This window comes from Cyprinus carpio, chromosome A16 (assembly GCF_018340385.1).
Source record: "Cyprinus carpio isolate SPL01 chromosome A16, ASM1834038v1, whole genome shotgun sequence".
NCBI lineage: Eukaryota > Metazoa > Chordata > Actinopteri > Cypriniformes > Cyprinidae > Cyprinus > Cyprinus carpio.
Window position 1 is genome coordinate 4,811,420 of NC_056587.1, and position 54,213 is coordinate 4,865,632.

At 39.0% G+C, this 54,213-nt stretch overlaps 4 protein-coding genes across 7 annotated transcripts; all 4 read right to left on the bottom strand.

Moving 5' to 3' along the window:
* Positions 1–377: 377 nt before the first annotated feature.
* On the bottom strand, positions 378–15,830 carry LOC109105090 (myocardin-like). 4 transcript variants are annotated; one of them, XM_042772139.1, is made up of 15 exons: positions 15,475–15,830; positions 14,103–14,250; positions 9,922–9,978; positions 9,637–9,692; positions 8,996–9,062; positions 8,452–8,577; positions 7,246–7,424; positions 6,749–6,888; positions 5,522–5,827; positions 4,184–4,322; positions 3,244–3,672; positions 2,977–3,090; positions 2,670–2,807; positions 2,477–2,531; positions 378–2,275 (listed from the first exon to the last, which is right to left on the bottom strand). In XM_042772139.1, exons 2-15 carry the CDS (start codon positions 14,155–14,157, stop codon positions 1,851–1,853), a joined length of 2,286 nt encoding a protein of 761 aa, XP_042628073.1. In that variant the 5' UTR covers positions 14,158–14,250; positions 15,475–15,830; the 3' UTR covers positions 378–1,850. The 4 variants fall into 4 exon arrangements, with proteins under 4 accessions (XP_042628073.1, XP_042628072.1, XP_042628074.1 ...); XM_042772138.1 differs by having other exon boundaries at positions 5,522–5,826; positions 6,748–6,891; XM_042772140.1 differs by lacking the exons at positions 9,637–9,692; positions 15,475–15,830 and having other exon boundaries at positions 6,749–6,891; positions 14,103–14,121.
* Positions 15,831–20,570: 4,740 nt separating this feature from the next.
* Positions 20,571–26,871, bottom strand: LOC109105088 (zinc finger protein 236-like). Its single transcript, XM_019118440.2, has 2 exons — positions 26,797–26,871; positions 20,571–24,684 (listed from the first exon to the last, which is right to left on the bottom strand). The coding sequence occupies exon 2, from the start codon at positions 24,441–24,443 to the stop codon at positions 21,771–21,773; it is 2,673 nt and encodes an 890-aa protein (XP_018973985.1). The 5' UTR covers positions 24,444–24,684; positions 26,797–26,871; the 3' UTR covers positions 20,571–21,770.
* A 326-nt stretch (positions 26,872–27,197) lies between these two features.
* LOC109105463 (beta-2-glycoprotein 1-like) lies at positions 27,198–37,771 on the bottom strand. The gene is made up of 8 exons (XM_042772142.1): positions 37,623–37,771; positions 36,340–36,486; positions 36,013–36,204; positions 30,035–30,149; positions 29,868–29,944; positions 28,458–28,637; positions 28,061–28,258; positions 27,198–27,966 (listed from the first exon to the last, which is right to left on the bottom strand). Exons 1-8 carry the CDS (start codon positions 37,687–37,689, stop codon positions 27,884–27,886), a joined length of 1,059 nt encoding a protein of 352 aa, XP_042628076.1. The 5' UTR covers positions 37,690–37,771; the 3' UTR covers positions 27,198–27,883.
* A 6,696-nt stretch (positions 37,772–44,467) lies between these two features.
* On the bottom strand, positions 44,468–53,721 carry LOC109073116 (hepatic leukemia factor-like). Its single transcript, XM_042772143.1, has 5 exons — positions 53,164–53,721; positions 52,633–52,883; positions 50,665–51,120; positions 48,413–48,666; positions 44,468–46,621 (listed from the first exon to the last, which is right to left on the bottom strand). The coding sequence occupies exons 2-5, from the start codon at positions 52,826–52,828 to the stop codon at positions 46,406–46,408; spliced, it is 1,122 nt and encodes a 373-aa protein (XP_042628077.1). The 5' UTR covers positions 52,829–52,883; positions 53,164–53,721; the 3' UTR covers positions 44,468–46,405.
* Positions 53,722–54,213: the final 492 nt, after the last annotated feature.

Here is a 54,213-nt window from a genome sequence, read left to right on the forward strand (position 1 = left end):
AAGCTCCTGCTAAGTTTTAACTATCTACAAATGTAGAGTTGAAATGTTGTAAATTAAATGAATTTCACAGAGGCTCAGCCCATTTCCAGCAAAGGTGGCTAGACTGAAACTGGGTAACAGGACTTTATTGCTGACACCACACTAGAGAAACATTATGGGTGGTGAAATGATTCACTGAGGCAGCCTAAGGGACATTTAAAATTAAATAAAAGCTTAGTGATCACCATGACTGCTTAGAGTAATTTCACATAAGATGTACTAAATTTACCAAAGATATTTAATAATAAAACTTGAACAATTTCTGTGGATGCAGAGTTCATGAGATATCTTAAATGCTTCTATTGCTGGAAACAAAACAAAAAAATGAAAGACACAGGTGGGAAAATCAATTAAGACTTTAATTTTACTATTTTAAGTTTACTATATTTCTTGTACATGGATAATTGGCAGAGTTTTAATAAATTACTCAATAAATATATCAGTGAATATGTCAGATCAAACACTTTTTGGTTGATTGGTCATTGATTTAATTAGACGTGGCTTAAAAGAAACAATAGTTGTGTTTTGTAGGGTTACATAAAAAACCTCATTTGAGAACAAAGTCCAGCTGCACAAATGCTGTGATTGTCCAGCACCTGTCTGCATACTGAACTCAGGGCAATATATTTGATTATCAAATACATTGGCCTATTTACACATACACTTTCACATATAAGACTGGAACAGAATAAAGAGTTCATGTTTCACTTTCTTTGGACATTTAAATGTGTTGTTTTCCTGTGTACTTTCTTGGAAGCATATTGAGTAATGTAATGCATTGTCCAGAGAAATGCATAAAAGCAATGGCCAGTCGAAAGGTCAAATGTCTGTAAACAACAATGGTATATGATGTTATATGGGTCCCATTAAGAAAATTTGAAGAGTAGCGGTTGAAAGATCACTTTAACTTTACACAGTGTTTTCTGGGCAGGCTGATCAATCAGCTCAAATATCTTTATATTTTCTGATTTAATTACATTAGGCTTTTTTAAAACACATTTCTCGTAAGGTCCTAACCTAATTTTTGGGTTTCAATCGCGCTGAAGGTGCATACTGGCCTCAGACCAGCATTATTTTCTGTTGTTTGGCCAATGCATTTGGGTTAACATCAGTCCCATGATGCACTAGTCCAGACAAAGCATAACATAACTTGAAACTAAATGGAAAAATGTACAACAGTATAAACAGAAACAAGTGGATGCTTTAGGCACCTCATTTATGTTGCATTGAAATTGTAGATACAGAACATGCTGGCAAGCGTGTTTGCAACACAAACACACACACGCAGATAAAGCAGCCAAGAGAAGCGTGCTCACACATACAGGGAGCGCATACACTTCCCTGCAAATACACACAGATTGTTTGAAGCTCCCGCTGCTCCACACACTTGCCACATGCCGACAGTTTGTCTGGCACTGAAGCAAGAGGCAAATCAATGGAGAAACCCACTTTTTTTGTATAATATATTCTTTTTCCATTTTTAAAGCTTTTATAAAAATACAAGTCATTGTGAAAGTGTGGTGTATGTGCACATTCTCTTTGTGGAGGTTTCTGTACGGGTTACCAAAGCATATCTCTTTTTCCATTTCCCTCTTTCTCTCGACATTGCGTGGAGTAGAGGTTAGCAGTCAACACTAGTCAGATCTGTTTGGTCACATGAGTTGACAGAGATGAATGGATGAAAAAACAGAGGAACGAATGAAAGGATTAGGTGTCTTCTCTCGAGGGTACATGATTTGAAAGGTGGTTAATTTCCAATCATGCATCCAATTAGCTATATGCACATACAGACACACACTACACCCCCTTCCTCACCATTGCTCCACCATTAGGTCGAGGACTCTGTTGATGTTCAGGTCTGAGTCAAGGCCAAAATCGCTCTCTAGAAACGGGGCGGCGGGGGGCGTCAGCGGGTGCAGGCCAGAGGTCAAGCACTCCAGCCAATCAGCAGGGTCAAAAGGAGGAACCTCTGACCTTCTTTTCCTGGACAGAGACCTAGATGGTGGAGTGGTGCAAATGGGGGGAGGAGGAAGGGGAGCTGGGGCTGAACTGAGGGGTGGAGCATTGTTAGGTGAGGGAGGAAGCTCTAAAAGAAGCGAAGAGCACAGAGGAGAGGACAGGAAGTTGTCATCTATTTGCCGCTTGGTGGACTGTGATTGGTCAGGCTGTGGGCCAGGGGAAGAGCCTGAAAGGACGTTAGTGGCTAACTGGACATCTGGGATCAGTAAAGCGTTATCTGAAAGATAAAGACATGATTCATGGTGTTTGAAATGTTTGTCATGTACAACCTATTTGTGAACTGTGATCAGCATAAGCATGTCAATATGTCTGGCCATCCTAAAAGGTCATCTTAGTACATTTTTTGCCATTGGTAAGCAATATATTTGCTTCCTTTGTCCTGAAAAGCTTCAGTCGCCACTAGTCAAATTTCACTCACCTGAACAACCAATAGTCTCGTCCAAAATGTCATCTATGGATTGACTAGGGTCCATTTACAAGGAGAAAGAAAGAGTGGACAGTAAGTCGAATGCTCAGTGCTTATTGTTGATAAACAGCAATCAATACATCAATAGCTGCATAACATGGTAATTGTCAGACAGCAGACAACACGCAAACTCAAAAACACTAACCTGCACTCTTTGAATGGCCTCCTGTAGTTCTTCTTCCAGACTCCGGATAGTAGGTGATGCTTGTGCTGGACTGGCAGTGATTTGCATGGGCAAATCAAAGTCTTGACCAATCACATCACAAAGCTGGCAGCAGTTCACCTAAGATTAGGAATAATTACAAAGAATTAGTTTCTTGTATAATGTGAAATTAGTTCTTGTGTTTGGCCTAATATTACCATAGTTTCCTGAACAACAAGATAGCTTAATGCAATTTAATAATGCAGTAGTATGTCCCCATACTGCCATACTAAATACTGAAAGTACATACTTTTCCATCAGCAGTGCAGTACGTAAAGAGCAGTTCCTGTCCACCTGTGTCTGATTTCCCTCTGGTGCATCCTGGCTCCTGTTGCAGGAATGGATGAAGGGAACTTTCACACAGCTGGAAAAAAACAGAAGGAATTAAATAATACATTAATACTTAAAGTACTTGTAACTAATTAGATTCACCATAAATAAAGAGTAAAAAAGTGTAAAACAGGAAATGCTACACATTTCCAAATTATTCACCTCCTAGTCAACTATTCAAATTCACCTGAGTGTCCTTTGCTCCTTCTCTGGGTCTGCTCCTCATCCTCTCTCTCATTTCCAGCTCGATACTTAGCTCATCTACTGCCTGGCCTGGCCTCCATGTAGTACCAGAGGGCATTGGAGGGGAGGATCTATGTAAGGTGGGGCTGGAGCCAGCAGAAGAAGGAGAAGTGTGGTAACTATCACTACCTAAGCTTTGCTCTGCTGAGTTGATGTACACTGGAGCAGGGTTGGCGGAGGTGTCTAAGCTGGTAGGGATTCGTTTGAGGCTGGCAGGGTGGGAGGGCTCCTGTGTGGCCTCTAGCTGGCAAAGCGGCGCAGTTGTTAATGGGGGACGAGGCATCTGGAAAGGACGGAGTCTCTCTAATAGTGCAGGCTTTGTGCCAGAAACTGGGAGTCCACGTTTCCGCAGCTGCTGGCGAAGAACTGACACCTGAGAAGGAGAAGAAATAAATTCAAAGTTCTATTCAAAGCTTGTTCCTACAAACAGTTTAAGAAGACCAGATAATCTAAAGCAGGGATGTTCAAGCCTACTCCTGGAATGCCACTGTCCTGCAGAGTTCAGTTCCAACCCTAATCAAACACACTTGAACTAGGTAATCAAGGTGTTCAGGAGTATGGTTGTGTTTGAAAGCTGAAAAACAAGGAGGTAGGAAGGCAAAAAGACACATCTAAAAACAATTTATCATGACACATCCTGTCTACTGCAATGCCTTCAGTTTTAACAGGTATTTTAATGTGCAAATGCTGCCTGTGAAGTCATTGCCTGATAGCACAGTGAGGCAAGTCAGTTGCCTGAGCTTTCGGATGTAGCCTACTTAAAAGTAACAGACAGGTGTGTTGGAGCAGGGTTGGAATTAAAGTCTGCAGGAAAGTAACCCTCCAAGAGCAGGATTGGACACCCCTAATCTAGAATGAGTTCTCTTAACCAATAAGATTCTTACCGTTAAGTCATCAAGGTTTAAGGGAAGTAACTCTGCCTGGTGGGTGGGACTTGTATCAGGAGTAGAGGGGTTTGTTGATGGTGTTCCAGACTTAGGGGAACTTTGAGGTGTAGTTCCAGAAATCTTCGTATGGTTCTCGCTATTGTTTGGATGTATAATATAGGTATATAAATAAGTATTTCGGGATAGCACTTTCCTGAAGTAGATTTTTACCATTCAGATCACAGAGTAGCATTTCTTAAGCCAGGTTTGCACTGTATGATTTTAGCTACGATTTTGCTGTCTGGGATAAATTTCAAGGATCGCAAAAGATTTATCATCATAGCGTAAAATCAGTCTTTCATCATACAGGACTGGATTACACTACACAATTGTAACCATGACTTTTGTGCTGATTTGCATTTGAGGATGTCTGTGCTAGATGCCTCGAATCAGAGACAGTCTGGAAATTTTGGGAGCTCATATTTGATTTCATGTTGTGTATGATGGTTAAAGACCCTGCTATTTTACAGTCAGACTATGATGCCATCTAGTCAGTGGATATTAAACATGTTGGAGTGTTTGATGCTCCCGAGAAAGACTTTTAACAGTACTCACTTTCAACTCCTGTTGCACTCTTTTGAGGCCATACTGACCACCTCTACCAACCCAAGACCACATGCAAATGAGCTTGGCTTGTATTTTTCATAACCCAGAGCACAGAGTTGCACCATCAACTAGCCAGCGCCTGTACATCCATGTTTGTTCACACCTGATGTGCATCTACTAGCACTGGGAAGGTATGTGTTTCAGTGTGAGGCTGTTGGGGTTGGAACAACTTGTGTAATCTTCAGACTTCAGTGTGTGATGCCTAGATTTTTCTGCTGTAGCCATTTACAAAGTTGGCAAGTGATGCATAATATTTTAAAATCTGTTCTGATCATAAAAGTGTAGTGTAATCACTCTATTTGTGTGTTGTTCTCTGACAGTTGTGCAAACCTTTGTGATGAATCTCTGCCTTCTCTATTGTGACTGCTGTTGAACTGTCAACAGTTGTCTTGGCTGCAATGTTTATTGATTACAGTACCATGTGCTCCCTATAAAAGTAATACACAGCCCACGTAGGGCACCAACTATCAAGGGGGCACCATCTCGTCTACCTGGGTGCACCAAGGGATCAACCGATATATTTTTGAGTGACATAAAAGAATGATGTTGCAAAGTGTGCCATGGCTTTTACTTAAGATGTCACTGTGATAATATTCTAAAATCTGAAGACTGTAAAACATTGTACACATGAACCCGGCTTTAGTTGTATAAATCATGATTATTTCATTAATGTTTTGTTCGAAGGCTTACCTGTTTGTCACAGGGAGCTGTTGTTGCTGGTTAAGAATCTGTAGTTGTAAGAACACCTGCTGTTTTTGCAAGAGGTGGGAGTAAGAGGAATCAGTGGGCGGAGCCTGGTTGCTATTATGCTTTTGTGAAGCACTTCCAGCTCCGCTTCCAGTCCCAGTCCTTTGATCTGGGGGAATGTACTGATGGTATTTCAACTTCCTCATTTTAGGTTTTGAATCGCGAGGCTTTCGTGGCCGTGGAGGGCGGGATGAAGTCAAGGACCCACCCAGAATGGAATGAGAAGGTGAAGTTGAAGGCTGTGCTGTCGAAGCATACAAAGAGAGAATGTAAGCAATATAATTTGGAAAAATGACATGAGCAAGTGGATGAAAGAAATAATGATGACTGTAATGGGGCGAGGAGTTAAACAAATCATTAAAGGGATACTCCATCCCAAAATGAAAATTTTGTCATTATTCACTTACCCCCATGTCGTTCCAAACCCATAAAAGCTTTGTTCGTCTTCGGAACACAATTTAAGATATTTTGGAAGAAAACCGGTAGGCTTGAGACTGTCCCATAGACTGCCAAATAAATAACAGTGTCAAGGTCCATGAAAGTATGAAAAGCATCGTCAAAATAGTCCATCTGCCATCACTGATTCAACCGTAATGTTATGAAGCCTTCAAATGTGTCTCTTCAAATCAGCGAAGCACCATTTTGCCAATTCTGAGCTGTATGCAGGCGGCTTACACTCTTCTGTAATAGCCGCGCCACAAGGATACATTTCCGCTTTGGTTTGAAAGCAAACAGCGCATTGGTGCAGCGCGGCTGACACAGAAGAGCATACGCGATCTGTGTACAGCTCAGAATTGCCAAAATGGCGCTATGCTGATTTGGAGAGACACAGAGGAGAGGAATTGTTGAATAAAGTTGTTATTTTTGTTTTCTTTTTGTACAAAAGTATTCTTGACACTTCATAACTTTACGGTTGAATCACTGATGCCAGATGGACTATTCTGACGATGCTTTTCATACTTTTCTGGACCTTGACACTGTTATTTATTTGGCAGTCTATGGGACAGTCTCAAGCCTCCCGATTTTCATCCAAAATATCCTAAATTGTGTTCTGAAGAGGAACTAAGCTTTTACGGGTTTGGAACAACATGGGGGTAAGTGATTAATGACAAAATATTCATTTTGGGGTGGAGTAACCCTTTAATTCAAATCTCTGTGTGAGTGCATACCTTTGGCAGCAGTGGTGGTGTCTGGGAGGGCACATACATCCCTTTGGGTCTCCCAGTTGTTGATATGGAGTTTGACCCCATTACTGTCATGGTCATTGGTTGGCTGATGCACTCGGTTGCCGGGAGCAACGCCAATCTGCACTGCTTTGAAAAGGTGAATTGATAGTGGTGAAAATTCTAAACAACCATCTTCCAGCTTTTTAACCTGAATGTAAAGGTGTAATGTTTAATTTCTGCACCACTAGTAGGATAAAAAATAAAAAATGTCCCAACACTGCAAACAGCTGGTACCCATTCTCATATCATTGGTTGACCCAGTGCTGCTATGTTTGGCTGGTAGCAATGCTTATATAAACATTGAAATATTTAGATAATACCACATTGCTCACAAAATTACTCACTTCTCTTTTAAACTGAGAAAAAAAAGGATACAAGGCATAAAGTACTTTGTCAGTTAATTTAGTCTAATATTGTGTAGTTGTTTTATGCCTCTTATACCTGTACACTGTTTGGGCTGATGGGCGTAGCAACAGATGACGCATCACTCAGCGACTGGTCACCTCCTTGCCCAGGTGATGATGATAAGCCAGGAGATTGGTGCATCCTGAGTTGCTCGGGAGATGCAGAGGCAGAAGAGGAGTTGTCATCTTCAAAGACATCTGATGGCAATGAAGCAGCTGAGGCAAAGGAAATGAGAGCACATGTAAGCTTTTCTGAACAATTCTCTGTATAAGTTAAATGCTGCTATATGTGGAAATGTGCAGCTGTAATATAATGTTTGTTTACACATCTATACCTTGTGAGAATTATTAATTTATAAGTTGGAGAGTTGACAGGAAGCAAAGTGGGAGAAAGAGTGGGGACGGGATTGGAAATGTCCACACACCGGGATTCAAACTTGGGTCACCCAAAGAACAACCACACTGCGTGCCGGAACACTGCTGACAAGGCTATCAGCTCCAATGAATATAATAAGTGTTAATGCACTAGGTACACTAATGTAGTATAGCCATATAAAAGTGGAAAAATAATTGAAACTTCACCTCTAATAGCAATGCACAATATGCATTACAATTACATTTGATAAAAAATATATATTTTAATTGTTTTAACAACGGATGTTGCATATAATTCTGTGCAGCGTAAAAAAAATAAAAATAAATAAAAAATTGGAATCTTTTAGGTTGACTGGATCTGATCAAGGACGATATCATGAAGAAAAATGAAAAGTCTGCCCATTTAATGAAGTCTGTCTAGGAGAGAATTCCTTTGGCTAAAAAAAACAACAACTTTTAATTGCTCTTTTATTTATTTTATGATTAGAAGCCCTTTAAAATTGCTTTATGATGTGTGCCATCTGAACTTTGTCATTATGACCATTAAATTATGATACATATATGTTACATATAATATTACATCTGTGTCTTTATGACTGTTTGTTATTGTTCATTTACCTCTATCTGGTGTCTTTAATGTATATGCACATACTTACATGTCATTTAACTCAATAACTGTGTAAATATACAATATTTAGTTTTCTGTTTACCATGTTACAATTACAATAAATTATATGACCCAAATTAAATGTTAGTATAATACTATAATATATGTGTATGTGTGTGTTTGTCTGTGTATATAAAATATTTAGCTTGAGTTTATGCTCCGTTTGTGAGACATCTTTTTCAGTTATTTTCAATGACTCACTGTTCTCTAGAGGCAGAATATGCCTCTGCAGGAGTTCAAGTGGTCCAGACTGACTCTGGGTTTTCTCACTCAGATCCTTAACCAGACGGGCTTTCTTTTGCCTGTGAGCTCTGCTATAACTCCTGTCTGTGAGCGAGAGACATACAAAAAGAGAAAGTGAGAACAAGAAACGAGAATCAGAGAGAGAATAAAATGAATAGTGAAAGATGGGAAATGTGAATGGCAGATCAATTGCTCTGCTTTATAATAAGAGAGAAGAAGAGGAGGAATATTATAAAGACAGATATGAATGATTTTTCACAAAAGAGTTTGTTGTTGGGGTAATCCAATTCAGACATTCAGAAAGCTACTGTTAATGACTTGCAAACACAAAGAGCTGTTGATGAATGGGGACTGATGTATGTGTAAATGGATAATGGATAAACTGCTCATTCCAGCTTTAAGTTTACAGATCTTTTCAGTACTGTTATTGGGATATTTTTTTTTTATGACCGAAGGTCAGGAACTATTGGCAAACTCTAAATGGCCGTGGATGATGTATCACCTGGTGCAGTTTGAGCAGTCAGACCACTAGGGGGCGACTTCTGAGTGGCACCATCTTCAGTCTGACACTGCATTGAGAAACAGCCAGTCAAATCAACATCAACAAATACTGTAAAGCTTTATTTCTCCAGTAGATACTGAAATATAGCACATTGGTGAAGATGCTAAAAATAACAAATTGTTTGCTCTGGATGGTAACATTCTCCTGTAAGACTAAATTTTTTCCCTCCTGACAGTAATTATCTAGAACCAGCTGCTGTTTACTGTCTTACTAACATAATTACTTGTGCTAACAGTGATTCACGACTAATACTAATAGTTTGAGACAGTAACTAGACATGTAATTACAAACATTAAATTATGCTAAAGAGGTTGAAGACAAACTCATGTCAGTTATCAGACTGCTTTGGCATTACTAGGTAGTTTGCTTATCTGCACTGGCACCCTGTTTCACGTCAGTCTGTTTACATATAAACCAAAGGCACACACATACTGTAACTGGAGTGTGTCAAGCGTGGAAGCTATTAGATCCAACCACCTTAAATTAATTAACTGTTTCATGGAGCCACTTATTTTAGTTTTGGTTGCTGCTAGCTCTATATTTGACTATTTCTCCTAAGACATAGGTAAATAATGGCTCACCAAACCACTGCTTGCTTCTTTCTCCCCAACTTTATCAGGGACAGAGGCCTTTGTAGCTATAGAAGACAGAGAATGAACAAAAAGGTGGAGAAAAGCTGTTATAAAGCTAGTATGTTGAAATGCATAAAGAGAGCAGTCCACCTCGTTTGAAATTTGTGAATCAAATATATTATGATTTTCCTGCTCCATAAGGGGAAATTTCATAGACTTCCTGTGGGCTAAGCACAATCAAAATAAACACACACACACACAATTTGTGAATCAAATATATTGTGATTTTCTTACCAGACTCTGCATTAAGTTCATTCTGCTGTCTGCGGTTCTGTATTCTCAACTGCAGAACTGAAAAAAATATATAGTATATTTAATATTATGCAATAAAAACAATATTTACAATACTTTATTTAATATACACAGTCTTTGTATTGCAGACTCTCAAGCCTGAGTTTCCCACCTTAAGGAAAGTGCAGGTTTTCTCTGTGAATTATATAGCTTAATTTATATCTGTAAACCCAGCATATTACAAGTAAACTGCACCACTTGGATGATCATAAATGAGTTAGATATGAATTAGGTGCTGCAGACATACATTGTTCACTAACTTAGTCAGACCCTGTTTGTGGCACTTATTAAAAGAAATTCTATACTTCTTCACAAACAAACACATGCTTGAACCTGCAGGTGAATTACAGCTAGGTCAGAGCTGGGAGGAGTCATGAGGTATGGTGACTTGTCCCATGATGCCTCTCTGTGCTGAGTTTTGAGATCTAAGAGTGGCCGTGAGAGGAAGGGGGGTTACTATTTATCCCTCTGAATGTCTATTTCTGTCGCCTTCCCATCCCCCATCCAGCTGTCCCACTCTCTCACCCTCTCTCTATCTCTCTCTCTCTCTCTCTCTCTCTCTCTCTCTCTCTCTCTCTCTCTCTCTCCATCTTTCACCCCCTGTTTTGCTGTCAGTCGTGCTAAGTAAATTCTTCCTGATTTTACTTCACTCTGGAAAAGAATGACATGCTGAGTGGCATCAAGCCAAATCAGGTTGGAATACTGGGATTAAAAATTCACTGAGTGTCATGGCAGCTTATAGTAATGACAATGACTGGTGTGCTCTGATCACATAATGGCATTGATGCATAATGATTGTTGAAGTTTTATGATACTCTACTGACTGTACCACCTGTTATATTACTACTAAAATGCCTGAAAATCAATACATAATAAAAACAAACAAATGTATAATTAAACTTTTCAATCAAATTAGTTGTGTACTTCTTATATATCCCTTGCTGTTCTAGCTTGTACTGTTCTGGACAATGTTTGAAACTTTTATTGCTAGCACTTCTCATGTTACTTCCCTCATGATGAATCACGGATATTCCCAGAAATATCCTAATATTTTAATGTTTTCTAATTCACTGTATAATTTCTTGAAATTTCCAAACATGTACAACAAAGAACAGTTATTGTCAAATTACTAAGAAGTATTCAGCATATGTGAACTGCTGTGTACAGATGGTCAGATGTTCTTCCGACGCTCAAGATGCTCTTGGGCTCATTCTCAAATTATGCTGGAGAACATGTTCATTAGGTTTTACACTAAAATATTGCTAAAAGCAAGAAGGACAAACCAAATACTAAGACATTCTGAAGTTCAATTCAGCTTTTCACTCAGACCATTAACTGTTTATCAGTATTTGATCCCAACATTTTAATATTGAGTAAAGCCATTGTGGGCAGGAATGAAAGTATTAATAAGCAATTTGGGGTATGTACTACCCTAGCATCCTAGTTTAAGTCCTAGCATCTTTCAGTAGTTCCTTTGCAGTTGTATTAAGCAGCCCTCCTGTTGTGGTTGACTGGAGCACTTTTACTCTGTTCTCAGGTATTGAACTCTTGACTGCTGGCTTCTCTGTGGCTTCTCTTGTATCCATTTTGTTTGTGCAGAAAGTTTAGAGGTTGACCTTTTCTAAGCAGAGTATGGGCAGTTTGCTAAAGGCTGATAATTGAGCCAAAAGAGCCCCCTGAGACATCCACACTTGGATATGGTTTTGTACCCTTTTCCTAATTTATGCATTTGTTTTACATCAGTATCACTGACATCTTGTCAGTGGGGGGGGGGGGTAATATATCTTTCATATTAGTATGAACATTTTAAGTGTGATATTAAAAAAAATTAACAAGTATACTTCAGTTCATAAATATATTCAACAGGCTCATATATTCAAAAATTCTTCTAGAAAAAAAGGCATATATATATATTAATCTCTTCAGAATAATACAAGACCCCTCCATAGCTGATATATCTTGCTAAAATCAACACATGATGAAAAACTATAATCAATTTCCTGGTAGACTGTAAAGAAATAATGAAAAAAGACATTGTTGGATATGTAATAACTTAAATGTAAATTTCATAAACAGATTTGTATATATAAATACTGGCAAATTACCATATGTTCATCCTCACACTTTACAAATTACTTCAGTTTTGTTCATGGTAATGAATTGTTAAGGCATTAAGACTATAATTTAAATAGCACATATGAAATAAATGCCCTTTAAATATTGTTAGAAATAAACGTTCTTACATTGTTTTGGAAACTCCGTTTTATACATTTACCTATGTTTTTACACCATGGATCAGATTTTTTTTTTTTTTTTTTTTCAAATAGTCAGCTGTCTTTCCCACAACATAACACAACATATCCAAGGTCACAGCTGATTTAAGGGTCAGTACCAGAGCAGAACGGGATTTTGATTGCATTACATTATCCTTGCTTTCCATGGACGTGATCTTCCTTTTAAAAATGACAGTCCCTTTTTGAATACTACCTAAACTGTTTAAAAAGTGTCAATTCAATGCATTTTTGACGGCAGAGTCTTGTTATTACCAAAGAGTGCTGCTGGACATTTGTCTGAGAATCTTGCCAGCAGGATGTTTATAGGGAACCCAAGAAGAGAGGGCACCGCTTTTGAAGGGGTTCCAACCACAGATGGGAAACAACAAAGACAATCTGTCCACTGTCCACATGTCCTTCAGGGAGGACCGTACTGCTGGCCACATTTGTACAATATGGTGAAGTACGAGAGATCATGGCACCTCATGAAGATGGGTTGGTTGGTAAAATTTGGAGGTCCATATATCATATCAGCCAATGATAATGAACTGAAATTATGATACTGTTATACAGAAAATGGTTTGTCAAGATAAACAATGATTACTTGAAAGCATTGACTGAAAGTTCAAAGTCTTTGAAGGCGTGTTGACCACTGTTGTAGAAAGTTACTTTTAAAAGTAATGCATTACAATATTGTGCTACTCCATAAAAAGTAAGCATTACTATTAATGCATTAAATTATTGCATTTTATGGAAAGTAATGTATTACATCAAGCGTAGCATTAGTTCTTGCAGGTCACGTTAGTCAAGCTTGTATAAGCTGATTCTCAGCTGATCCACATCTACCTATAGGGATACGACACCTACCAAAGCATCCATATATAATGTCCTTCATTATTATCAGCAGCTTTCGCATTGCTAAATAGCTAATTACCGTCCTCCATCCCCAACTCCTCCTCTCGTCCTGTCAGGACTCTGCCTTCTGATTCCCCTTTGAATCAGACTAATTTCTAAAATGTGTACATTAAATTATTGAACATAAGCATATCTGCAATACATTAATGTTGGTTCTGTTCTGTTTACCCTAGGGGGGTTATCGCTGCTCTCCCTGCTCTTATCCATGCTAGGCTGCATGGATGCACGGGGAGCTCTAGCCCAGAACAGAACCATACCGCCAATCCAAACTGTATGCTAACTGTCAATTATATTTGACGATAGTGGTCCTGACAGGAATTACTTTTACATTACTTTTTGTCACCTTAGCTGGGCTTGCTTATTTATTTTTAATAACAAAAAAATTAATAGTTATATTTTTGGTTATTTTTTTTGGCATTTGTAAAAGAAATTTAAATTAATAAGAGTTTTTATTTTAGTAGTTCTTCGAGCTTTGCACCTCACTCCCAATTTCTCTCGACACAGGGACAGGAGAGGTGTCAGTGACTAATTAGTTAAACTTTCATTACTCATTTTAAAAAGTAACTCAGATATTTTCTTGTAAATTTATAAGTAAAGTGTTACTTTACTAGATACTTAAAAAGTAATCTGATTATGGAACTCAAATTACTTAGTAGTGTAATAGTAGTGACTCAATTTTTAGTTACATAAAGCTGCATTTTACCCTGAATATTCAAGAAAGCCCACCCTCATTTTATGCCAGCTGCTCTCTAAGACTAGCCACATTCATCTGGGTTTCCAACTCTGCAAAGATTTTCAGACTCCCATCATCAAAACAGCCACTATAGGAGCTGCTCATCAGACCTCACATCACCAATCAGAGCGGACAGACAGCTTCACATGTCGGCTTTCAAAACCAGCTTGAATAGAGTCTTGTGATCCTTCCTTTGGTCTTACCTGAGCGAAACTTATTGCGTATGAGCAGTGACCTCTCAGATGCCAGCAAGGTCATAATGGAGAGACAGCAGGGGAAGAAGGGGTGGGGGCTTTAAAGATACGTCTTCCTCCTGCAGGGCAGATATTTATGATGATTTCTTTCCTCTCCCTGAAGAAAAGAAAGCAAAGGAGAGTCACAGCAGGCCTGAATGTTTCCTAGTTGCCATCAAGACAGCGAGGGAGAAACACAGGAACACAAGCAACTGGTGTAGTCTGTGTATGACTGACAGAAACAGAAGGAATCAGAAGATAACACTATTCTGCTTTAAGAGACAGTAAACAGCCTCACTTAATAAAACACAACAGATTTCCTTCTTTCTATGTACTGAATATTGACTAGAGCTTTCTAGCTTCAAAAAGGAAGCAAAAGCACCATAAAAGTGGTCCACACAACTTGCACACTGCATTTTAAGCCCTCTGAAGCCATTTAAGCAAGACACAGAACATTTTTGAAGTTGTTAATCAAGAAAATGACATCCACCCTAGCAGTCCATGGCACTTTTATAAAGGAAGTACAGATCTGTAAACAAATCATTGCTCATGAATGAGACTTCAGCTCACTGATTTGCAGCGATTAACATCTCTGTGGATTGAATAATGGCCCTTTACGGTCAGTTACTCAAACAAAGCTGTCATATGGCTTCAGAAGACTTGAAATATAGTGCAAAGGACATATGAAACACTTCTATGGAGCTGAAGTTTTAAAGGATTAGTTCACCCAAAAATTAAAATTCTCCCTCATGTTTTCCCATATGCACAAGAGTTCACCTAATTCATAAGGATTACATTTACAGTGCCTTTGTGAGCCCTTTAAAGCTTCAATCACCATTCACTTAAAAAAAGAGTTAGTACATTAAAAATACAATTTCTCTTTTAGTGTTTCACAGAAGAAAGTAAGTCACACAGGTTTGAAACGACATGAGGGTGAGCAAATAATGACAGAGTTTTCATTTTTGGATGAACTGTCTTTTTAAACTATTCCAGTGGGAGGGATTTTTGCTCAACTAGCCAAGGATAAAATGACCTGTTGGAGCAGACAAGGGTGAGTGCATGTACAGTACAGAGGCTTGAGTTACAGAAATAATTGGTTTTATTTATGTGCCCTAGAGCTGGATTTCAAGGTTTTTTTTCACTGTACATCTCTCTTCAGTGATAATCAGAACTGAAACTACCCACTAACTTCAAGTACTGAAGCAATAAATTGGCCTTAGATAAAGATCACAAAGACTTTTAGTCTTTACAGACACAAGCACCCAGATGCCTTCACAAAATAACATATATATTCACAAATAAATGTATAAACACAAGAGGATGAATGGAAATGTATACTCACAATCAGACTGAACTCCCCCGAGTTTTGTCAGAGTGGCGTTAAACAGAGATTAAAAGTGGAGGGAGAGAGAGAGATTCTTGTTATTGAGGTGGAGAACAAGGGCAGAACTTGCAGCACGTTAAATCAAGGCAATGCTCAATGACAAGGTTGTTCCTTATCTTCTTTTTCGCCTGTTTGTTCATTCCCTTCCACAGGTAAATCTAGGGAGAAAAGGGCCCTCTGTTTCTTCCTCTTTTCTTCCACGCAGAATTCACCCTGTACACTTCGTTCTCTCTCTCTCTCTACCCCCACACCGAGGAGTTGAGCCAACTGTGTTGGGCTATCAAAAGAGCACCCTGACGCTCTGCCCCTGCCCCCTCAAAACCCTCTCACACACACACACGCACATGTCTGCTGATAGATTCATTGGGGGGTGATTCTACTGGGTGGGTAATTTGCAGTGTTCCCTATCTTCTCTTTTTCTCTCAGGGGTGACAAGGCCAGACCTTCCTCCACAGGTATACGAAGGAGCTTGTAAAAGCTGGTGACCTTCAGCGGCACATTATATACTGTATAAAAGCTACAAACAGATGTAGAACGCTACAGGATCAGAAAGGGATGGGGAGAAAGGAACTGTATTTCACTCTTTTTAATTTTTACTTTATTTTTTATTTATTGGGAAGGCTTTTTGAATTGTGTTTGAAATGTATTTATTAAGGTGAGGGACAGAATGCATTAGCACAGAACAGAAAATATTTCCTATGTAATCATGAAAAAAACTAAATATATAATGTTGGCAGGGATGCAGACATGAGGTATTAAAGAGACAGTTAACCCAAAAATTTTAATTCTGGCATTTTCTCATGCCATACCAAACCTTTATGATTTTCTTCTTATTCTTTAAAGATACTTTTAAAAATGTGCTTTTTTTTCATAATGAAAGACTGTGGGATCCAGTGTTGTTTGGACCCCAATGTTCTTCAAAACATGTTCCGCAGAAGAAAACAACATGGTTGGAACAAAATGACGGTGAGTAAATAATGATACAATTTTATTTTTTGAGTGAACTATCCATTTAAATGTACTCTAAAAGTTATCTACATTTATCTGTAAAGATACAGAAGATACATTTATCTATAAAGATACATATGATATAAATGCCGTGGTAGCCAATAAATTCAATTTAAGTCCACAAACATGCAAATATATTTGTCAATGAGTAAGAGACAGGGGCCGGAGGGAGAAGAGGGGGTTGGGAAAGGGAGATCATTACTGCACCACCTGTTTGGTGGCTTTGACGGACAGGCTGGTGTGTGCTGCTGTATCAGCAGGTCACAGACAGCCAGCAAGTGAGAGAGACAAGAGGGGAAAAAAGGCAAAATAGTCCAAAACAATAGTTACAAGTTGAGTGCACAACAATATGCCTGAGACAAACAGGAAGAAGATAGGAGAGAGACACAGGAAGTTGGATTCTGATCTGATTCAGCAGCACTGAGCAGCTGGCAAAGCCAATATTAGCCATTTTAATTGTGTCAACCTTTGAGGTCTAGAATGTCAGCATTGAAAAAATGTATCCCCTTATTGTATGTGAAGCATTTGCAATTTGTGTCATGATGTACTATTGGGGGGAAAGTGATGTAATCACCCTTGCTTCCATTGAGCTCTACTTTCAGGAATCCCTCTGTGATTAGCACCTGTTACTGTCCATCTTTGTCTCTCTCTTGTCATCCCTATCTACTCACCTCAATTAGCTTGTGTCATTTTGTGTCAATTGTGTCACCTGAAACAACACATTCTATACATTCTAATGATACCATGTGTCTCATTGGCTTTGATAGTTACAAGAAAGAATGTCAAAATGAAAAATATCTGTGCATACAAGGTGGGAACCTCTATTTCATCTCATGCCATTCCTCAGGCAATATACATTAATATGCAGAAAATAGGTTAAAACTGCTAATCCTATCAAAACTAAAATCACAAAAATGATTCTGTCAAGTCATAATTATAGAAAAATGTACATTGAATAAATATTAACCTTTACAAAAACAGCGCAAATCGGTCTCAGCAGGTTTCACTTCAGGACCCTTTTTTCCCCCAATGGACATCAATTACACATTATCAGACTTGTGTATTGTACAAATGTAAAGAGGGATATGCTTAAAAAACATTAATATTTGTTAGCAATCAGCAATGTACATGACTTAGGCTGAATAGGATTTTTAAAAATGCATCAAATATTGTATTAGCAGTTGGAATGTTACCAAGCTAACTATATACATGATCATACAGTTAAGTTGCATTTTATCATTTTTGTTCATCAGAACAACTTATTGTGTGACCCAAGTTTGAGTCACGACCCATCAGTTGAGAACCACTGTTTAGCCCTACTAGAGAAGATGGACAACTCTAAATGTTGCAAGGCTAGTTACTGTACACCAGGGTTATTCAAATCTTGCCCTGGAGGGTCAATGCGGTGCAGAGTTTGGCTCCAACCCTAGTCAAACACACCTGAGCATGCTAATCAATGTTTTGGGATCATTAGAAAATCACAGGCAGGTGACTTTGATCAGAGTTGGAGCTAAACTCTGCACCGCATTGGCCCTCCAGGGCAAGATTTGAATAACCCTGCTGTACACATTCCAATTTATTGACTGCAGGTTGACGAGGCCATGCATACCTTGGAGTGAGTTTGCCCTCTGGTGGCATAAATTAGTAACAACATCCTATGCTAGGGTTTGTCATACATTGTGCTTTCCATCATGTAAAAATGTTCACACGCATTAATTTCCAACAGGTCCAAAATTATCTGTGATTGTACCGCTAATCATTTTCATGTACGGCAGGTCATTCAGGTCGCTCATCCAATCATGCGGCTTCCCTGGCCACTGCTATGCTAACAAAACTCATCTGCAGATCTCCTTACCCATCATGCCTCAGAAACCCATCTGCATCTCAGAAAACATCCATGCCCAGTATAATAAAAACACCCTTCCCTAAGCATTTCATAACCACACTAAAGCAAGCATCTTCTTGCCAACAAACCATCTGCCAAATGTCCAAACATTTTATTTTCTGTAAATTCTTTCACATTATACTGCCTGAGAATTCATTTCAAGAGACTATAGCAGGTTTACACTGAAACAGATTATTTTGCACATGACAAGTACCAACCATTAATGTGGCAAGCACATAGTCTCACAGAAAAGAGCAAGTCTCCAACATTTCTTACAGTTGTTCTCTTTCTCGCTCACACACACACACACACACACACACACATTCATACTCAACACTTATAGACACCTGCTGTCAGCTTGATTGTGGGAGCTACTCTCCTTGATGCTACCAAATGGAACAGCGACCCTCTGAGCACATCTGAGCTGTCACTCAGACAGACACCCCTGTCTAGCACAGATTGTAATGTTAAAGGAGGCAAAGCTCATCCATATAAACACTTTTAAACTGTATTATCATTACTATATGAACCATTTACATTAAGCATTTCATTCATTTATTTAGCAGTGTAACACTGAATGAATGAATGAATTACACAGTCTATATATTAGACAGTCTATTTCAGGCCTATATTATTTATTTCAGTATATTGTGTATGTGTACACACACACACACACACACACACACACACACATAGATTAAATGATGTATATAATGAATGATGTCCATTCATTCACACACTGTTACACTTTTCATAATAGTTTTAACTTAAATAAAATAAAGAAAATAAAAATTAAAAAGACTGATAGCTTGGAAGCATTTGAATTTAATTCATTTTTATTCAAAATCCTGTCACAGGTTACAGAATATCTGCAGTCTTGTTTTTAAATTATGTATTAAATATATAAGTGCTCTGTGACATAACACACCATTTCAAATATATACATTTCCACCATAAATAAATAGTTTTCATTGGTGTGAGATTGTTTATTTAGTTAAAACACACTCTGAGCATTCATCATTAATTATTATCATTAATCATCTTTTTTTATGTGTGTGTTTTAAATCTACTGTGAAATGAGCTTACTAAAAACACTAAACAAATCTGTATATGAATGAAGTAATATGTAAACAACTAAGCAAACCAAATTTAGAGATATCGTTCAGCAGCTGGACACACTTCCACCGCATGTAGAATATGTGCTGCCGTGAGCCTAAGCAAAGTTAATTAAGCATGAGAACCACTGGAAAACAGAAGGGCTTGACAAGCTTTATTTAGTGCGTGCAAATATTCAGATTCTTAATCAAATCTGAAATTTAACCGAAAGAACTTTAGATTAGCCCAAGGTGTCCAGTCTGTGCATGATTTTTGGTTATTTACATGGCAAATTATATAAAGAGAATTAATCAGCTGGGCATGAACCTTTTTTCAAGCAAGGTTTTTTTTTTTTAAGCTTAACTTCAAAAGAAGAACTAAATTTTAAGAAACAATTAGAATTGTTAAGAATAAATTAGACATTCAACTAATCAAAGTTCAAAGTTCATTCCTTGAAATGTTAGATCATCAAGACCAATTTGAATTGTGCAAGAGCACCACACAATTGTATCACTGTACCTAGGACAGTGAAAACTTATATAGTATAGTAATTAATTTATATCACAAAATACATATGTGCAGATTAACTTGAACTTCAAATTCAAACACTCTGCAATGATTTGTAACAGCTGTCTGACAAGCGATCAAGAGAAGTAAAACCTTTGTCCAGATAAAAGCATCATTTCACACTTATAAACTGAAGAAGGCCCTTGAAGAAGGAAAGGGGTTTATAAACCAAATAGTTCAAGTTCAATATTAAAAAAGAACAAAGCAGAGCATTTAAAATAAAAATATGAAGGTGACTATACTACTCCCTTTTGTGGAGAAAAAAAAAAAAACAGGAAGAAACCATAATGAACACAGAATGTTTTAGAATGCATAATGGTGAGCGCGATTTGACCAAGTACAACGTGTTCCTGGATCAACATCCTTGTTGATCCAGGAACATCATTCCAATCAACCAATCAAAATTGAGAGATAACTTTTCAGGAAATGTCAGTTGTAGGCTTACAATCAGGATTAGGTGCATCTACACCCTTGTTAATCAGCTATCATTTCCCTCTGATTTTAGGAATAGATTATGGGTAAGGTTAGGTTTAGGAGTAGGAATTGGGTTAAGTCTGTATTTTTGGACAGTAATGTTGATCCAGGATCAACAAAAGATGTTGATCCAGGAACATGTCTTACTCTGCAAAATCACAGCAACCATAATGCATTATATCTAAACATGTTCGGAAATATAAAAGCTGAGTCATGAGAAAGCCCAGATGAGCAGTTTTTCTTCTTCTTCTGCATTTTGGAGGGAATCTGAAGCATCTTACAGAACAGATGCAAACAAGACAACGTGTTAACCTGTAAGCTCCATAACCAGATGAAAAAGAATGGCAATAAAAACAACAGAAAACAAAGATGTAAATGACAATAATGAATATGCCAGGTCAGAAGATTTGTACAATGCAACAGTAGCCCCTCACACAGAATCCAGGGGGTGTGGTTAGATCCACATCTAGGGGTGGAGATTGGTAGGTCAGGGGTGGAGATAGGTGGGTTTAGGGATCCAGGGGTGGAGACGGGTAGGGGTAGGTATATGTATGGTTGGAGGAGTTAGATCTGAATCCAACCACGCCCCCTGTTTGAAAGAGTTTAAAAAGGACACAACTCCATACTGTCCTCTGTAGGTCAGGCGGAATATTACAATGAAAGGAGTGAAAGATATATAAAACTTTGAGAATGATGTATGTTCCAATTCTGTGGAAATCTGCTGAGTTTTGTGGCTGCGAATTTCATGTGGTCAAGTCATTAGTGGGCCTAGAGTCATAGAGATATACTGATGCACTAATCTAGGCAATTACTTGACTTTAAGAAATCATAATATAAAATTATAAATAACAATAATGAGCCTCTTAGTCTTTTACAGTAACTACATCACACCCTTGAAGAAAGATGCTGTATATTCGAAAAACTGAAATGAGAACCATAAATGTGTAATTCAAAGTTATTTGTGGTAAAAAAATAAAACAAATGTATTTCACCAAGAAATACTCAATAACTGAAGCTTATTAGAAAGAATCTGAACTTGAATATTGCCGAGTTCAGTCATCACCAGTAAAGGTCTTGAGAATTAACGGAATGAAATATAGAAACTGGTGAGAAATAAGGAATTATTATATCAATAAAAAATAAATTAAATGTATTTACAACTTTGCTTATCTTTTTTAAAACTTAAAAAAGAAAGAAAATCTATTTGTTCATGCCCTCATGTAGTTCATTCTTCCCCTGTGTCACTGTCGGACTCCATTTCAGGAACTGTTGAACTGTACCACTCGGCATTCTCTTCTGGCTCTCCTTGTATGCCAGCAAGGGAAATCCCTCCACTTCCTGGCTTTGCCTTCATGTCCATCACCTCCAGCTGCTGGCCCTGGTGTTTGCGCTTCATGTGACGTCGCAGCGTGTTGCGCTCTGCAAAACGCATGTGGCATATTAAGCACTGAAAGGGTTTCTCACCGGTGTGTACTCTCTGGTGCCTCATTAGTTCCCCTGATTCACGAAAACGCCTTGGGCAAAGCTGGCACACAAAGTTTCTCTGACCTGTATGGATGTGTTTGTGTCGCTCAAGATGGCTTGATCTTTTGAATGCCTTGCCACAAAGGTGACATACATGGGGTTTGCTTTGGGAGTGTGTGATGGAATGGCGCTCAAGGTCTGAAAGATAGTAGAAGACCCGCGAACAAAACTGACAGTAAAGAATGCGACGAGGGCCTAATGCTTGGTTCTTTGGGTCACTGATTGGAATTATGGGTGATTCAGGACGAATGGGTGAGGTGGAAGAGGTGGTATTTAACGAGTCTGTTTGGTCTACTGAGGTAGACTCAGTCTCACCTTCACAGTTTACCTCTGTCCCATTATTTTTACTTTCATGGACTGTGGCAGAGGAATCTGGCTTGGTGGCTTCAGAACATGAGGAAGGAGTAGTGACCAAATGCGTCTCAGGCAGGTTTTCTTGTTTCTTCTCCACAGACACAGCCAATCTGAGAAGGGCCTCCCGAAAAGAAGTGGGCACTGGTGTGTCAGAGTAGGCATCAGTGCTGAATTGCTTGTTTGGACTAGTAGAGGTCACTGTGGAAGTGCTAGAGGAAGCAGTTGATGAGGTAGGGCTAGCAGGAAGTTTAGAAGGGTTATTCAGTCCTGAGATGTCCGTAGCTGTGTCAGAGGAAATCGTGCTGAGGCTGAGAAGTGACGGACGTAAACTTAATTTAGATCCCAAATCAAGTGGACAAGTAGCCAAGGGAAGTGCAACAGTTGAAGAGGAAGAAATCTGAGATAATTGCCCAGGCGAGGACGAACTCTGAGTTGAGGACACCTGAGGAGATGACAAAACTAGGAACATGGGGGAGGACTGAGTGTTTGGACTAAGAGGAACCGGTAAGGAAAGGGTAATTAGCCCTGGGTTACTTTTAGAGGATGGTGAGGAAAGAGACTGAAGCTGAGATGGAGGAAGAAGAAGAATGGGGGTGTTTGACCCTGTAGTATTAGCAACAATTTGAATGGGAACTGATGCCAAGTCAGACATGGCAGGTATGACGGGGGGTTTAGCATGATCTACAGAACTGTAAGAAGATTTTGGCTCCAGGTTTGGGGCAACTTGTGAGGTTTCCACTGAGACATGACCTATAGACATATTTGGACATAGTGAATTGGGTAGAATCTGTAGTCTGGAGTCTGCAATATCCTGTGTATCAGCAATGAAAGAGGGCTTATCTTCAGCTTGCCTTGTGCTTAGAGCTGTTTGTTCAGAGAGTCCCTCAGTGTGTTGTATATTATCAATTTGTGGGACTTTCAGTCCATCTGCGGTGAGTGTGTAAGGAATGCCCTGGTCATCTATAAGTAGTGTATCCATTGGATCTGGGGTTATGATGTTGGGGTACGATGCAGTTGGCATGGCTTCAAGCGAAGTGGAGGACAGATGTCCATCCCAATGCTGTGGCAGATATGTATGAGCGTCACTTACTGATGAAATCCAGCAAATTTCATTATCATCCTCCTGCTCCACTTCTACAAGTTGAGGCTCATCCTCAATTTCATCAACTTCCATATGAAGTGAACCTTCATATTCAGGGTCTACAACCCATTCACACTTCCTTTCCTTATTTAGGTCTTTCTTTTTTGGTAGGCTTAAATCTAATACCACGTCTTCTTCACATTGTACCAAAGAACTTGTCACTGCCATGTTCCTTCCAATATCAAGTCTCTCCTCTCTTACATCACATAAAATTTGTGATTTATTATCTTCAATACAGTCTTTACTATATTCTAATCTTTCTTTGTTTGCATTTATGTCCATCCCAGGTTTACTCCTTCTTACATGAGCCATATCAACAACCTGTGTTTTATTCTCACTACACAACTCCTTGTTTGTTTGATTGCCTCCAGTAGGTGATGGTAGTTTATCATTATGGAAACTTATATTTAAAATAGATTGTCGTTGAACTTTAATCTCTAATAAATCATTGGTTGAGATGTTAGCAATGTTTGTAGCTTTGGTTGTTACCTCACAAGCTTCTGACCTAGCATTATCAGACTCCATCTTGGTTATCAGCTGCATGTTTATTGGTAGACTCCTTGTGTTCTCATCAAAAGTAACTAATTTATATTCAACAGTCTGATTTTCAAGAAGACTCATCTGGTCTGAGTCTGATTCATTTTTTGGCGAGTTCTGCATAGTATAATCCTTTACAACTTCTGCCTGATCTTGTGGTGGAACAAGAAACACATCTGGGGTCACATTGTCCTTAGATTCAGTCCTCAATGAGAGTCCCTCATCTGATAACTCACCCTCCTGACCCACAGACATTTGGCTATCTTTGGTGGCAGTAAGATCAGTCCACTTAATATGTGGAATGGTCTCACCTATCCTGTCCAATGTTTGTTGTTTGCGCATAGCAACTTCTGTACATTCAGCAGTAGAGAAGAAATCATATTATTCAGTACTCATGGAGTAAGTCACTTCATTATAACCTGAGAGAACAGTGAAATATTGGCAGACAGTGCTACGCAATCTTGCATAATCCATGTAATGGCACCATTGCCAGTTCCTTTCCCATCTGATGTAACTGCTGATTTTCATCCATGTCTCTGCCAGTGCCATCAGTCAGGACCTTCTACTCATCTAAGGCATCAATCTAAAACAAAAAAACAAACAAAAAAACATAAGACAAAAACAAGATTCTACATTATGTAAAAGAAATAACAGAACTAAAGTTATAAAGACAAATCTAAAATGATCTGTTGTTTAAGGTAACAATCCTTTATAAAACATTAATGCTGTCAAAATGTACAAATTAACTGCAACTTTTACTAAAAATCACATTTTTGAAGTTACAGTCACTTTGTATACTCTTAATGAATTATTACCAACATTTAATACTATGTTTAATAATTATTCGATATTTGATAGTCACATTCTTTGTTATATTGTTATAGGTGTGTATTTGCATATAAAAAGACAGTAGCATACAGTACATAAAAATGGATGCTGAGGAAGTTTTGATCTGCCTTGGAAAACAAAATTGTTCAATAATTTGTTCATTTTCTGAACTATGGGGTTTGTTTACAAGCATTTATGAAGTATTTATTTTCACAAGCATAACAAACGGAATACTGCAGTTAAACACAACAGACAGAGGAGGCAATATAGAGTGCCTTGATTAAAAAAAAAAGTGTAATTATATTTCATCTAGGGATCAGCACTAATAATTTAATAGAGATCTAAAAATAATGAAGCCATTTGCATCTTTGTTAACAACATGATTACATTTCAGGTTATTTTCATTTAATATTGATGACTACCAAAAACATACATTCAGCAGTAGGATCTGATGACATCCATGAGCAACTCCTCACAGAAAAAAGAAAAAAAAAAAGAAGAAAATACAAGAACACAACCTTTTTGATAGGTTATTATTTTAAAAGCCTGTTTATTACCTGCATACATACTGTCAGAAGCACTATAATAAAAATAATAAAATAAAAAATCTTGGTACACTATTGACCACAGAGAATTTAACAATTACTTATTAATTTCTCAGGCTTATTCGGAGTACACATATTGTCCTTATCGACTTTCTCTAGATGTGTTGTTATGGTTCGATAGGTCAACAAAACTACTCTTGATATATTTTAAGACCTATGAACACACTTCAGAGGAGTCTGGTGGATACTGTTGGCAGATCACATTTTAGCAGTTGTTTTTATTTGTATCAGAAAGTATGATCTCTATATGTTAACAATCTAAAATGATCAGCATTTATCATATAACGCTTTTAACAATGGGTCAAATCAATAAAACACTTTATATTTTCTAAACAGCATTATTATATTTTATTATGGCATACTTTTCATAAACAGTATATTTAAACCAAGAAAACCATCAGTAACTTTTTTATGAATACCACAATATGACTACAGTTTATAAAATATATTAGATTTTGTTGCATAAACGCAATCTAATTGGAAGTTCTCATATTTAACAATATAAAAAAAAATACTAAAAACAGACCAATTCTTTGTAAATGAAAAGCTTGATGGGATGCCAACACAAATCAATACTTAATCACGGTACCAAGGAATCCTGAGCTACAATATAACCAACATTAGATGTAAATGTAATATTTCTAAAAGTACACAAATGCCATGCAGGAATTCAACGCAATGAGCTTGAACTTCGCGCTGTCATGATAGCAGGTCCACTCCTCCTTCCCGTGGTTTTCATCACAAATAAACTGTCAACGCGCATGGCTCAAGGTTTGACACCAATGCCTTTGTCCATGCTGCACTGTGGGAGAGTTAGAGATCAACACGAGGACATTCGACGCCATTACGCGCCGGAGGTCCGTTTAAAGAAGACAAATATAAAACCTAACATCGCGTTTGATGTCTGTGGGGTCCTGACAGCGAGTCGATCCCGTGCCATTTCATGACCAAAAGTATCTATCTGAAGGATATACCCTCCCCATAACCTGTGTATTACAAATAGACTTTAATTATTCATATATTTTGGTCAAAACACTGACTGCACTCGAACCTGCGACCAGCCATTTTATGCGTACCGAGGGTTCGAGCCGGTGACAGCGTTCAAAGACTGCTGCCTTGGAAACCTTATTTCTAACTTTCTAAGACAACCAACGCTCTTTAACTACTACTCACAAGAACGCACATTTCTTCTCAAAAGCTTACAACTATACGCACACATTGCTTCTTTATAACTGAAATACTGAATACGAAACTGTTCTCACCCCACAAGTCAGCTCGCGCAAGCACTGACTGGCCCGACCCTGAGATACTTCCGGAAGACCAAATATGAATGAATGACTGGGCGGAGAGGTTGAGCGCGAGCGAAAGGGGAGGGGGATGTTGTGGTGTTGCAGTTTTCTACGTCCGACCTGGACATGCTTTAGCCCTGAAATTTTGGAGCATGACTTCTTCAGTTGTGGTGTAGCCAGTATGTTCACATTATGTTCATGATATTTAACGCATTTAGTAATATGTAGGCTACATTAAATTGTGGCACATCTTTCTATATATATATATAATTTTTTTGGATGGAATAAAGCGCTTTAAAAATTCTTTGTATGCTACAGAAATCGGTTATACAGACTATCCAGGTAAAATAAAATCAGTGTTGTTAATGACAACAAACTTTCAAGATTCTTTATTGTAGAATCATGACATTACAAGAGGTAAATACATTCAAAGATGATTCACTGTAAAGTTCGCACAACGCAAAACTGAATCTGTGTGACAGCAATAATTCAGCAAGGCTTTTATGCTATAATATTCCCAAGTAGACTCTATTCTTTATGTAATCCAATCAAGCAGTCCAGTCAAAGGTCAGTTTACTCTAAACATCTGCTTTTGAAATACAGTAAAACTGGAGAGATATCAGACATGGCATGATTCGTGGTTGTGGGTTTGACAAACATATTAGTTAGCCAAAATAAACAAAGAAATAAAATATTATAATAAGATAAACACCAATGCTGCCTCAAAAATCACTGTTTTACACTTTGCATGACAACAAAACACAAGAAAAGAGAGCAGCTTATGGAAACCAAGACCTCAAGCAAGTATGAGGATGTTTGCATATCAGATATGACACAAATTCTGTTTAAGGTAACTTTGTCAATGCAACATACAACACAGAAAAGAGAAGAGCTAAGTGAGGCATAACTGTGAGATCCTACTGAGATCCGGTCCAAAACAAATTTATTAGGCATATTAATAAGGCAATTTATGTTGATCCAGACTCCAGGTCATGGTGTCAGATTGAATAGAGAGCTGTCTGTGCCAACATGCAAAATGTGTTGTCAAAATTTGATGAGTTTACTGAAGGTCAGCAGGATCACATGGATTAATCTCTGAAACCAGACGATGAGGAAAGAGCTTGAACTGCAGCCAGGTAGGGTCTAAAGAGAAAAGAGGGAGACGAAGTGACGTAATGCAGGGTTATTTTTATAATGTTATCATATTATGTGCATAAATGTGGTGTGAATTATGTACCAAGATAGCAGCTAGGTTGCTTGAGCTGTCCATCCACGCAGACCTCTGTGGCAGTGAAGCTGCACAGTTTTTCTGGATGTTTACAGAAAAATGTCACATTTTCTCCATGAGCAACCACTCCATCCGTCAGATCATATGGCCAACGCTTTACTCCTCCCACGATCACCCTGCTGCGTTGAGCAGGGACTGGACAGCGGGCTGATCAGAAAGACAAGGGAAGAAATGGTGAAGAGAATGATGCTATTTATCATGACAAAAAGGAAAGGAGGTTTACGATTCATGGCTGGAAACCAAAACATTCCAAACCTTATATTTATACACCTTCAATTTTCAATGCAAATGTTCAACACAGTCATGATGATTTAATGCCTATTGTTTTGTTGCCAGCTGTATTTACCCCGGCAGGCAGGCTCTGCACTCCATGTCCCATTAGCTAGACAAGTCACTTGATTTGGTCCATCCAACAAGAAGTTCTTTTTGCATAGGTAATAGATTGTACCACCAACTTCATATTCAGTTCTCTGGACGGCCACCAGATGTCCACGCTCAACTTCCTTAGGAGGAGGACAAACCACACCTGATAACATACAAATGCACACACTTACATACACATGTAAGTTACTGCAGAATTAAAAAATCGAACCTTAAAAACCTTATTAAGGATTAAATATAAAGGAATATTCCCAGACTCAAATGATAGCACTTGAATAGCAAATAATTGTAATGTGTTAATATTTTAAAAGCAGAAATATAATTATTTTGTAAAATAGTGTATTTTTTGAGCTGGAAAGTTTTTACAGTCGTTTAATAAATTTCTTTATTTTTAACAGGGGGCTGTCAACGCAAAGGAGTTATAAAAATTGAATATAACTTTACCAAGAAAATGTAAATACATTATTTTCGCTAAATTTGTGTTGACATATCCTACATATCTATTTTAAAATTTTTTGTAAAAATTGGCCTTCAATTCAAGTGCCTCAGTGTTAGGCACATTTTAATTAAATAATTATAAATAAATAAATAAAAGAAAGAAAAGGAAGGACCAGTCGAAATGATTTTTTTTTTTGTGGTAATCAATCTTATGCCCTATGAGTGCTTTCGGCTTAAAAAAGTAGTTTAGCCAAAAATAAAATTCTGTCATCATTTACTCACGCACAATTTGTTCCAAACCTGAATAAATTTCTTTCTGCTGTTAAACACAAAATAAGATAATATGAAGCATGTTTGGTAACGAAAGACAGTAGCCACTGCTGACTCCGTATAGCCGGAAAAATACTATGGAACTCAATGGATACCGTTCATATCTTCTTTTATGTTTAGCAGAAGAAATTCATACAAGTTTGGAACAACTTGAGGGATGGGTAAATGATGACAGATTTCATTTTTGGGCGAAGTAGCCCTTTAACTTGTACTGAATCCGGAATATGCATTTAAAACAAGCCTATGTTGATCCAACAGGGGGCAGCATTGCCCCAGACAGCATATATGAGTCAAAACCGCATCGGATTCACTAGTTCTGCACATTACACATAGTGCCCTATCCACCTACACACAAACCCACACAGTCTTCATTGCTCTTCTCTCTCCCGCTGTCCTCTCATTTCTCTCTCATTACTTTGTTCCATGGTGTGCAAGAGCATACAAACTGAGTTCTCTTTAGCAGTTTGGATCAACATCTTCCTCAAGCACATATACACCTGCTATTTCCTTTTAGCAGGATCAATGTCTCAGTCATTGCCATGTGTAGGAGTTCATGTAGACACACGCACACACACACACACACAGGCCTATGCATACAAATACTTACGGCGACAGAAGGGGTGAGGGTATTGCCACATCTGGTTCTCTTGACAGATATTCTCACTATTTCCAATCAGCACAGATCTGTATGGGAAAGAGGGTGAGGTGTAGATTAGCATGATAAAACTAGGTATTCTGTTTATATCAGCCACAGTTTTTTCACTTCAGTCTCACCCAGGTGCACATTGGTACTGGATGGTGGATCCCACGGTGGCATTGCCCTGCACGGAGAGCAGATTGTCATCATCAGGCAAAGAACAGGACACCTCAGGAACCAGAACTGGCTCTGCTGCAAGATGTAAAAATCAAAATAGCTTATTTATCTCTTGACTTGAGCATGCATTAAAATGCTTGGATGATTTGGTAGACATCTAGTTGAAAACATATGCAAAGTTTTTAGAATTGTACATTTTGTATTTGTGTTTTTTATTGTTTTGGAAAACCTTTTTCAATTTAAAGTTTCAATTTAATTATCTAAAAATGTAGGCTAGTGAAAATAAGTTAAAAAGGAAAAAGCAGTAACATATTTTCCTGACACCTTGTGTAGAAAAGAAAGATATTTCAATTCACTTGACCTTGACACACAGTCATGAGTGTCTGCAGGAGTCCTCTCTATGATATCATTTCCTGTTTTGTGTTTTTTTACCCTGCATGTTTGTTTTACCACATGACTTTGATTCAGATGACAAAGGTTTTTTTTTAAAACAATTACAAATAAACAGTTTTGTTAAAATTTTACATTTAAATTTTTTCCCTAAGAAATAATAATAAAAGATTATGCTATTACTAACTATTAGTAATTCCCTAGTTACAAACGGAAGACCGCCAGAGGCAGTGCTAAAAGCACTAGTGTAAAGTCCTTCATGCTTGAGCTTGACCAAGAACAGAATAAGAAAGTTGTAACCTCATGACTCATGATGTGTCTTGAGCTATAATAACCCGCTAACACGTCATCTCAACCTCAACATCATTCTCATGATACAGAGTGACCAGAAACTCTGGCGGTCTTCCACTCGGTCATAGAACCATAGTTACGTTTGTAACTAGCATTCTATTTCCTTTTGCTCCAGACCACCAGAGGCAGTGCTGAAAGCACTAGTTGAAGACAAATACCTATGCAGTCACAAAGAATCCTCTTGCGAAACATCTGTATAGGCTGATAGCACTGCAGCACACACCACTTACAAGGGAGTCACATTTAATCTGTAAAAACAAGAAAATGTGCAATCTGCACTACAAGTTACTGCAGTACAAATCTCAGAGAATGACACTCCCTTGAACGCTGCCCAAGACATTGCCAAAGCACGAGAAGAATGACTGTGTATAGATGAAGGAACAGACTGCCCCACAGACTCACACATACGCATGAGAAATTACCTGCGTCACCCAGTGAGCCAGTCTCTGTTTGGAATACGCAGCACCCATGCCCACATTTCTAAATCAATCAAACAATTGGTCTGTCTTATGCCAAGCTGTTGTCTTATCAATGTAAGCTCTCAAAGTTCCAATTGGACATAGCTCCAATCGTCTGTCAATTCAATCTGCTGCCAGTGCAGCCAACACAGTCAAGTACTTCTCAAACAGGGAGCACTCATGGATTAAGAATTTTGTTGTATCAATGAGAGAAATGCAGTCTTAAATGACACACAGAAGGTGTATGTGGCTTAATTACGGCTCATCAATCTGAGTTTAGTAGTTCTTCGCTTGGGTCTGACAGGTTCATTGTTGCCTTCCTGATAGGAGCTAATAGTTTATTTCCTCCATGCAGTGTGCAGAGTCCGATGTGTGATTTGAATATTGTTCTCAAATCCTTGTGTCAGCCCCCTTTGAGCCAATATCAGAGTGCGACAAAAAATCTAAAATGCATCCCACTGAACAATGTAATGGATCAACATTGTGGCTAGAACACCAGTCACAAAACACTTTCCAGTTACAAGTGTACAACTTTTGTGTGGATGCAGCACAAACATTCAAAACAGTGTCAGCTGGCCCTATGTGAACACTCCAAGAAAGGGCCGGTGGTCCCAGTGGCCACACCCACAGTTTCAATCGGTCTGGATGTGGGTACCAAACTTTCCCTCCTAACTGACTCAGTAGGTCTGGTCAGCTTGGCAGAAAACAAGGTTGTCCTACTGTCAGTGAAAGAAGACACTGAAGGCCAATGTGAAGCTATTAACAGCAGATGATGGCCAGATTCACACACTCCTCCAAATCAGTGGTAACAGGGGGAAAGCATACAGTATCATGTCTGGCCAATTGTGGGCTATTGCATCCAGACCCTGAGATTCTGGTTCGTCCCTCAGGGAGAACCAATGAGGGCAGAGAGATGTCTGCCTATCTGTGAACACATCTACCGCTGCAGTCCCATAAGTCCTCAAAATCATCTGCACCACTTCTGGGTGTAGAGTCCAATCTCCGTGTGACACCCTGCCATGTGAAAGAGCATCCACGGCCTGACCGGTAGATAAACTGTCTGGATGGAAAGCAGGTTGGTCTGAGCCCAGACAAGCAGTTTGCAAGCCACCTGATGTGCACTCCATGATCTATATAAAAAAAAATTAAAAATCTGTTACCCTGTTGTCTGTGTGTACCAGAATATGTTTTCCCATGAGAACCGACTGAAAATGAAGAAGGATAAGAAAACACTGAAACCCGCCATCCTTCTTGGTGACCAGAAAATAAATGGAAAAGAATCCCCCTGGGTGAACTTGAGGGTCGACTAACTGTATGGCACCCTTGTGGAGCAAAACCTGAACTTTGTGTGTAAGTGCATCTGCCTGGCATGGATCGTGATCTCATGGCAGTACGAACAGGGGGTCGACAGCCAAACTGTATACAGTACCCTCTCGAAAGAGTAGTCAGCAGCCACTGATTTGATGTTATCGATCTCCTGCACTCCAAGTGACTTTCCCTTAAACAACCCACTGTTGACATCTGTGCGTCAAAAATCCCATGGACACTTTTCAGTAGAGGTGGGGAGAAGTCGCTGATGGCCTGGGTGTTGAACATGAGACAGATGTCCAAACAGTTGAGAACCAACACGCCTAGGAGATGGAGGAGCTCGTGGGATCTAATGCTGGAAATGCTTAGGAGGTCTATATACAGGTCTAGCACTAACATTATGATAATGGATACCAGAGGCTGTTGGAGGTGGCATGGATCCAGAAGCTGTCCCCACATGACAGGACCCCATTTCAGAGACTGATACACGCCCGACCAAGGTTTCCTATGCAGCTGATCCAAAGAATCGACCGGGGACTAATGGCAGTCGTCTCAAACTGTTTTGACACCTCTGGCAAGGAAGATGGAGCCACCCAAACCTGCCCCTCAAGCTTGCATGAGAGTGCTTAGAGTGGTGCCACAGTGACTGGCAATAACACCCATTGCTTGTAAAGAGTTCAGTTAATTCTGTCACTAATGGGTCAGAAGAAGCTTCTCTCAGAGAGGAATGTAAAGTTACAAGCATGTGCGCCAAGGAATTGGAAACATGGCCATGGCTTGCTGTAGAATTGTATCCATCAGTGTGTCTGCACTCGACATTGGGACAGTGCAAATTTTCATGAAGTGCCTCATCGGGAGATTCAATAAGGGCTGCCACACTAGATTCTATAGATGGCATTCTACCAGGTCCCACTATGTCTGGGTCACAGCCAGAGTGCGAGCCAACTGATCAGGGCATGTGGCCTTTGATGAGTTTTGTAATGCTGACAGCAAAACAGATGTGAAGTGTTGGCACTGAAGCAAGGTAAAGCATGTTCTCACAATGTAAAAAAAAACTCCAGACATTACTGGAGTAGCTTCAAAAAGCGAGTCAGAGGCAGCCACTGACATCACATCTAACTCCTGCCCTGTATGCATTGGTGGTGATGGTGTGATGCATGATTCAAGTTGAACCTTCTCTTGTACCTCCATATTAGGATGAGCCAGGAGAGTCAGTAACAGTAACATCTCTACTGCAGAAGACAGCTGGTCAATTTTGTGTTCTAAATCTTTTTTCACTTTGAAATGTCTGTTTGCGCTTACAGTCGACTGCAGTGACACTGGGAAAGAGTTATAGTGATGAAGTATATAGTGAAAGCGATGTAAGCAATGAAGAATATAGATAGCAATGTAGGCAAGGACGAAACAGTTCATGGATATCCTGAAGAACTCTTCTGCTCAAAATATCATCACATCTGATTCAATCAAGTGATTAGTCAAGCGGGAATGAGAAAGAGGTTGAGATTATGTGTTAGGGGATTAATATAGCTCAAGACATGTCATGAGCTGGCAGCTTTGTTATTCTGTTCTCGTGAGCATGAGGGATTTTCCACTAGTGCTTTCAGCACTGCCTCTGGTGGTCTGGAGCGAAAGGAAATAGAACATTTTTTTTTCTTGACGTATAAAAATTACAGGAGCCCCTATGAAGAAACAGTGATGGAAAAATATGAGGTGGAAGAAAAAAATAATTTCAATGGTTTTGAAGTATTTTGATGGTTCAGAAGTATATTCAGGTCATTGCATTGCATTTTATGTATTTCTGAATAAGTCTATAAAAATGAGTGTCACATTTAAGTGGGTCAACGTCCATCCACACTAAGAACAATGAATTTAATGATAGCAATACATTTTTAAAAATCCTTCTAATTCTATGAGAAAATATGGAAGTTATAACTATAACTATAGTTAGAAACTATAACAATAACAACACAGAGAACAAATATTGTTGGAATCACTTTCAGAACTTGATGAATGATAAAAACATTGACAGCCAGTCTGAATCTACCCCATTTCATAGAGCATGAGGTGATGACAAAAGATGACAAAACTGCAGTACACTTTTAAAATAAACAGAACGCTATTGTCCACTGGTCTAGACACTGATACAGTAATCTTTACAGTTATCGTTCTTGGTGGGAATGGGCCTTAAGAGTCTTAAAAGCCCTCCGTTATTCAGCCTCCTTTGATTTTGGTACATGGTCGTGACAGGAATTCAAATGGATGACCCTGTAGATGTTGGCCTGGAGCTTTTATCTACTGCATTAGATGAGGTAGCGTTAGTACAAAAACATGTCTGGGTGAATGGACAGATGGATTCACAGGTCAATGTGTGGCTGAGCGGGTACCCAGATGATGGATGGACAGAATGTGCGGCTTCATTTTGAAAAAAATCCATCTGGAACAAGCTGTTCTCACATTCTCTCTTGAGCATTTGACTCATGCAGTTATGTATCAAATCTCTCCCCATTTTGTGAGGATGACTGATTAATGAAAGGGGAGGAAATCACACTGTCAACATGCATACATACCAAATTTCCATCAATTCAGCTTTGAATGTGCTTGAACTTTGTGTGTGAATCCAGCGTATCTGCATGCCTGTCTCTGCTTGTTAAATATTCCATGTCACTGATCTGCAGATAATAGAGTACTGCATGACGGTTCTCACAGACCCCAAACACCCACACTTCGGCTCTTCTGACAGCTCATTCCTAGAAATACCTCTCATGTTACTCCAGAAAATGTGTGTGTGTGAATGTATGCATGTGTTACAGAGGGGCGATACTGGGAATGCTGCAGCCTGCAGCTCTGCCGATTCACACCTCCTCTCCACAGAGCTGGAGTCTAAAGACTAAAACCCCAAAGCTCAGAAACAAGTGGTGACCCAGGTCTACAAGCTCTAAGCATTTATTACTCATGCAACCAAAAAAATTAAAAAATAAAATGCATCATTATGCAGACACTGACACATATTTCTAATTTTTTTTCCAGCATTCATGGTTCTTTACTAAACCAAAGGTGCAACAAAAACCTTTAAAGAAACTTTAAGATGTATTATATATATTTCAAAGACTGAACGATTAAGTGATAGAATAATAGACAGACAGACAGACAGACAGGCAGACAGGCAGATAGATAGATAGATAGATAGATAGATAGATAGATAGATAGATAGATAGATAGATAGATAGATAGATAGATAGATAGATAGATAGATAGATAGATAGATAGATAGATAGATCTCAAGAATCAAGTTCTCAAGAAATGTGTTACATCCCTTTTGTTCTATTTCTGTGTTTTCTTTTGTTTTAGGATGTGTCATCTTATCTAAACAGTAAAAAGTACTGAAGAAAAACAAAACAATACATAACAGTTAAATGTTTTCTCCTTCTTACCTGTACAAACAGGTTCATCTCCACTCCACTGCCGGTCACCTTGGCAACGGCGTATTGTAGTGTCCAGCCCGTTCTGCATGGTGAACCCAGGCTTACAGCGAACCTCATGCAGAGCGGAGAAAGAGGGTGAAGGGGAGAGGAGAGCTAAATCAAAATTTGTTCCAGGTGGGAGAGGCCATGGACATGTACGACCTGTTCGCAGAGAACAATCACATGAAAACTGTGAACATTGCCATTAATATTATTAGTAATTGTGTTTTTTTTTTTTTTGCTTTTTAAGTTTCATAATAGTGTGCTTAGATGCATCATGGGGTTTCTAGCTCTGACCTGGGGCCACACAGCTGAGTCCGCACTGGCCGTCGCAGAGACACTGACGTTTGTTTCCACAGTCTTTATCTTGCTGACACTTTTTTGGGCATGTTTGTCTTCTCTCGTTACCAAGTATTCTCTCTGGACACTGTTCTGTTGCATCCACTTTAAGATAAGCATGCACAGAAACATTAAAAATGTGCAGAAATGCACAATGCACACATCAGTTTCACATAGAAGTGGGCTGACACACATACACTACCAGTCAAAAGTTTGTTATAATTAAGATTTTTAAGATTTTTTTAAAATAAATCTTGTATGGTCACCAAAACTGCATTTATTTGATACAATAAAAATACAATACAATTTACCATTTAAAATAATGGTTTCAGATTTAAACAGTTTTTTGAAATGTAATTTATTCCTGTGATGGCAAAGCTGATTTTTTTAGCAGCTATTATTGCAGTTTTCAGTGTTACATGATCCTTCTTTTAATTTGTAACAACACATCACACTATCACTGTTTTATTTTTATTTTTATTCAAATTAATGCAGCATTGGTAAGCATACATCTTTCGAAGACATTTCAAAAATCTGAATTATTCCTAACTTTTGACCAGTAGTTTACATTCAAACAACATTGCACAGTTTAAATAAAATGTATCTGTCTAATTTATTTAATCTGTGCCATAAAACAGCAGGCTGTTAAATGTCTGGCTGTCTGCCCAAGACACTGTTCTCTGAACCGAACCAGGTGTTTAACACAATAAATCCACATAAACCAGTCAATAATACATGTATCCCACCCATAAACAGGATGTAGCATTTAAATGTTACAAGCTCATAACAGAACAGAATGTTGGTAGTAGAATGAAAGAGCTTTACACAATTATGCATAGCTGATTTATGCAATGATTTTGAACTGAAACAGAAAATGATCCACTGCATATGTATGTGTGTGCATTCCAAATTTCATGGATAACTAAAAAAGGGACAGTATACTCAAAAATGAAATTCTGTCATCATTTACTTACACTTATGTCATTCCAAAACTTGACAGTTCTTTGTGTAACACAAACTATAGAGACCACAATCATTTTTTTCTACATAAAAAAAAAGATAAATGCTGAGCCTCCACATTTTTTTACTTGTACAACAAGGCAAAGATCCATCACATGAGCTGTCGTTCATTCATTATTCATTATCAAATCATTTAAAAAAAAAAAACATAGTTGTATTTGAAAAGCTACCCATAATCCTTTCATTTTCTCTCAGTCACCCACGCACACAAACACGCTCACCTGATGCTGCAGACAGGCTGCTGAGGGCCCACACACACAGAAGAGCCACAAGCAGGGATCGCTCCATCTTTCTTTGACACTCACAGCAGAGGTTATGAAAGAGGTAGCGAGACAGGAGAGGGGATATAAAGATGGGGAAGAGTCTGGAGGAGGGGGTTTTGTGATGGTGTGATGGCAAGGGAGGAGTGAAGTCACCGTACATGCAAGAACACACACATCTGGATCGTATTGAGTTTTTTGAATGCTTGGTAGAATTCCGTAGAAAAAAGACCTTTCACCCAATTCCATTGATGCCAAATGAGCGCAAACACTCACCCCCACATCAAATGACAGGCCTCATGGATACATTCTTTTCCAAATACACACAGACCACTCCAAGACCTGCTTCCTTTAGCAAGAGTAAACGCACACTTTGACAGATAAACATGACAGCGCTTCCACACAGAGCAACCAGCTAAACCAACAAACAATCACATTCAAGTTACATTCACAGATTTGTTTTTACATCTCACCCTTTTGATGAATGTCACACTCATTGAGAGCAACATACCTCTTTATCTCACCCTATCTCTGAAGATATCTCTCTCTTCATTTTCTATAAACTGAGGAAGAGTGAACTCGAAACTAAGAATGAAAGAAACAATCTGTGTTGTCTTTGGAAGATAGGAGGGGGTCACTTTGGAAACATAAATGTACTGTATGTTAATTTCCTGTTCCTGGTTTCATGTCCAGGGTAAGGACACTGAGATGATACAGGTCTACAGGTGCTTATATACCTGGACAACAAACTAGACTGTAAAAATGTGTTTTCAGATACCCATACAATGGATTTGAGAGCAGTGGTTCTCAAACAGTCTAACTGCCATTGTCAACAACAATATTTGAAAGCCCCAAAGATAATTTTTGGTACTTCAACTCACTGTCAAACTTTTCATTCAAACTAGGAGTGGTGATTTAAATTAGTTTAATCAATTAAATATTTATATAAATATTATAAAAAATAATAATAAAAATAGCTAAAATAATTAAATAAAATAATAATAATAAATAATGAAAATGATTAAATTCTTTAATTCTGGATGTTTCAATATCTTCAGGATTTACATTCTTTTTATTTCTGATGAATCTACATTACTTTTCAAGTCTGATTACAGAGGTTTTACTTTCTTTTTCTTTTTTTCACATATATAGACATTTCTACCCAATTAATTACTTTAGTGTTACCTACAAAGTATACAAATTAGACAATAGATGGTATTTGTGTGTACAGATGTATTATGTACAAATGCAAGGAAATGTAAAAAGAGGTATGTGTGTTATATAAAGAAATGTATGAATAGTGTTGTGTATTACATGTTTATTGCCAATTTAACTGTTCATGAGATGGATTGCCTGAGGGTAAAAACTATTCTTATGCCTAGCCATTCTGGTGCTCAGTGCTCTGTAGCACTGACCAGACGGCAACAGATCAAAGAGGGAGTAGGCTGGGTGTGAGGGGTCCAGAGTGATTTTGCCAGCTCTTTTACTCACTCTGGCTGAGTGCAGTTCTTTGAGTGTGGGGAGGGTTGTATCAGTGATTCGCTCAGCAGTCTGGACTATCCACTGCAATCTTCTAAGGTCTGATCTGGTAGCTGAGATGAACCAGACAGTTATAGAAGTGCAGAGGACGGATTCAGTGACTGCAGAGTAGAACTGTATCAGCAGCTTCTGTGGCAGGCTGAACTTCCTCATCTGGCAAAGGAAGTAAAGCCTCTTGTGTCTCTTGAGTCTGTGTGGAACTCCCACTTCAGGTCCTGAGAGATGTTGGCGCCCAGGAACTTGAATGGCAATGATGGTGAGTGGGGGGAGTGCAGGGGTGCTCCTTCCTCCTGAAGCCCACTCTCATCTCCACTGTTTTGAGCGTGTTCAGCTCCAGGTTGTTATAACTGCACCAGACAGCCAGCTCTTAAACCTCCTTTCGGTAAGCAGACTCATCTCTGTGCTGGATGAGGCCAATAAGTGTGGTGTCATCTGCAAAGAGAAGAGCAGTAGGAAGAGAACACATCCCTGGTGGGCACCAGTGCTGATGAAGCGGGTGCTGGATGAGAATTTTTCCAGCCTTACAAGCTGCTGCCTCTCTGTCAGGAAACTGGTGATCTACTGACAGACGGAGGTGGGCACAGAGAGCTGAGTTAATTTGGACAGGGGGAGGTTTGGGATGATAGTGTTGAAGGCCGAGCTGAAGTCCACAAACAGGATCTTCACATAAGTCCACAGTCTAACCAGATGTTGTAGGAAATAATGCAGTCCCATGTTGACTGCATCATCCACAAACCTGTTTGCTCGATAAGCAAACTGCAGGGGGTCCAGCAAGGGTCCAGTGATGTTCTGCACTTCATGCTGAAATGCACTTCAGCCCCCTCCCGTGCATTTGCGTTCAGCGCGCTTCCTCTAGACCATGCATGAGCCGATTCAGCTCCAAAGCCCCACCCTGCAGCCAGAGCCTTCGGTGCATCCCAAGGACTTGTGGCATCAGCGTTTTGTGTTTGTTCCACATGTTTGTGCTATACAAACCAAACAACTTTACAAAAACAGCTTCTCTCCCCTCCCCGCTGTCACATGCACTTCTGTTTTTCACAGACCCCTGTCACTCAGCAGCTAGCTGTCGAATCCTGTCATGCTAAACCCTCTTTCACAGTTCACAGAGGCATGGAGAATACTACCAGCTATATTAGAATGGGTGTTGAACACGATAATAAATTGTTACACGCAAGTTCGTTGGAAGTTCAAGCCTCAAATGCTCCAGTTTTAAGAGCAGAAATACCCATGGATAGTCTGAGTCTGGATTCTATCTCCACGCAAGCCCACCTGCTTCCAGAGCGCTCGAGAGCTATGATCATTCTCTAGCAGTGTTCAAAGAAGGCAAGTCACGCCCCCTGAAATGCTTTCAGAGAGCACTGGGGCCGATGTCAGCTGCCTCAGCGGTGTGCCACTTGGGACTGCTTCAGATGCGGCCGTTTCAACTATGGCTGAAGATGGTTCAATACGTATGTTAATGACACACGGTTATGGTCAGTAACCGGAGACGTTTCTCAGCTTTTCAGAGTAGTTCCTCTTAGCCACTCTGATCACTTAGCCACAGTTCAGTGTGTTTTTGGCCTGTTTATACAAGACTCTGACCCCATTCCTGTAGGCATCTTCTTTGGCCTGACAGAACTGTCTTAAGTTTTGCAGTGAACCATGATTTGTCGTTGTAAGTTAAATGAGTCCGGGTAGGAATGCACATATCTTCACAGAAACGTGATGTATGATGTTACAGAAACCGTAAGCTCGTCCAGATTGGTGGCTGCAGCTTCAAAAACACTCCAATCAGTGCAGTCGAAGCAGGCTTGTAAATCCCACTCTGCATCAGTCCATCTTTTTACAGTCCTTATTACAGGTTTAGCTGATTAAGTCAAAATGGCGCCACGTATGGCTCTCCAGTTGTTTTAATGTTTTTTTTTGTTAGATTTTCCTGTCTGTTGTTTTTAACAGAAAAAGTTTTACCAGGGATGAACTGCTTAACATTCGGCAGTACACACCACACAATCTTCTACCGGTTTTTGATTACTCTGATGTTTTGCTGAACATTGCTGTTGACAGAGCAGTGGTGCTGTTCAAGTGTTTTAAGGGGCCGTTCAGTGGAAAACGCTAGCCGCACCACTTTCTTCTTCTTTCCAAAGTGCTCATCTGCCCTTGCTTAGCAATCATGACCTGCACTCTCCATGATGACACGGAAGTTTCAGAAAGGATAAATGGATTTCCAGCACTGAAAACCACTTGCAGTAGCTCTGCTACTAAATTTACACTAAATTAATTTAAAAATGGTTATCCCTGTACAGCTATGATCAGCTGTTCCTCCATCTTGGCTGAGCAGTTGTTGCAGAAAGTGTGAAGGTGAATGGTTGTTCTTGTCACATGACCTGCATTGCACTTGTGGCATTCTGAAAGTTGAGATGTTTTTATCTCGCTGCATGCGAACGTGCCTGGAAAAAACGAGCACATCATACCGCATGAGCATCGCAACCACATCATTTTCTATTTTAAATAACGAACTTGAGCTCACAAAAGACGCAATATGTGAATGGCCCCTAAGACGCGTGAGCGTGGCCAAATCTCCGCTCTCTATCTAGTCTCAGCCTCAGACATCACGCCCATGGAACGCTGGCTGAATGTCTGATGCATACAGCACACAAAAGTGGAAACACTTCAGGAGTTTCAAAGTCATCATCGGATTTGTTGAATTATACAGGAGTTCCGGGAGACGTGTGCCATGCTCTTTAATGTTCTGCCTGGAAACAAAGATGCTATGGCACCAAACCCCCTCACAAAATAAGAAAGCCGTCGTGTTTACAACTGTGACGAGGAGCGCTTATCAGTATCAGCTAAATGCTGGATTCTCAAAAGTATTTGAAATATTTATAGTTCGCAGCACAGAAACTTTAAAATACGTCTGAGAGTTTGAGCATTGTGACAACATCTCCACGCCCCGAAATATGGTGCTGAACGAAACGAACTGTAATTGCTTGTTTGACATGTCGGTCAAACAGCCTCATGGCCTTGGCCAAAGAAAGCTGCCATGGATTCCAGACCTTCAGCCGTCAGTCTGAAGGTATGGTTATGCGAGACTACTCTCTACCCAACAAAACGGATGAACTTCTGCTCTCCTGAATAAATAAGGACTTTTTAAACTCTGCTGCTCTGTGTTTCACAGAAACCTGGCTGAATGATGCCATTTTGGACAGCGCGTTACATCTGCCGGTGTTGTGTAATATTCAGTTCCTGTGAAAAGCTGTTCCAGCGGGTGGCGTTTACATATTCATTAGTTCCCATATGGTGGTGTGTCCTTGAGACAACGTGCAAATGAATGGAACTGAAAATATTAGTGCGGTCCTCAAATCGCAACTTGTTTAATGGATTATTTCAAAAAGGTAATGAAGTTTCAGTGTTAAATAGTAAAGCATTAACTGCAACAGTGTTAAAACAATGCATAGTTTGTGTAATATGATAAATTGTCTGAGCTGCTCTAATTGATTACAGGCACGAAATCCATCAATCATGACGCAATCAACAGGGAGATCGCGTAGCGGTGGGACATCTATATTAATGAAAGGTGGTATACATGTACAGATGTAACAGCATTGAAAAATATGTACTGTCCTGATCTAGAAGCACTCTTCATCAACTGAAAAGCCATACACACCACGGGAGTTTTCCACGTGTTATCCTCCGCAAGCGTGCGTGAGTGCAACACTACAACAGCTGGCTGATTAAATCACAAACACAGATCAACAACACCCAGACTCTATTATAATCATTCTCGGGGATTTTAAGAAATCAAACCTCACACGTGAACTGCCAAAATACAGACCGCACGTTACATGTCCTAACAGAGACAGTAATATACTGCTAGTCCACAATAAAGGATGCATATCACTCTGTACTGGGCAGCTTTGGGGCTCTCTGATCACTGCCTGGTTCATCTTATGCCGACCTACATGCAGAAATAATATACTGAGCTATACTCTCATTCCGGGACCATGGGTGCAGCAGGCGCAATGATATTACACAGAGCCTCAGGGGCGTTGCACAAGATCCCGGGCCCTATGCATAGGCAGTCCTGATGGGCCCCCATGACCCCCAATTAAAATATCCAGGTAAAATAAAATATATTCCAGACTTTTCAAGGGCCCTCTCTTCCTTTGGGGCCCTGGTAATCAGTACTGGTTTTACCCCCAGTCCAGCGCCCCTGCAGAGCCTAAAAATAGTCCCAGCTAGGTAACTTCCAATAAGCCTATTTTCAGGCGCTGCGTAATATCATTGCGCCTGCTGCACCCATGGTAGGGCAGCAAAGTTCCTTGATTATTACACTGGAATGTGAGAATAAATCCTAGCCATATTAGTCTAGAAAATCGCAACTTTTCATTTTCCGTCAGTCTTAGTACACAATATAACTACAGAAGAGTCAAGTTTTAAATAGGAAACTCTTTGCTCATTTTTGAGCGAGATGCTGATGGTCTAATCAGATTCAATGAACTGTGCTAAGCTAAGCTAAAAGTGCTACCGCCAGACCCGGAGATCGGCTGAATGGATTCAAAAACGGGAAAACTCAACTGTTTAAGTCTAAGGGAGTTGGAAAATGAGCCTATTTTCAAAAAAGCGGAGTGTTCCTTTAAACCATCTTGTAGCCCCTTGTGTGACTCTGGTTGGCCCCTGGTTGGATCACTGGGATCTTCTGCGGAAATTGAAGGAATCAAAATAGTGCCTTGAGCATGTTTTCATTTTTACAGTGTAGGTTGAGCCACAAACATTCCGTACAAAAAATGTCAGCGCATTATATCCTGTGAAAGGAGAATGTTGTCTATCATAACAATCTCAAACATCTACTGGTGCTCCAGCCGCAATATGCAAGAGAGATTCAGCCTGAGACATTATTCCTTTATTATCTGTTATACTTATTCAGTAAAACACTTTTCCACTGAGTCACATTCTAGCTACAATATAAATATATAATATTCAGTTTTTTTGCATTCCAATTTTTAATTTTTTTTTTTATTTATAAATGTTTGTATTCAAGGGCATTACCTTTTATGAACTGCAGTCCATGACAACACATGAGCTGGATAGTTTAGAGGTTTTCTACAAGTAACATCAGTGTTTGACAGACTGTTGTGCTTCCTTCATGCTGTGTAAAATTCAAGGAGAACATGCATCATCCTGGTCGGCACTTTATTTGTGAAAATGTATTTAGTACTGGAGTGGAAGATACTACATGTGGTAGCACACAGAATAGGCACACACATGACATGCAAAATAAACAACCTTAGTGTTTTGTGAGTAAGAACAATAGTTTATTTGTGGTCTTGGAGAAAAAGACTACATTCCCCTGCATTACTTTGGCTAGGTGCAGTGTGGGTAACACTGGTGCATTAGGGCATTTGTACATCAAAAATCAAGTCACAACACAAAATGTTCATAGTCATCCACATGTGGAAGTGCAGAAAAGTAAGGACTGCATTACCCAAAATCCATCTGCAAAAGTATATGGTTTCTGAGGCGGCAAATTACTGGGCAAAAAAGGCAGTTTGCTTTAACACCTACATGCACAAAAAGAGAAAGACAGCGCACACATTATGATGAGTTTTTATAATGCTAGTGTACAGAAATAAAGAAAAAAAAAATCCATTTATTTTGGGGAAGCAGTTTTTTTTTTTCCCAACATTCCTTTGATACACAAATTGACCTGGCTGTCACGGCAACACTTTTCATCTGGTGTTGACAATGAATGCTATAACAAACAGGAAGTGACAATCTCCACAGCTCCACAGAGAGGAGACTTGCATTCAAATAGACAATATCAAGGAAATAAAACAACAAAAACCATTCATTTGTAGTATTAATAACAATAGTAATAATGATCAGATCAATAATAATTCATAATAAGTGAAGTTACTTTAATAGTCGTTAAGGAAAGAAAAAGACATGACTGGAGAAATAACATAGAACCACAAAACTAATAGATTTTGAAACATTTGTACTGACACCGGTAATCAGGTTGTAAAAATTCAATATTGTTCCAATAAAACTAAGTGCATATACAGATGCAAAAGCGCAGACGTTTGTCTACATATCAACCTGTTTTAAAATGCAGTTTACTGTGCATCCAATACAAGGAATCATTCTTTACAATCAGAGGAGTCATGTCCCATATATTCAATCCATAGAGGTCCAAATTGTGTTTTTGCACAGCAAGAACAGCCTCTGCAAGTTCACTTAAGATCTGCACATTGTGGATGTATGCTGCTGCTAAAAAAAAAAAAAACTGTTTTTTTTTTTTTGTTGTTGTTGTTGTTTGCAACTGTGAGTGAGATTCCTATAAAAAGATAAGTACACTGTAGACAAGAGATACCAACTTTAAGAAGAGAAAGAATCCTACGGAGTTCACCATTAAAATGAATAAACACAATAAATGCAGTTAAAATATGATAATTAATGCATGTCTTGCTTTACCATCTTCTTACCATCATTACATTTTCAATTTTCCTTTGAGAATGACAAAATAATATCAGCAGTAGACTGATAAACAATGTTCTTCCCCAAAGAGTTGAGATGCACCTGTCATTCCCCTCATCCGAGGTTGTTCTCGTTCACCTTTGCCAAATAATACGCACAGGTTTATCAAAAATTAAGTGCTTGAATAATTCTATATTAACATGTCTATACAAATTTAAATGTATATTTTTTTCTCAGTATTTTACAATTTAATTTCTCTAGAAAGTTATTTTCAAAAACATTTCTGATGTTCTTGCCTAGGCTAAATTCTGCCCCTCATGTTTATCCTTCACAAGATTGAAAGTCAACTAAAGAGTTGATCGCTTCAAAACAAAAAATACCACATGAACCTGATTTTATGTTACAATGATACCTTAACCAGTTCCCTCTGCCACTACTTTACAGCCCTCCAAAAGATATAGAAAATATACAAAAATTATTTTCAAAATTTTCCTCTCCCCACTGAGCATATTTCTATCATATAAAAATATACAATTCTCTCCGTAATTAAAATCTTGCCATGGTACCTACTGAAATTTTTTTTTTTTAAGAGAGGTCACATGCTCTCTCACTCCAGTTTAAAACTCGAGCTCTTGTGCCGTCTTCATACATCATGCCATATATTTGATGCACTTTCGTCTGTCTTTTAGCTATCATAAGGACATTCATTGTGTTCTCAATCCATCAACTCATAACACTTTTTCTTCGTCTCCTTATTGATCCAAGTGATGGCTCTCGTATTTGTTCAGGATGTTACGGCACCGGCCGAGCTCTTTGCGCATGTCCGCTACTTCCTGTCTGAGTGCAGCGTTCTCACGCTCAAGAAAGGCGGCGCGCACAGAGATCTGGTTCTCCTTCAGTCGTCGCGCATCACGAGAACGTTTTGCGGCTTCGTTGTTCTTACAACGACGACTCCAATACTTCTCATCTTAAAAAAAAAGAACATATTAGAACACATAGGTTGCCAACAGTTGTAGGTGGGAAGCTTTGCCAGATGTGCAACTGGGATTTGTGTGTTCATGTGTAATTGTTTGCAAAGACTGTTTGAGTCTTTTTAGCAACTTTGAGTGACATTCCAGTGAGAAACGTCTGAGATTTGACTACACACAAAGTGCTGCTGTGGCTCTGTCAGTATAGTAGTGAGGAACAGTAAATTAAATGCTATGAGAAAACCAATAGCAAATCATGTGTTATAACACTATGCATTCTCATAAATCTGACTGGCAGTTCCCATGATATCATTTCTTTCTTTCAGTTTTTCAAAATCCAAATAATTATTTATTCACTTATTTAAAGTTTAGAATTTTTTTTGAATTTTTTTTATAATTTCATTTATTTGTTTATATTTTTTGTTTTAATTAGTGCATTTACTTTTTTACAAGCCTTCATTATTTAAAGGGACAGTTCACCCCAAAAATTCTGTCCTCATTTACTCACTGTTTTATGTCCATACAATGCAACTCAGTGGGGTTCAGTGTTGTTTTAAATCAGTGTTAACAACTAAAATTACTTTTCATTAATAATAAAAAAAAAAAAAACTAATTATAAAGCTGACTTAAAATATAAACATTAGATGAAAAACTTAAATTTAAAAAAAAAATTGCGTTGGCAACTAACTGAAATAAAATAAGTGCTAATATCACTAAAACTGAAGTCAAAATAATTTAAAAAAATCAAAATAGAAATATTCAAGTTAAAATGAAAACTGAAAATATAAAAATAAAAGCTAATTCAATATATAAATACTATAATAGTATATAAATAAAAATAAAATAAAATTGTTTGGACTCAACTATGGACAAAAACAGTGGAAATATTCCTCAAAAATAATAATAATACATAAATAAATAAATAATCATCTTTTGTGTTCCACGGATCCAATTCCATATGACATCAGGGTGAGTATATGACAGATTTTGTTTCTAGGTGAACTATTCCTTTAACTCTTATATTAAAAAAAAAAAAAATCAAAACATTAAGAATGTAGCTTCCTTTCCAAGTATTCAAAACATCCATTTGTTCCCAGAGAAGAGGTCATTGTGATTACAAAGGAATTTCCCCTTTTGACTACTGAACAAAAAAGCTGACATATCTGAGAACCTTGGTTTCCAAGACATCTGCCTTAGTCTTGAGATTTGATAAGCTATGCTACCACCCATTTCCCAATGAAGTCAATGTGACATGCTTTATAAGTCACTGCCTGTTACTTCATAATTCTAAAACTATGCTAGTAACGGGCCTTGGAAACCAATTATGACTTTAGTTTTTCATATCTTCATTTTGAAATCTACTGTTATTAATAAATGCCAATGTCACAGTGTCACTGTCTGTACTGATACAAACATGCCTGGTATCTGTATTACTGAATTTGCATAGAAGCATTAAGAATGTCAGATCTGTTGAACAAAATGAGGCTGGAATTTTCCAGCCAATATCTATCAATGTGGAGCACAAAAAAGTATTTGCCAAATAATCAGTAAGAAAATTCTACACACTGATAGATGCCTACTGAAGCTTAGAAAGACAGCTGCACAATAATACTGACTGTAAGCTATTAAATCTATAAACAAATTGTACATGTTTCACAAAATCCACATTCATATGCTGAAGGCACATGCTCCACTTATAATTATGTTAGGATCTCCTTTTCATTTCACCATGCCAAGTGTTTATAATAAATGATATACGTCCATAGTTTGCTGCTGAATTGAGCTTCTCACCTTCAGGTCATCAGGGACCAGCATCTTGCGAGCCTTTTTAATCATGGGCTGAGGTTTGAGCTCTTCATCACTGAACCGATGCCTACGGGGGTCAAACGCCTCCTGTCCAGGTACACTCGACAGTGCAACGTCCGCAGGATCAGGGTCAAAGGGCGCCAACATTTCATTGCAATTAGCGATGGGTGGAGTTGGCAGTGGTGGACATGTGGTGGAAGAAGGTGAGGGCGTTGGCTCCAAGTTGCCTGGCGGAGTGCCTGATGGTATAAACAAAGTGGATGCTTTGATTAAGTCACGCTGACTGGTGCATGCACTCAGAATAATAGGACTCTCAAAACATTACCCAAAAGACCCACAAGGGGGCAGTAACAGGCAGCAGACAACAACTCATTCCATTAATCCCTCGCTTGTTTTTCCATTTTCCAACATTTCTACCCTAAACTCTGTATTTCAGAATATTTAAACTGGCTGTTTCATTCCTCTAACAATTTGATTGTGAATTTATGCTAACGCAACCAAACTACATTTATTTATCCATTCATGTTTGTATGTATGAATTTTTTACTTATATTTTAGTTATTTTTCCCATATTTAGTAAAAAGGAAAAAAAAAAAAGAAAAGAAAAATTAACTTTCACCCATGTACAGACAAACGACTACAATGAAATGATTTAAGCAAGAGTTGAATAGTTAAATTTTATATATAGACATAAATATATATCATAAATATATCATAGATATATAGATCCATTTAACTGAGAAGCAACGCTAGCTATTAAGACTTGTTTTCAAAGAATATATCTTGAATTACATTTATTTTTCTATATATAGCTTTTAAGATTTGTTTTCTGAGAATATTTTTTGAAATGTCAGTTGTATTAGAAAATCATTTTTAAAAATGTATTTAAAATGGATAATATAACGTACTGAAAAAAAAAAAGTTTCATACAATGCATTATTTCTTTACACAGTAAAAGTGAACCCTGTCATGATAGCGCAACTGAACTACTGTTGCTATGTTTTGAGCCATAAACCTAATCTAAGCCTGTGAAGTGCCCTTAAGGGTAACTTTAACCTCATTTGGCGATGATCCTCTCTTTACTGTCCAGTGAAGCACATGCACAATTTTTTTTTTTTGAGATGGCTTAATAAAATCTGTTCAAATGTGTGATGTGGTGGCTTCTGCATGTGCTTTTTAATCACACAGAGCATTTAAAATATTTACCAGTAGCACTTTTAATCCCTCTCTCTCGCTCTCTTTCTTCTCAGCCACTCCAGAAATGTAAACAAACATCTAATCGGAAGTACAGTATACAACACGCACCAAGTCATTTCATCTCAATCTCTCCCTGTGTGTTACTCACACACACTCCCACACATAGCCTACCTCCTCTCCTCTGCTCCTCCCCCATCCTCGCTCTCACTCTGCCTGCCTCTGCACGTGATTGAGCGAGCGCACATGGACCAAGCGTGTGAGAAGAGGAGGAGATTTAAAAACATGCGAGCACAACCGCACACACAGCGTCTCTGCCTTTCATTCTTTGCTCCTGGCTCACCTGTGTGTCTACCACTGTTTACTTACCGGCCTTTCAATCGCGGTCTTGTTCTCGGCTCTATATCAAAATCTTTTCCTCTCTTTTCACTTGCTGTCATTGCTATTTATCTTTGTATATCCCTTTTGTTAATCCTGCAAATCATACTGCAGTTTTCTTTTTTGTTAACCAGCCCATTCTTTTCAAATAACATGCACGCAAACGTCCCACTCACCTTTTAAACAGCCCGTTACTCAAGTAATTAGTTTTGATGACACAAAAAATATGCAATGTTAACACGTACCTATAAAACAAAATTCGCCATAGCACAAACAAGCCGCACACCCTTTAACACACACTCCCAAAAAAAACCACCCAAACCTCTTGACAGTGAAGCCTACAACACACACCATGTGCATCTATACACACTCAACTACACACACACCCAAACCATTAATACTCTGAAACTACACAGTAACACACACCCACTGGACAGTCTGGTACTTTTTACAACTTGCAAACAGACTGAAATCCAGGGGAATTTCTTGTAAGCAAAGTGAGGTAAGTGTTTGAACTGTGTAGACCTCGTTTTCGGCCCACAATGCTTCCTTTCTTCATCTCGAAGGCTTACCTCCAGACCGTTCGTCTCGCAGGTTTCTAACATCGTGTCTAGCTTATCTTTCACAGCTAGTTAGATATCTCTGAACTGCGAATGCAAACTCACCATGCAAGCAGTCTGCAGCTCCCATCATGCTTTGCGGCGTGTGCATGTCCAGCCCAAGCAGAGAGGGCGAGGAAGAGGCGGTGGTGGATGTCGGTGAGGAGGATGAGGAGCAATGTGGGGGCGAGGTGGGGAGGCACTGGGAACCCTGGTTGGGGACGGCGGACTGAGAGCTTTGCGAGGGTATCTGAGCCGAGGTGGAGTTTGAGGTACTGTGCATGTTGCTCATCCCGTTCTCTGTCAGAAACTCCTCGAGATCCATGTACTGCAACTGGAACAGACCGCCATCACATGGCAATGTTCGTTCCCATAGCAACGGGCCCAGGAAGGAACCGTTGTTGCCGTTAGAGAAGTTGCCCGTGCCTGCACCGTTGCTGTCAGTGACTAGTCCATTGCTGCAGCCGTTGCGCAGAGGACAACGAGTGAGAGAGTCTTCATCGATATCCAACCTGTCCTTACCTATGAAAAAGTGAAATCCAACTTAATCTGCATATATTTTTACTCTCGTAATTAAACACTCTCAAACCATCTAAAAAGACATTCTAGTTGTTCTTATGAACACATATATTGACTTTTATAGACTTCAAGAGAATAATATTTCTGATGGGCTCAGAATAACACTTCCCAGCAACTTTCACATCCCTCTGAGAGAACTACCTCTGCAATCTCAACACATAGCTCCCAGTGCATCAATGCAAAATGAAGAGCCTTTCAAATACTTTGCTTTAAACATGTAAAAGATTGATGTTTTTTGATATTCCTGAAGAACCATGGTAAAGCAACTACAATGTTACACCGCAGTGGAACTGCTTTACTTTGTGGTTCAGCAACCATACAGCTGAACAATGGCTAAACATTACTGAACCCTGGTATTATGGCGGAACCAAAGCCATGATGCAAAAGGCAACAGGTGTATTGTTTAACACAATATCACACTAGTGTAACATAGCAATATTTCAATGATGCATTGCTCTGATATAGACTGAGATATAGTGTAGTGTATATTGAGTTACGTCGTTACTGGTTAAGTTTAGCTGGTATAAAACCACTTCTAATCTACAGGAGTGAAGCTATGCTAAAAACAATGTGAAAACAGACATGGCGTCTGAATGTCTTAAATATGAATGTCTTGAAGGTTTCCGTCTTAATGGGGTCTTAGACACTCTAGTGTGGGGTCTAAAATCTTAACAACACTAATTAGGCTAAATCAGGCATTTTCTGGTTTAGCTATATTGTACAAAAACAAACCATCAAAATGTAACTGCAACATGTTTTAACTTTAAATTCTCTTCTATACAAAAAACAGCAGCCTGTCACTAAAAAAAAAAAAAAAAAAAAAAAAAAATACTCAAGCTTAAAAACAATTATAACCACACCAAAACCGCAAAAACTGTTCTTGATTCATTTACGTACCGTTTGAAAAATATCAGTGTTCAAAAGTAACTGCAGTGGTTTTAGCAATGATTCAAAAGTTGTGTGCACGAAAGTGGATTGACACTGGTGTAAGTGGTTTTTTTCTTCCCTATTTAGGGTCAATTTCTATTAATGTTGACCAGATAATCAGTACAAAACAATGCCACTGACAGCAATCCATAAAGAAGCTTTTCCAATATTCACAGTGGTGTATTCACAGCCAGTGGAAAACTTCCATCTGTGTGGTTACACTGTGCATTGCACATGCCTGTAAACAAAATGGCTTAGCCAACAGCTGACCTTAAAGTACCTGGCTAGAGAGTGAAGTGGCTGAATGGCCTTGCCTTGTTTATCTCTTCAACTAAGTCCCATGTGATGTCCTGTCTGTGGCTCACTGAGATATATGCACATGACCCTGCCATTTGACATGTTCAACCACAATTTTTTAAGATCAATATTAACAATATTTAGACTTTCCAAAGGGGAACAAACAAAAGGTTGAGAGGGAGCGCGTTATGATAAACACTGAGTGTCAGGGAAGCAGGTGCGTTTCCTCACCCTTCATTTCACTACTGTCTTTGACGCGCTGGTCGCCCTTCACTGGGAGCTGCAGGAGCGACTTTAAGTTTGCAGTGGAGTTTAAGTGTCCTCCGTTAAGTGAGCCTCCTGCCTGGCTACTGTTGCCAAACTGTGGACTGGCTCCGGCAGAGGGAAGGTCCGGGGGAAGGAGCTGTGAAAGCGGCCTGGCCATCATCCAACGTCAGCCGGATTGAGCTCCCTTGACCGCTAGATGTTTGGGTGATTCAGTACTATTGTGTAGCCGTGAAATCAATCACAAGACGATTCAAAGTGGAAACAACAACAACAACGTAAGAATATCAGCATTAGTTTGTGGTCAAAAAGCACATATACTAAAATATATTGTATATGGATTAAGTTCGTGTCATTAGAGTACCATTAAAGTAAACAAAGTAGTTAAGTTCTGCAACACGAGACCGCGTTTACTTTAGAGACAGAGGAGGAGGAAAGACCTGCACGGCTCACGTGCACCAGAGCATCTGATGTCAAAGAAAATGAATTCTAAATTACCTTTATTTGAAAATAAGGTTTTAAGCAAATAGAGCCATTCTGGTTGCATTTGATTATAGATTGTCCGAGTAGATAAAAATATACATTCCCAGTAATTCCAGAAAATGTTGACAGCTTCTCTTCTGCAGGAACTTGTAAATAGAGACGAATGTCAAAAATAAAGATGTTATGTCCAAGAGCAATGCGGAAAAACGCAGCAAATTAACCGGATACAACGGTTTCAGTAGAAAACGTTCAGCAGATAACGTGAATGCGCGCTCAACTCTTGAATGCGTGCAACTTGCGTCGTCTCCAAAATAACAAATGAAAACAAAAACGAGGAAAGTGTTGCTGAGTCAATTTCTGCTGCGTAGCGCGATTGGTGGGATGTTGACGTTTTTTTCCATTCAGTCGCTCAATCGCTTTTTCCCCTTGTGGTCACCCCTTCTGTTCAGTTCTCTCTGCGTGTGTTACCGCACACTTTGAGCTGAGCCGTCCGAGCTTTTCGCTCAGCTGGAACGAACACGGGCCGCTCACGTGACGTCACACCTCCCCGAGTAAAAGCACAGCGCTGTTTAATATTAATGAAGCACGCCCCCTCGTGACAGGCACGCTCCTCGGGAGTTGGTAGCGCTGATTAAAAACAAATTGCTCGATAATTTCATTCCCAGCTGTCCCAGTGACGCCTATGTTAGGCACCCAGTAAACGCATGCACATTTGACCACTTACTAAGGTGGACAGTTTTAAAGTGCATCCGAATTATGATTTAACAAATACGGCAATGAATTGGCGTTTAAAACAACCTGTTAAGTTTTTACACTCAGTCCTATCAGAGCGCTACCTTTTTGGGGGGAGGGGAAACTATCAGCGTCAGAATGGACACACTTTTTCACTTCACTAGTAATCCGCGGGAAACGTGAGCATATGAGAGAGGAGATGGCATCTACACGTTGTGTCCCAGAAACACAGACGCGCTCTCTTCTGCACATGGTGTCCGCACGCGGAGACACGGCTGAGCCTGTCTGTCCTTTTTACTGCCATTGGCTGAGAGAAAAGAGACTCCTCCCTGC

What these genes read in the sequence shown, in the direction of transcription:
- LOC109105090 (XM_042772138.1), bottom strand. Translation starts at nt 14,157, where the DNA reads ATGACCTTGCTGGCATCTGAGAGGTCACTGCTCATACGCAATAAGTTT. An exon ending in TCAGCCCAAACAGTGTACAG is followed by an intron (nt 6,892 to 7,245) that starts GTATAAGAGGCA and finishes ACCTTTTCAAAG; the next exon opens with CAGTGCAGATTGGCGTTGCT. An exon ending in CGAGACTATTGGTTGTTCAG is followed by an intron (nt 2,276 to 2,476) that starts GTGAGTGAAATT and finishes TTTATCTTTCAG; the next exon opens with ATAACGCTTTACTGATCCCA.
- LOC109105088 (XM_019118440.2), bottom strand. Translation starts at nt 24,443, where the DNA reads ATGCGCAAACAACAAACATTGGACAGGATAGGTGAGACCATTCCACAT.
- LOC109105463 (XM_042772142.1), bottom strand. Translation starts at nt 37,689, where the DNA reads ATGGAGCGATCCCTGCTTGTGGCTCTTCTGTGTGTGTGGGCCCTCAGC. An exon ending in CCCTCACCCCTTCTGTCGCC is followed by an intron (nt 28,638 to 29,867) that starts GTAAGTATTTGT and finishes GTATGTTATCAG; the next exon opens with GTGTGGTTTGTCCTCCTCCT. An exon ending in GCAACCTAGCTGCTATCTTG is followed by an intron (nt 27,967 to 28,060) that starts GTACATAATTCA and finishes TTTTCTCTTTAG; the next exon opens with ACCCTACCTGGCTGCAGTTC.
- LOC109073116 (XM_042772143.1), bottom strand. Translation starts at nt 52,828, where the DNA reads ATGATGGCCAGGCCGCTTTCACAGCTCCTTCCCCCGGACCTTCCCTCT. An exon ending in AGACAGTAGTGAAATGAAGG is followed by an intron (nt 51,121 to 52,632) that starts GTGAGGAAACGC and finishes ACTTTTTCATAG; the next exon opens with GTAAGGACAGGTTGGATATC. An exon ending in AGCTGCAGACTGCTTGCATG is followed by an intron (nt 48,667 to 50,664) that starts GTGAGTTTGCAT and finishes TTATACCATCAG; the next exon opens with GCACTCCGCCAGGCAACTTG.